This window comes from Quercus suber, unplaced genomic scaffold (genome assembly GCF_002906115.3).
Source record: "Quercus suber isolate HL8 unplaced genomic scaffold, Cork oak 2.0 scaffold_232, whole genome shotgun sequence".
NCBI lineage: Eukaryota > Viridiplantae > Streptophyta > Magnoliopsida > Fagales > Fagaceae > Quercus > Quercus suber.
Window position 1 is genome coordinate 454,652 of NW_027069689.1, and position 64,804 is coordinate 519,455.

The 64,804-nt window shown below is 34.5% G+C and overlaps 3 protein-coding genes across 4 annotated transcripts; all 3 read right to left on the bottom strand.

Moving 5' to 3' along the window:
* Nucleotides 1-16,741: 16,741 nt before the first annotated feature.
* Nucleotides 16,742-22,123, bottom strand: LOC111988477 (ATP-dependent zinc metalloprotease FTSH 11, chloroplastic/mitochondrial-like). Its single transcript, XM_065780322.1, has 8 exons — nucleotides 22,114-22,123; nucleotides 20,785-20,924; nucleotides 20,623-20,733; nucleotides 18,632-18,717; nucleotides 18,357-18,480; nucleotides 17,711-17,842; nucleotides 17,547-17,597; nucleotides 16,742-16,843 (listed from the first exon to the last, which is right to left on the bottom strand). The coding sequence occupies exons 1-8, from the start codon at nucleotides 22,121-22,123 to the stop codon at nucleotides 16,742-16,744; spliced, it is 756 nt and encodes a 251-aa protein (XP_065636394.1).
* Nucleotides 22,124-39,375: 17,252 nt separating this feature from the next.
* Nucleotides 39,376-46,116, bottom strand: LOC111988474 (uncharacterized). 2 transcript variants are annotated; one of them, XM_065780313.1, is made up of 9 exons: nucleotides 44,110-46,116; nucleotides 42,794-43,537; nucleotides 41,906-42,382; nucleotides 41,437-41,528; nucleotides 41,202-41,289; nucleotides 40,985-41,099; nucleotides 40,763-40,889; nucleotides 40,509-40,683; nucleotides 39,376-40,165 (listed from the first exon to the last, which is right to left on the bottom strand). In XM_065780313.1, the coding sequence occupies exons 1-9, from the start codon at nucleotides 45,646-45,648 to the stop codon at nucleotides 39,458-39,460; spliced, it is 4,065 nt and encodes a 1,354-aa protein (XP_065636385.1). In that variant the 5' UTR covers nucleotides 45,649-46,116; the 3' UTR covers nucleotides 39,376-39,457. The 2 variants fall into 2 exon arrangements, with proteins under 2 accessions (XP_065636385.1, XP_023876042.2); XM_024020274.2 differs by having other exon boundaries at nucleotides 39,376-40,162; nucleotides 44,110-46,113.
* A 2,326-nt stretch (nucleotides 46,117-48,442) lies between these two features.
* LOC111988478 (uncharacterized) lies at nucleotides 48,443-56,047 on the bottom strand. Its single transcript, XM_024020278.2, has 6 exons — nucleotides 55,671-56,047; nucleotides 54,382-54,536; nucleotides 51,855-51,886; nucleotides 49,708-49,733; nucleotides 49,531-49,609; nucleotides 48,443-49,250 (listed from the first exon to the last, which is right to left on the bottom strand). Exons 1-6 carry the CDS (start codon nucleotides 55,795-55,797, stop codon nucleotides 48,893-48,895), a joined length of 777 nt encoding a protein of 258 aa, XP_023876046.2. The 5' UTR covers nucleotides 55,798-56,047; the 3' UTR covers nucleotides 48,443-48,892.
* Nucleotides 56,048-64,804: the final 8,757 nt, after the last annotated feature.

A 64,804-nucleotide genomic window follows, 5' to 3' on the forward strand; every position in this document is an offset into this window, starting at 1 on the left:
ATCACATAGATTTCAAGATTTCTTCCACAATGATATGAGTGCATAGGGAACAAGCTAAACTTGTGAATGCACAAAGCCATTAGTACAAAGGTACAAGGCAAAACATGTTTTGAGACAAAACTCAACAAAGTCATTCAAACTTTTTGGATTTTCTACTTTTTATGTGTTCTTGGATTCTTGACAAAAAAGCAAGAAAAGATTGATCAAAAACAACAATGTAAAAACATTTAAAAAGAAACAAGTAAACAACCAAACAATTTTCAACACAAACAAGCAAAAAGCACACAACCAAACATTTTCACAAAGCATAGGAAAAATTAATGCATGGACATGTTGTAATGCTTATGCATGAGTACTCCTCTTCAGCCACACGTCACATGCGTTTGGGGTGATATCCCTATAGGATTGGGTACGAGAGTTAGGATTTTCAAACCTTCTAGTGAAGTTTTCCAAGCAGGTGGTGAATGCACCGATCATCTTCATCACGTCCATCACACCGAGATCACCATTTCGACCTCTTGATGACTCAACAGCCCAAGTCCTCTCGTCATTTCTTGGTCCTTTTGACCTTTGATCAGTTGCATTCTTCAATGCTCTAAGCTTATGACAGTTTGGTTTGATGTGTCCTTGAAGTCCACAATAATGGCAAAAGTGGTTCGTTCTCAAACCTCTTTGTGATCTTGGAAGAGATTTCCCTCTAACTTCAAGTTTGATCACTGATTTATTATGGGGCTTGTTCAACACCCTTTGGTCAGCCATGTTCTTCCTCTTTTTATCCCCTACTATCTTAGGTGTAGAGATAGCCACTACAGGTTCTTTGGCTTGCACAAACTTCACTTCTTTAGTGATTTTGACAGCTGAACTACTTTCTTCGATATATCCCAACCCGAATTTGTCTGAGAATTGTTTTTGAGATGAAATGACATCATCTAGTTTCTTGGTGGAGACCCTCTCTACCTTGGCATTTGCTTGAACTACCTCAAGCTCAAGAAATTTTATCTTTGAGTAGGCTTCAGTCAGGTCTCCATTCAATGTCTCTATCTCACACTTGGCTTCCTTATGTCGCACTAGGAGACTTCTATAGTCCTCATCAGCCTTCTTCATCTTTTTCACGGCTGCCTTGGCCACACGTGCATATTCTCCTGATTTCTCAAGAAGTGAATTGAAGTTTTCTTGAAGGCCCCATGTACTCTCATCTTCTTCAACATCCAATTCCTCTACAATTCCAATTGATTCCTCATCACTATGCTCCCCAAGCTCTTATACAAGCAAATTCAAGTCCTCCGAAGACTCAACATAAGCGATGGTCATAAAAGCAAAGTAATTCCCTTCTCTGTCACAGCTTTCCTCAGAATCAGAATTTGATGAATCCAAGTCACTAAGAGTTGTGGCATACGCCTTGCCCTTTGATTTCAAATAGTTGAGACACTCCTTCTTGAAATGTCCATGTCCGTTGCACTCGAAGCAAGTGATTCCTTGTATGGATTTGGATTCCTTTCCATCTTTCCTTTTGAATTCCTTTCTCTCCCTCCCAAAATTTTGGAATTTCCCTTTACTGCCAAATTTTCCATTGTTCTTGAATTTTAAAAACTTTCGAAAATTTTCCCCAAATATGCCATATCTTTATCGACAACATCCTTATCCGATGAGTCATGAGCTTCGTCCCTTTCATCAACCGTTTTAAGAGCAAGAGATTTGCTCTTCCTTTGTGTGGGCAATGACAATTCATAGGTCTGAAGTGAGCCAATCAGTTCTTGGACTTTGATATCATCAAGATCCTTACTCTCTTGAATTGCTGTCACCTTGGCATGGAAGCTCTTCGGCAACGAATGAAGGGTTTTTCTCACAACTTTAAAGTCCTCCGTTTTCTATCCCAAGTTGAACTTGCTGATGACTACTTCATTTAGCTTACTATTGAAAGAGTCAAAAGACTCGTCCTCACTCATATTCAGCTCCTCGAAACGAGTGGTCAGCATCTGCAACTTGGTATCCTTCACTTTCTTCGTTCCTTCATATGTGGTCTCCAATATCTGCCATGCCTCCTTGGCAATAGAAATGTGAGATATCCTGTGAAACTCTTCTAGAGACACACCACAAAAAATAGCGCTAAGTGCTTTGCTATTTGCATTAGACGCCGCGATGATTGCCTTATCCCATGTGGATTTGGCAGCTTTCGACCTAGTCCATCCGATATCCACAGCATCCCAAACAGTTTCATCCACTGAACACAAAAATGCTCTCATCCTGACTTTCCAAAAGGTATAGTTGCTACCGTCAAAATATGGTGGCGCATTTAAAGATTAAGACCAATCCATGTCAATACATGGTCAAGGATCGCACTAAAGTAATTAAACCACAAAGAGTGCACCCACTCCGATACCAATTGAATGTTCAAATAGTGTATAAAACAATATAAACGTTTAAACCCCCAATTTACAAATTACCAATTCAAGCTTAATATCAAATAATGTATGTGCGAAAAATGAATGTAAGCTTATACCAAAATTGATAAACAATCTAAACCAAATAAAATCACATCCACAGCAGAAATTAAATGGCAAAGATTAAGGAAAGAGAGATGCAAACACAAGGACAATACAACGATGTGTTATCGAAGAGGAAACCGAAGCCCTCGGCGTAAAACCTCTCTGCCATCCTCCAAGCGGTCAATAATTCACTAAAGAATGAAGTTGGGATACATGAATAATAGAAGACCCTTCAAGTCTAATCGACCCAATGTACCTAAGCCCTCCAAGCTTCTTGCTCCAATGATGTTACGCCAAACCTTTATCTTCTTTAGCTTACCGGATTCCGCTATAGCCCATAGCATTAACCAATAATCATTGGTCCCTTTCTCACTGCTTTCCAAAGCACCAAATAGTCTTCTCACAGATGTGGGTATGGTGAGAAAAGGATTTGGGTAAGAACCTCTCAAGGATGTAACAATGGAGATGGTGAGAGGAAAGGAATTTGAAGAGTCTTTATGTAAAGATTGTGGATGAATCAATCTTGTTTTTCGCTAGGGTTTCTCTCTCAAAATTCTTTCTGGAAACTCTCTACATTTCATGGGTATAAGGGTCTATATATAGTGGTGAGTGTTTAGAATGCGAAGAGTCATTTTTTCAAAACAAGGTTGGCTAGCGACTTGATTGAGCCGCGAGTTTAAGCCGCGAGATAACTGAATGGCCAGTCTAGACTTTTTGTCCTGTAGTGCTCTAGTTTGAATGACGCTTCAGCTTTTCTGCATGCTTGGCACGTGAGCATTGTAAGGTTAAAATTTATCAACCATCTTGTTGGCTTTATTCCATGTCAATTTGCTTGTAATTTAACACTTAGTAACCCTGTATTTATGTGAGATTATTGTAAGGGTAATGTGTGAAAAGAAGTGAAGGAAAGCTCAAGTATGTGCAAGAAAGCAGGGTTTCGCGGCTAGGACTCGCGACTGGCAAGCCGCCAACTGCAGGCACGTGAGATGCATATATGGGGAGCTGAAGGGTTGCGCCAGCTGTCACACTACAGGGCAAAAGTCCTAGGTTGGCCAGGTCGTTATGTCGCGACTTGAACTCGTGACTTGGACAAGCCGCGAGGTCAAGCCGCCAATCAACCCTGTTTGGCAAAAACTGACTCTTCGTATTCCAAACACACACCACTATATATAGACCCTTATACCCACTAAATGTGTAGAGCTTCCAGAGAGAATTTTGTAAGAGAAACCCTAAAGAAAAACAAGATTGCATCATCCCCAATCTTTACCTTAGAGACTCTACAAATTCCTCTACTCTCTTCCTCTTCATTGTCATGCCCTTGAGAGGTCATTGACCAAATCCTTATCTCACCACACCTACGTCTATGAGAAGGTTCATTTAGTGCTAAGGGAAGCAATTTAGAAGGAACCAATATACATTGGTTGATGCTATGGTCTAGTAACGGAATCCGGGAAGCTAAAGAAGAAATAGATTCGGCATAACCTCGTTGGAGCAAGAAGCTTTGAGGACTTAGGTACTTGGGTAAATTAGGCTTGGAGGGTCTTCTGCTGTTCATGTTTCCCAACTACATTCTTTAATGGATTATTTGATCGCTTGGAAGGCGGCGGAGAGGTTTTACATCGAAGACTTCGGTTTCCTCTTCGATAACACATCGTGTGTTGTCCGTGTATTTGCATCTTCCTTCCCTTTATCTTTGTCTAATATTTACTATTGTGGATGTGTTTATATTTGGCATAGATTAGTTATCAATTTTGTGATTGGCTTATGTTCATGTTCCACACATTAATTGTTTAATTATAAGCTTGAATTGGTATTTTATAATTTAGGGTCTAAACGTTCAAGGGTGTTTTATACACATATTAAACTTTCAATTGGTATCAGAGCAGATGCACTCTTTGTGGTTTGATTACCAGAGTGCGATCCTAGACCCCCTGGCTATGGATGCAGCTGTAAAAAGGGTCATGCCGAATTATGGTTTAGATGTTTGTGATAATGACTCTATGAGTATGTTTGAAAGGTATTCTAAAAATGAACTCTTAAAGTTAATTAAATCCAGGGAACATGCTAGGATGTTCATTCACATGCTAGGATGTTCATTCACATGCTAGGATGTTCATACACATGCTGAAATACTTTGAAAATAAGAACCATACTCTACACAATAGTCTATGTGAGTCTAACTCTTTGATTGAGAAATAGAACATTGTGTGAAAAGGTTGATAATCTGAAAAAGAAAATTCAATCTAGAAAAAGCATGGAAAATAACAAGGAATTTTTGTAAGATGGTCAAGAATGCTTGTCTCATGCTTGCATGTTTGTGCACACCTCATTAAAGGTATTTAACTCTTGCTTATGGTACCTTGACAGTAGATGTTCTCGTCATATGACAGGAGATAAATCACTATTTAAGACTCTTAAAGAGAAAGCATGTGATTATGTGACTTTTGGTGATGGGAGTCATGCTCAAGTTCTCGGGAAAAGGACGGTTGAAATATCAGGATTACCTCTACTGAAAGAAGTGCTATACATCAAAAGATTGAAGGCAAATCTCCTAAGTATCACTCAAATATGTGATGAAAACTTTCTTGTCCAATTCTCAAAGAAGGGATGCATAATCATTGATGAAAAAGGGACTCAAGTCTTAAAGGGAAATAGGATTACCGATAATTGCTATGGAGTAGTTCTTACGGCACCTATTTCATGTAGAAGTGCTCGTGTTGATATGCTGAAACTTTGGCATCATAAGCTTAGACATGCAAACTTTAAACAAGTATGTAAAGTCTCTAAACTTGAGGCGATTGAGGGACTCCCAAAGTTTGGAAAGGTGGAGAAAACTATATGTGGGGCATGTCAAATGGGGAAACAAACAAAAGAAAACCATCACAAGGTGAATGTGATTGCTACCTCATGGTGTTTGAAGCTTCTTCATGTTGATCTAATGGGGCCTACAAGAAGTTAAAGCCTAGGAGGAAAGAGAAACATTATAGTAGTAGTTAATGATTTCTCAAGGTACTCTTGGGTGGAATTCCTTAGAGAAAAGTCTGAAGCATGTGATAAAATGCAAAGATTGTGCAAGAGACTGCAGAATGAAAAAGGAGTTCCCATAGTCAAAATCAGAAGTGATCATGGGAAGGAATTCGAGAATGCTAAATTTGAAGTGTTTTATGAAGAGCATGGTATCAAGAAGGAATTTTCAGCTCCAAAGACTCCACAACAAAATGGGGTGGTTGAAAGAAAGAATCGGGTGATCCAAGAGATGGTAAGAGTCATGCTACTCAACAAAAACATACCTCAAAGGTTCTGGGTTGAAGCTGTGAACACATAATGTCACATTTGTAACAGAATCTATTTCCGAGCAGGGACAAGAAGACGTCATATGAAATTTGAAGAGAAAAGAAACCCAAGGTGAAGTATTTTATAGTATTTGGGAGCACATGCTACATTTTAAATGACAAGAAAAATCCAGGGAAATTTGATGCTAAGAGTGATGAAGGGATATTCCTGAGTTACTCCACAAATACCCGAGCTTATAAAGTGTACAACAAGCATACAAAGATGGTGATGGAGTCAATCAATGTGGTCATAAACGACACCATATCTGAAAAGGAAATTAAGGATGATGGAAAGGGGCTCAAACTCAAGAAGAATGAGGATGATGATGATATGCCTCTAAGTGATGATGCTGAGAAAGTAACACCTGAAAAGGAGTCCACACCTCCTATATCAAGAAGAGAGACTAGATCAACACAAGAAGTCTCAAATCCACTCACTCCTCCAGAAGTTCAAACCCCAATTTCTCATGATGAGGAACTCTCAACTTCCAAGAAACCTTCATCAAGAGTGATTCTCAATCACCCATCAAGTAATATTATTGGGAATGTGAACAAGGGACTTCGTTTGAGAAAAGGGCCAAAGTACACTACTAACCATGTAACATACAACTACTATCTTGCTCAATTTGAACCTAAAAAGGTAGAAAAAGCACTAAAAGATGGGAATTGGGTAGAGTCTATGCACCAAGAGCTACACCAATTTATTAGAAATAATGTGTGGGAATTGGTTCCAAGGCCTGAAGATACACATATGATCGGCACTAAGTGGATATTTAAGAACAAAACAAATAAAGATGGTGAAGTTATCCGAAATAAGTCTAGATTGGTCGCTCAAGGGTATACTCAGGTGGAAGGCATACATTTTGATGAATCGTTTGCTCCGTAGCAAGACTAGAGTCCATTCGAATTCTCTTATCCATAACATGCATCATGGATTTCAAGTTGTACCAAATGGATGTAAAAAGTGCCTTCTTAAATGGCTTTCTAAATGAGGAAGTCTTTGTTGAACAACCAAAGGGGTTTAAAGATCCTCACTTTTCGGGTCATGTACTACGATTGAAGAAAGCTTTGTATGGGTTGAGGCAGGCACCAAGAGCATGGTATAATCGTCTCACTACTTACCTATTAGATTGTGGGTTCAAAAGAGGTCAAGCAGATCGAACATTGTTTGTTAAAAGAAATGAGAAATCCCTCCTTGTAGCTCAAGTGTACATGGATGATATTGTATTTGGATCCACAATTGATCAACTAGCTCACGAGTTCTCGGAAGAAATGAAAAGGGAATTTGAAATGAGCATGGTGGGAGAGTTAAACTACTTCCTAGGGCTTCAAGTGAAACAACGGAGAGATGAAATATTTATTTCTCAAGAGAAGTATGTCAAAAATCTTGTCAAAAGATTTGGTCTAGACTCTAAGAAACATACCTCTACTCCCATGAGTTCATCGGCTAAGTTAAGCATTGATACAACCGGTGTTGACGTTGATCCAACACTTTATCGAAGTATGATTGGCAGTCTTCTCTATCTCATAGCAAGTAGGCCAGATATTGCATTTAGTGTTGGGGTATGTGCGCGGTTTCAAGCTGCTTCTAAAGAACCCCACTTAACAGCAGTTAAGCAAATCATCCGCTATGTCAATGACATATCTAACTATGGGATTTGGTATACAAAATATTCAAATGAGTGTTTGGCGGGATATTCAGATGCTGACTGGGCAGGGTGCATTGATGATAGAAGAAGTACTTCTGGTGGGTGCTTCTATCTTAGGAATAGCTTAGTGTCATGGATGAGCAAAAAGCAAAATTCAGTATCCCTGTCAACGGCTGAAGCTAAATATATTGCAACAGGAAGTTGTTGTGCCCAATTGTTATGGATGAGAAAGTTATTGCATGACTATGGAATCTCTCAAGACACTATGTGTGTGTTCTGTGATAACACCAGTGCCATAAACTTGTCAAAGATTCCAATTCAGCACTCCAAATCAAAGCATATCGAGATCCGCTATCACTTCATTCGGGACTTAGTGAAGGACAAAATAGTATGTCTAGAATTCATCAATACTAACAATCAAAAGGCAGACATATTCACCAAACCTCTTGATGGCCTGAGGTTTGAATCATTGTGTAAGACAATTGGTGTCAGTATCATTCCTTAAACTCAATCTTCCATGATATTTTTTGTGTTCTAGGTTGTTTTGTGTTTGTCTGAATTTTTTGTGTGTGATTGTCTTTGTTTCAAATGTTTTTTACATTTTGTTTGTTTTTTTTGTTGATCAATCTTTTACTGCTTTTGTGTCAAAAATCCAAAAACACATAAAAAGTAGAAAATTCAAAAAATTTGATCCGCTTTGTTGATTTTTGTCTCAAAGTATGTTTTGCCTTGTACCTTTGTACTAATGGCTTTGTGCATTTAACGAGCTTACCTTGTCTTTCATGCACTCATATCATTGTGGAAGAAATTCTGAAATCTATGTGATTGTTGTAAATAGATCTTCAACCTTGTCATGAATGATTAGTGAATGGTTTTGTTAATCTTGAGACATGCATAGACTCATGCCTATATATCTTCCCACTTTTTATTTTTATGCTTAAAAGAGCTCTCTAAATGTAAATCTCCAAATGAAAAGAGATATAGAGCTGCAAAAGCCTGTCGCACATACTAGTATTCAACTAGGAAAAAGGGAAAGCGACCAAAATAAAATGTTTGATGCCCAAAAAGCCAAAGGCTAACTCATCAATTGAAATATCAAAAATTTTAGGCATCTATCTCAAAAAGAGATTTTCTTTACTCAAAAAGTGCAAATAATATGTTGAATATGGAGCCAAATGAAAAGTTTCACAGAATTGTTATCAAGTGCTTGTGGGAGGTCATATATGCATGTTTCTATAATTGAGATAGGTCACATTATCTAGTGCTAGTTGTGTATGCCTTGATTGAATTGATCATTGAAGCTTCACATTAGACTAAGGACTATCTCATTTTTTATATCCACACACAACACACAAGTCTATGTTCAATGAATGTCATATTCATTTGTGTGATTGTACTTGATTAAATGTGTTTTCACAAGCTCAATCTATGTTAATCAAACACAAAAAGATTTTTGAGTGTTTTAATTGTTTTTGGAAAGTGTTTTGTTTTTACAAAATAGTCAAAAATTTCAAAAATAGTGTTGCCCTGTTTTGGCTACTGGGTCGCGGGTTAGTCCAGTCACATACTCCAATCACGAAGCTCACTCCGAGAGTTTTCGCGGGTCACTGGCGGGTCAGCATCCCAGTCGCGAAAAAGACTTAGAAATTTTTTCAAAATTTGTGTTTTTGCATATTTCGCGGCTCAGTGTGGCGACTTATTCGCGGATGGAAGGTCCAATCGCGAGGGGTACACAGAGATTTTCGCAACTCATATCGCGACTCTCTCGCGGGTAGATCTTCTAGTCGCGAAAAACACTTAGAAGATTTTTCAAGAACCATGCTTCATAGTGTTTCGTGGCTTACCTTGGTGACTTACTAGCGACTTGATCCAGTCGCGAAAAACGCGTGTTTTGCGTTTTGAAGACAATTTTAAAATGGTTTTCAGTTTTTTTTCCCTCGCCCTTATTGTGACTGTTCATTGTCTTCCCCATTTCACTCTCACAAACACTCCGAGTATTTCTTTGAAAATCATCCATTTCTGCATCATTTCTTCTCAAATCTTCCCCAAAAAGGTATGGGTTTTCTCTCTTTACCTTCATACCTACTGCTCTGGGCATCTTTTCCTGTTTTGTGGAGATTTATTATGGTTTGTGGTTTATCATGTTTGAACATGGGTTTCTAATTTACTGGTTATAATGTCTATTTGTGATGGTATATACACTGTTTTTCTCTATCTTGTGTACCTAATTTGGTTATTAAGTGTATACACATTCTCATTGTCATGATTTGACCCTAACCCTCAAGAGTTTAGGGTTTTCTTCAGTATTCATGGTGTGAAACTGACTCTTTGCTAATAATGTTTGGTGTCTTATCTGTTGTCTCTTGTGTGTGTTACATCATGTTGCAGTGTCAAAATGTCCCCATTCAAGAGATCAACTGTGAAAGGAGGTAGCAACAAAGGGAAGGAACCTATCATTGAAATTGATGATTTCTCCCCTACACCAAAAAGGACTTGTTCCCCATCCGGTGTGTTCGATCCGAACAAGTTCCGATCGTATACTGCTTTTCAGATTTATGAAAATTACTTCAAAAAGGCTACACCACTGATTGAAAGAGTCTTTAACCAACATTCCCTCTTTGACACCAACATTCCCCAATGGTTTGCCCACAAGGATTGGAATTATCTCCTCTCCGACCTTGATGATGCATATGAAAATCTGGTAAAAGAATTTTATGCCAATGCAATTGTTAATGGAGACGAACTTAAGTGCTAGGTTAGAGGAAAAAGTTTCTCGGTCTCTCCCACATACTTAGCAGAGATTCTGCACATCAACCGGCCAATACTTGGGGTCTCACCAGTTTATGATGATCTACATCCAAATGAGGAATTACTTAAGCTGTTCTTGGAGAAGATCTGGAATTTTCCTCAAATGAGAACTCAGTCAGTGTTTCATCTCTTCCTCCAAAATTAAGGGTGCTTACAATTGTTATGTTTCACAACCTGTATCCCTTATCGAGCACAGGGTATATGAACCTCGGACATGCACTGTTCCTTCATGATCTGATTTATGATGTTAAGATTGATATATGTGCTCATATATTTCATATCCTTCGCAAAACTATTCTACAAATAGAGTCAAAGATCTGCATTCCATTTTGTTGTCTCATTTCAAGGATTCTAAAGCTGAAAGGGATCCATCCCTCTGAAAATGAATCTTCCCGCCCAAAACCATGTCCAATCAACATACGTATGTTCAACGCTAGCATTGGCCATAGCAAGAAAGGAATTAAAACAAAAGCTTCAGCGTCCCGTAGTGGTTCGCACTCCAGCTCATTTTCCACCGACAAGAAGCTAGACTTTATTGTAGCATCTGTCAATGAGCTGAGTACAAAGATGTCAGGACTTACATCCATGTTGCACCATCTCAACATTCGGTGGGATACGAAGTTCACTTCTATTCAAGCTCAATTGGATCAAATTTAGAGAAAGCTAGAAGATAATGAAGTCTAGCTATTCCATGACAAAAAGGGGGAGCTTAACGAAAGGGGGAGATTTCAGCTAACAGGCTTTTGCTTATTGTTTTTGTCTATCTTTAGCTTTTATCATATTATATTTTAGTATCCACTTTGTATGCGTTTAGCACATCTTTCTTTTTGTGTTGGTTTGTACTTGCTACATTTGTAGGTTTTAAGCTTTTATTTCAGCTAACATGCTGCTTATGTAACCTTTAAGGGTTTGTTTATGCACTCTTGTAGGCCTTTGTGATTTGTGCCATGCTATATGTAGTCTTTGTACTTTGTTAAATCAGTACTTCTAACCTAATGCTATGCATTCCTTTTTAAGTATTGTCACTCTTATGCATGTGTAGGATTTTTCCTAGATGCACATACTTCATGTATTGTGCATTGGTTGAGTGTTGGTCATTCAAGTGATTTGCCTTGTGTTTGTCATCTTGAATGTCCGGATGTTCATTCCAAGTGTGAATGAGCATTGTGATCACTTGGTTATAGTGATTGCATGTTTTGGTCTTGCCATGGTTTATTGCTTTATTCCATTGTGCTTGTTCCATTTGCTTTACAAGTTTTCTGCATACAATGAACTTATTGTGTTGTTATGTTTCAGGAGTTACTTATTCTTATGGTTCTAAAGCTCCACAGATTCTAGAGTTAGATGTGAGTGGGTTTCCAACTGTTCCCAACTCACGCGTTAAGTCTAGAGTTTGTTTTAGGGTTTTGTCATGGAATAGCCAAAGGGGGAGATTGTAAGGTTGAAATTTATCAACCATCTTGTTGGCTTTATTCCGTGTCAATTTGCTTGTAATTTAGCACTTAGTAACCTTATATTTAGGTGGAATTATTGTAAAGGTAGTGTGTGAGAAGTGGTAAAGAAAATCTCAAGTATGTGCAAGAAAGCAGGGTTTCACGGCTAGGACTCGCAGCTAACTCATGACTAGCAAGCCACCAACTATAAGCACGTGAGATGCACACATGGGGAGCTGAAGGGTCGCGCCAGCTATCACACTACAGGACAAAAGTCCCAGGCTGGCCAGGCCGTTACGTCGCAACTTGAACTCGCGACTTGGACAAGCCACGAGGTCAAGCCGCCAATCAGCCCTGTTTGACAAAAATTGACTCTTCGTATTCCAAACACACATTACTATATATAGACCCTTATACCCACTAAATGTGTAGAGCTTCCAGAGAAAATTTTGTGAGAGAAATCCTAGAGAAAAACAAGATTGCCTCATCCACAATTTTTACCTTAGAGACTCTACAAATTCCTTTACTCTCTTTCTTTCCATTGTCATACCCTTGAAAGGTCATTGACCAAATCCTTATCTCACCACACCTATGTCTGTGAGAATGTTCATTTGGTGCTAAGGGAAGCAGTTTGAAAGGAACCAATATACATTGGTTAATGCTATGTTCTAGTAGCGGAATCCGGGAAACTAAAGTAGAAATAGGTTCGGCATAACCTCGTTGGAGCAAGAAGCTTGGAGGGCTTAGGTATCTAGGTAGATTAGGCTTGGAGGGTCTTTTATTGTTCATGTATCCCAACTACATTCTTTAGTGGATTATTTGACCGCTTGGAGGGCGGCAGAGAGATTTTACGCCAAGGACTTCGGTTTCCTCTTCGATAACACATCGTGTGTTGTCCGTGTTTTTACATCTTCCTTCCCTTTATCTTTGTCTTATATTTACTGCTGTGGATGTGTTTATATTTGGCATAGATTAGTTATCAATTCTGTGATTGGCTTATGTTCATGTTGTGCACATTAATTGTTTGATTATAAGCTTGAATTGGTAATTTTATAATTTGGCGTCTAAACGTTCAAGGGTATTTTATACACATATTGAACTTTCAAGCATCTTCTGGCGGCTTGCAAGTAGCGAGCTACCCGCGAGATCCAGTCACGATTCCCTACTTCATTGCACAATCTTGAGCAATTCTTCACACTCTCTCACACACTACCCTTACATGATTCGCACCTAAATACAAGGTTTCTTAATGCTAAATTACAAGCAAATTTGGCACGGAATAAAGCCAACAGAATAGTTGATTAAATTCAAACTTACAGACTTGTTCTGTAGTGACAATCTCTCATTTTCAATGCACGACTCTCAATCCGTGACTCACCAATTGCGCAAATTCCAGTATGCAACTTGATCACCAACTTGAAAAGGATGTTGGCTACAAAGTTCTTCTATTCATAACACGATGAAGATCATAAAGTTTCTTGATCACAAAACCCTATGGTGTACAAACATAGCAACTTCTTGAAGAGAAAGAAGAACTAGGGCAAACTAGGTTTTCGGTTACACTTTTCTTCACACTTGTGGAATTGTGCTCTTGTGCAACTTGCATAACCTTTAACGGCTCTTAAAATAATCCATATATATGTTTAGGGTTGTGAGAAAAGAAAACCCAAATATACACTCACGAATTGGATGAAAAATAATTTTGAAAAACTGAGTTTCATAAATCTCGATAGATAGCCATCTATCGAGCTAGCTGTCGAGCCACGGGTTTCAGCAGCTTTTAAATCTCGATAGATGCTAGCTATCGAGCTTTAAAATCCAGCACTTCATTATTTGATTCTTGGACAGACTTACATGGTTTTAACACTTCAACTTGAAACCTTGTTTCTTGAACCATTAAACACATCCTAGATCTACCCAATTATAAGTAAAGTGCGTTTTGTCAAAAGATTAGTCAATTACATAAAATAGTGACATATGTACATAACATTGAATCACATATGTCCTAACAAATAAGCATAACTAAATATGTATTAAAATTTTACCAAATTTAAATTTATATATTTGAAAATATAAAATACCTATTAATAAAATAAATATAAGGTTATTTGAAACAAATGAAGAAAAAAATTCATTTCATTTGTTATTCATGAAATTCTCAATTTTAATTTTTCCTACCATTAATAATAATAATAATAATAATATAAGAAATATGAATCAATGGTAATTTGTTTTAAGGTTTATTATTGATTCTATGGGTTTCTCACTTAATAACTCATTTAGCACAAAAAATTAAGAAAATTAAATTGGGCTCGATTTTTTAATGTACTAAATAGTTTCACCAAAATTAAGAAAATTGAATGGGACATATGACATAAAATTAAACTCCAATGTGAGATCTAAATGGATTTTATTTTAGTTAATTTCTGCTTTATATATATATATATATATGATTTGATTAGACTTGAAACTTTTGGTAATAGAGTTTATCTACCGAGAGTTTTAAATTTCTTGGAATTTAGGTGATAGATTTTAATGTAAAGTAAACTATTGAAAGCAGAGTTTAATTTACCGTAAACTATCTTAATAATTAATTAGTGTAGACACTTGTTGCAAAATGAAGATAGCATTAATAAAAAATTATATGTAAATTAAATAAAATAATTCAATAAAATAATTAAATTGAAGTTTTAAACTTGTAAAGGAGGTTTTAACTCTTTGGTTGTAATGCTGCATAAAATTAAATGCAAATTTAGTCAAGGACGGAACTAGGATTTGAACCTTGGGGGGCTAAAGCATGAACCAAAAAAATTTCAAGTGACATGATTTATTAAAAAAAAATATATATATATATATATATATATAACATGGTAGACAAAAAATTGTACTTTATTACCATAAATATTTAAGTCAAGAAAGAAATAATATGAATCAAAAAAAGTTGAAAGCTACAATATGATATTTAAACCTTTTCGAAGAAAAATAAAAAAAGAAGAGGACTTCGAATCTCCAAATTTTGGATAATTGGAATTAATATGTTGATTTTATCACATTGACCAACTTACCAATATGATAAACCCATACTTTTGGACGCAACTAAAAATCACACTAATGAAGTTTTCAAAACTTTGTTTGAGGATTTTAAAAAATTGAAATATTAATATTAAGAGTTGGCAATGCTACATCATCAATATTGGCTTCTAAAAGAATTTTGCATTTTATCTTTTGAAAAAATTTTAAATATTGTAATTAATTTTCCCATAATTTATAAATCAATTAAAAAGTTATATAAATTATTGTCACCCCGTAAGGGATTTTTTTTTTTTTTTCTATGAGATTTTTTTGTTATGAGTTATTGAATTATGATATTGATGATTTGTGGATTTTTAATTTGTTGTTTTGTATTTGGACTATAGAGGGGCCATGGGTTCAAAGAAAGGGTTAAGTGATTAGTTTCTTTAGGCTATTTGGTTTAATCCAAAAATTTGAGGGGGCCAACTATAAACTTTAAAATATGGACATGCAAATAAAATTTGCATAGCTAATTTGAAAGGGGGCACTACAAGAAAGTTTGCTATTTTCAACGGTTGAAAACGTCGAAAAAAGTATTAGAAACCGTCGAAAAAAGTATTTTCGATGGTTTAAATGACCATTGAGAACCACCACTAAAAACTATGTCGAAACTTTTTTTCTACACCCTATGTGATCGTCGAAAAATGTAATTCACCTTTATCAACAATTATTAAACGTTGAAATATTATTGAAAACTGTTGAAATATATGTTATCTTGAAATAAATTTCAACAGTTTGAAACCGTTAAAATAAGTACTAAAAATAAAAAATAAAAAAAAAATAAAAATAAAAAAACCTAATTTGGATGCAATCCTTCACTTGATCCAAATTTAATAACCTGATTCAAAATATAAACATAAACACAATTGTGCAATTCCAAATTAAACTCCATTCTCATATAAAAACTAAAGCACCAGCCTAATTTTTAAGTATTCAAATAGTTCCAAGTTTTCAAATGGCTAATTAAAAGAAGAAAAAAAATAAAAATTACTGTGCTCTATCAATTATCCTCTAGTAATAGATTTATGGAGAAGTGCCACTTCCCAACAAGAAAGCCAGGCCCATGACAAAAGCTAGTATCATCTATCTTTAACATAACTGTCAAGTCCAAGTTAAAAATTGCAACACTTACGTAAATGGAACCTGGTGGGTCCTAACCCATGACCCCGCCATCCACAGTGCTTTTACAAGAGGAGGTTCCATTTGAGCTTGAGCTCATTGGCATGAACTCCTATTGAATATCAAAGAAACCAATAGGCAAAAGGAAGATGTGATGTAAGCCCATACACACATGAAAATAAGTTATAGACATTTACTTCAATATAAATCCATGTATATAACATTGATGCAGACACCATTACAACAAGGGAAACCAAATTAGAGTATTANAAGTATTTTCGATGGTTTAAATGACCATTGAGAACCACCACTAAAAACTATGTCGAAACTTTTTTTCTACACCCTATGTGATCGTCGAAAAATGTAATTCACCTTTATCAACAATTATTAAACGTTGAAATATTATTGAAAACTGTTGAAATATATGTTATCTTGAAATAAATTTCAACAGTTTGAAACCGTTAAAATAAGTACTAAAAATAAAAAATAAAATAAAAATAAAAATAAAAAACCTAATTTGGATGCAATCCTTCACTTGATCCAAATTTAATAACCTGATTCAAAATATAAACATAAACACAATTGTGCAATTCCAAATTAAACTCCATTCTCATATAAAAACTAAAGCACCAGCCTAATTTTTAAGTATTCAAATAGTTCCAAGTTTTCAAATGGCTAATTAAAAGAAGAAAAAAAAAAAATTACTGTGCTCTATCAATTATCCTCTAGTAATAGATTTATGGAGAAGTGCCACTTCCCAACAAGAAAGCCAGGCCCATGACAAAAGCTAGTATCATCTATCTTTAACATAACTGTCAAGTCCAAGTTAAAAATTGCAACACTTACGTAAATGGAACCTGGTGGGTCCTAACCCATGACCCGCCATCCACAGTGCTTTTACAAGAGGAGGTTCCATTTGAGCTTGAGCTCATTGGCATGAACTCCTATTGAATATCAAAGAAACCAATAGGCAAAAGGAAGATGTGATGTAAGCCCATACACACATGAAAATAAGTTATAGACATTTACTTCAATATAAATCCATGTATATAACATTGATGCAGACACCATTACAACAAGGGAACCAAATTAGAGTATTAGATTTCACCATTTGGACCCCACCCCCCCCCCCCCCACATCCTCTCTTCTCTTATTTTCATGGAAACAAATTCCAACCAATATAAACAATTAAACATTTACTTTTCTTGTGCGATGTCTTGAAGGCAAAAACTTTAAAAAAAATTTTAAAAAAAAAAAAAAAAAAAAAAAACAGAGAACTTTAATTCCACCTGGAGTTTAAATGCACACCAATTTTTCATCAATCATTATTTTAGATAATGCATTTTGTAAATTACTACCCTCATCCATTCACAGCATCCTAAATTCTCTTTTTTATATAGATAAATTAAATTCACAACTAGTATCTTCATTAAATACATATGCATGGAATCTTACAGTAAAAGCAATAATCTTAAACATCTTAACAAAATGGTAGCTTGCAAACTGTAACACAACGCTTAGACAAGATTCTAATGATCATGCTGGCCACTCTAACAAAAGCAGTGCTCTAAGTTTCATATACAGATTGGAAAATGGCTCATCACAAGTAAATAACCATTTGCAGGATTATAGACACAAAAATCTTACCTTGGCAAGAAGAGTCTTTCCAATTCCGGGTGCACCAGTCAAAAGAATTCCCTGCGAATAAGTATGTGTTAGGCTCTGTATTATGAAATTAATCAAGCAAAGATAAACAAAAAAATGCAAGTTACAAATAGATGAAATCAGAAAGATATTACCACTCTTCATACCAGAGAAGGCGAAGAATGACTACAGAATCTAAGGTTGTAGTTGAAGTAATTTAATCTCAAACATTCCACTACTTCCTCAAGCTCCTGCTTTGCATCATCACAACCTTTGACATCTTTAAATGTCTTAACATTCTGCAGGAAAACAAATTGGTCAGGGTGATTAAATAATATACTTCAAATGCAAACATACTGCAAGTAAGAGATGCAACTCCCAAGTTCCTTGAAAAATAACTCCCATAAAATATTCAAGAAACCATAATTACAAGAACTGAAGAAACACATTTATCTAAACTATTATTGGCAATTTTAGGTGATATCACATCCCTACCTTACCTTTGAACTTTTTTTTTTTTTTGGAGAAGTCTTTCAACTAAATATAGGAACTAGAACTACACATTATAGTCTCCATTTGTTTCCTAACATGTTTTAGCAAAAAATTTGAAACAAAATTTTCAATACTTGACCAAATTTTCTACATTTGCTTCTCTATATTCACTAGCTTCTGTCTCCTGTGTCCCCCCAACCCCCCTGTTTTCCTCTCTTTCCTTGGGGAATAGGGGTGGGGACCCAACCTTAAAGAAATACAAAGACAGCCATTCCATGTCAAAGATCACCAATATCGAGAGTACAGATACCAAATATCTACCTTCTCTGGCATAAATTCTTTATTTAACTCCTTCAGGGCATAGGAAGAACTAGAGCCAACACCTGATGTTCCTATCCCAACCAAGCTCCCTACATATTTTTGAAGCGCAGCAGCACCCAGTATCCTGAAAAGAAAATCAAGTTTGGAGTGAGTATAACTCAAGTATACAGACAAGCACTAACTACTAGATACTCTGTGTGTGTGTGTGTGAAGAGAGAGAGAGAGAGAGAGAGAGAGAGAGAGAGAGAGAAACTTAAGGAACAGAAGGTACATACCATACTAATCCAACAGCTATAGTAAATAAGATAGTTGAGATAAGCTCTTGCGTAAAACGTGATTTGTTTGAGACTTTAGGTTCAACCTAGTAGGAAAAACAACTCTTATTAAGTTGAATTTATAATTAAAAGAAGAAAAAAAGTCAGCAAGTATATAATAAATCTCAGACTTTGGCTTTAGTCTCAAATTTGACCCTGAAGTGTCAATTGCATCAGTATCAACCTTATAGTTTCAAATTGTTTCAATCTGGTGAGTCTCACATTAACTAAAAATAATGGAAGACCACATAAGTTGTACTTAGGACCTATTAGAGCACCACAAAAACACTCCATGTAAATTGAAGGTGGTATTTTGAAGCCAAATGAGCTCACAAATATATCAGTGAGTACAAATGTCAAAAGTTTTTTACCATTCAAATAGGTATTAATTGCACCTTATCTGAGTTTTCATTACTTTCACTGAGTTTCCAAATTGAAACTGTAGGGTCCGATTTTGTAGCCCAAAAGATATAGGCCTAAGGCCCAACGAACCAAGAACAATGAATTTGTAGAGAGTGGATCGAAGATTTAGGCGCTCGCCGGACTTGACGGAGCATAAACTACTTTCTTTTTATTGGAAGATACTAAGACTGATTTTACAACTGAGGGATGCTCCTTGGCCCATGGCCGAGGAGATTTTCCCTCTCCAAGCTCACATCTTCGAACCCCCCCCCCTTTAACATGTTGCTCACATTTCTTATATATTCCTCTCTTCCTCCTCCTGTTGATCATCCATTAGCCTCTCTTCTAACTATCTGTCCTATCGGAAGTCATATCCGTGCTCGAGTGGCTCACCCTGATCGATGTTGCCCTGTCAAGGGGTTACATCCCCATTAATGCGGCCAGGAGAGTTAGGTGAGCGTATTCAATGCCGAGGTGACAGTTCACCCAAGACTTGCCCCTTCGCCATACCCCTATTACTAACGCGTGGCACTGGGCCCTCCTCCTCGGACAGCAAAGGGATCCCCTTTTGACAGGGTGGTCCTTGTGCTCTCCAGAGGCCTCGGACGCCCGAGGGCAGGGTCATCCTCAGACCCATCATGCATCTTCAGCGTGGGCCATTTGGGCCTAGCTTGGAGTGGGCCAAGGCTACCCGATTTTCTGGCCCCACAGAAACAATCTTGGAACTATCAAGTAAACATTGATGCAACTGAATTTTAGGATTTAATCTGAACCAAGGTCAAACTCTAGGGTTTTATGATATAATTACCCCCCCACCCCCCCCAAAAAAGCAAAAGAATACACACACACATATTAGAAGACACACATATAACTATATAGAATATCTGTACCTGATGGGATGACAAAAAGGTTGTAAACCCATGATTCAATTAATTCTTGTGGCTTGCACCACTAGATACAACTCATACAAGTAACATTTGCACCACGAGATACAACTCATACAAGTAAATTTTTTTTAATAAGTATTTCACTAGAAAAAGAATAACATCTTTAGTCCTTAACCAAAACAGAACCAAAAAAATGGAAATTAAAACTATAAGTAGACGCTTCAAAGGCTATACCCCCATCTACATCATAGCACAATGAAAACTAGGACTACAGACCAATCACTGCTCAGAAAACAAACTTGTTATGCACCACATCATCAAAATATAACTCTTCCTATTAAAGGACATTCACCTACAGCTCCAACATCCAAACAGCAGACGACTACACGAGACCAAATTCTTCATAAAGTCAATTCTTTATACGCCACTGACACTAAGCCGAAAGGGAGGCACCAACACCACAATCAATCAAATTAATATCTTCATATGCATTTTCAATCACTTTCAACCATCCCCCTTTCTCAAAATCCAAATTCGATCCACGTCCACTCTTTTACTAACTTACCCCATTTATTCTCCTCCCCCACAAAAATATCTATAATTAAGAAAACTAGTCACCATCATTATTACAACACATTATACAGAGAATTACAGATTACAAACCTTATAAGCATTCACGAAACTTTCCTTCGATTGAAGTAAGCTTTGTATAGTTCCCTTCAATTCCTTTTGCTCGTTCTTGAGCAAAGCATTGTCATTCTGAAGACAACTCACCTATTAAAAGAAAATTTCTATTACTAACAATAACTATACATTTTTTATCACAGGCATTTCATCAAGCAGGTTGAGTGCAAACCTTTCATTCCAACTTTTGCCGTAGTTCATTGGAAGAAGCCAACACTGCTTGCAATTCCTGTAACTTTCTGCCATATTCCTCATAAAGTCCTTAACCAATGCAAATGCACCTGCAATCACATTGAAAGCACGCAATACACAGAACCACAAATTCAATTTTGATATAGCATTTCAAATTCAGGAACAAAAACCACAAAAGTTCAAAATACTCAAAGCGAATAATAGAGTATGGACGAAATTCGAGTCCAAGCAAAAACAAACTGATCAGAAATAAGTTTTTAAAACTACGAAATCGAGAGAAATAGAAAAAATACCTAATTGAAGGATTTGGATAGGGAAAAGTGTGAATATCTGAATGTAATAGTACTGACTTGGCAAAATCAGTTCAATGGCGATGATCTTGATGAGGAAATCAAAACGAAAATCATAAAAAACAGGAAAAAAAAAAACCTAGTCAAGAACTCTGTTTGGTTGCTCAGAAAATAATAGAAAAATAGAAAGGTTTTGAAATTGATTAATAGCCATGATCGCAGAGCTATGAGAGAGAGAGAGAGAGAGCGAGCGAGAAGGATAAAAAAAATTTAATCGTAAAAGACACTGTAGTACTACAAAAGTTCCGTGTTTTTATTTTCAACATAACTGTTGATAAAATATTTAATTTATTTTTTTCCACATTTATCTAACTGTTGATTTAACTTTTCTCTATTTATTTATTTTTTTAACACCTATTTCAACAGTTATGCTGACTGTGGATTTTTTTAACACATGTTTCAGCAGTTATACCGACTGTGGAAATAAATATGTGAATTTCTTTACTTTTTTTCCACAGTTGTGTATAACGGTAGAAGTTTAAGGTTTTTATTAATATTTTTTAGTGACCGTAGATAAAAATATGTTGAAAAAACTGAAGTTTGTTGTAGTGGGGGGAGGGGGGTTGCCCCCCGCCCCTTAATTGGTCCGTCCCTGAATTTAGTATATTAATATGATGATTATATGAGAATAGGATTTAGTATTTTAAGAATTATCTGTCATTATTAAATTAAACCCGAGATGGGGAGGGATATTGCATGCGTATTTGCTGCATGCATCATGCATGGATTGATGAAGAAAATTTCGGTATAGGTGTGAGGAATTTAGATAGATTTAAGCCAAGTCGTACGATATAGCATTTTTCATTTTTTAGATAGAATTAAGAAAATTGAAATGTTAATATTCCTCAATAAATTCCCTTGTTGATTCTTCATTAATCTAGATGCTTGTATTCAAAGTTCCCGTAAACTAGACTTAATTGTTGAATACCTGTATACATGGCTTACACTTCTCGCAGTCACTTTGATTCCCTAATATGAACGTGTACGTACGTCGGAGGGAAGTTATTCAAGATTTATATGTTGAATACAAATCAAACCTTAGCTGATTTTTTTTTTTTTTAAAATACAATCCTCATACTAATATGGACCAAGTTTTCTTGCATTCTAGACCATATAGAAATTGATCAGACAAGTTCCTTGAAAATATCTTCGGAAATAAGATCGTCAAAAATCAAGACGAATGGCTATAGACCTTAATCCTTCAGTCCATCGACCTTTTTTCTAAAGCGTATATTTGACTATATAATTTGGCTTTTGTTATGGATTTAATTTTTCAACAAGATTGTAGGAGATTTTAAATTATTTTTAAAATTTTCATTTCCTTTTTCTTCAAATAAGTAGAAATTTCTTGTTAATCTACAATTTAAATATTATGAAATCAACATCCTTCAAAATTCATGACAAATTTTACCTATATTGTAGGTCATATTTTGATGTGACGGTTGTGCGTGTTAGGTTGAGTTTAACCTCTTTCAGACCTAATAGGGACAAAATGGGCTTTTTGTCCTTTTCGAACAAATTAAATAGCCTTATGCCCTCCTTTCCAAACTAATTAGGAAAATACTCCTCTTTTAAAACTCGACTTACTCAAAATCAAATTAAGCTCTATAGTGACGTTTTTAAAAACCTATAGTGGCATTTTTTAACTCGATTTCATTGAAGTCGAGTTAAAAAACGTCACTATAGGTCCTTAAAACATCACTATAAGCCCCTTAAAACGCCATTATAGGGCTTCAGGAAAAAAAAAAATTCTAACTCAATTTATCATAAATCAAGTTTTAAAAGAGAGGCATTTCCCTAATTAATTTGGAAAATGGGGTATAAAGCTATTTAATTTGCCCGAAAAGGGCAAAAGCCCATTTTGTCCACCTAATAGAAACATAAACTTTGTTTAGTGGGTTTTAATTAAGGATATAGAAATGTGTTCTTCCATCATGAAAAAACTATATCTAGGATTTGTACACACATTCTCACATGTTCACGGCTTCATGCATTTCAATGTGATTTTGTTGATATCCACACATCTTAGAATAGGTGGCATTGCATGGTTTTATTTCTTGCATTGCATGTTATCAACTTATTTGGTTCACGACTAACCCTTTTGTGTCTTAGCTTTGATATTTTCAATTATGCAACCATTATCTGCATGGAGTTTTTTTTTTTTTTTCTTTTTTATCTGAAAAGAAAAAAATATATATTTTTATGTTCATGTCCTTATTTGAGAATTTATGATAAGATAAGTGAGCCTGGTTATATTGGCCATTTGTCTCTAATGGCCTATTTGGATGGAGAGGGGAAGGAGGGGGAGTGGAGGGAAGTAGAGTAGAGTTAGCTAAAAATAAGCTAATTTTTTGCTAAATCTACTCTACTTTACTCTACTCTTCCTCTCTCTCCCTCAATCCAAACGGACCATAAAAGACAGATTTTAGTTTGTGCAGGGTGAGTGCCTACCACATTATTAACTTAACCCCAGCCCTTTACTTAATTTATATAATCTAGAGTAAGTTTGTAATATTTATTTTTAGGATGGAAATGAAATCATGTAATTCTTTTCTTCAATTGTGCTTAGAGACAAAGTGTTGTAATTTGTTTTCCTTTGACAAGTTACGTAATTTTCATTATTTGATTAATAAAATTTATAAATTTTTCTTTAAATTAATAAACTAATTAATCAAATCACGACTATATTGTAAATCTATTAAATTAGGGTAATCATTATCAATAATAGAGTATTCTCCTTCAGCTCAATGGGACAAAACAACAAAAATGAGCTATACCGGCGTTTCAAAACCACAACTGTAGGTCTTTGAAACGCTGGGGAAATCCATGTTTTTCGTAGTAGCATTTTGCACCCTCTAACACAAATTAATTTACTTTCCATAAAGCAACCACACATTTCATCTTTTCCTACACAAAAGATGGTGATTAGTGGGTTTACAAAATATTTATTAAAAAAAATTTTGTTATATTTGTAGACTAGAAATGCTATGGATATGTTTCTCTAAAAATTTTTTTAAAAAAATGCTATGGATATAATTTATTTCTCACAAAAAATTTCACATTTATTGAACTAGTTAACTGAATAATGTGGGCACAACTAATATTCACAGACCCACCACTCACAATGACCACATCAATTGTCTATAACATTATTGTGCAAAAAAGTCTAAAAACTCTAGTCTCCACTAACATTTTTCTCTTCCATCTCTTGACTTTTTTACAATTTCAAACTTCTGATATTTTTTCTATAAACCCACATTTCTACTGCTTGGAATAAGAGACAAAGAAATGATAAATTCTACATTATTTTTTAAAAGCATTCAAGGCAATGATGCACATATACAACTTTGCAAGTATATTTCTATATTCTTTAACATTTTTATATTGATTTATTTTCTTATTTTATCTTAAGGAATCAAATTACATATTTAAATTCTATGTCTTTAAACTATACTCTTAATTTTATTGTAATTAACTACATGTCAATTATTTTGGAGTAAACTATGTATTCCTCTATCTTTTACACTATATTTCAATTTGGTCCCCAACCTTTCAATTGTGTTAATTTGGTCTCAAACTTTTCAATATCCTGTCAATTTAGTCTCCAACATTATCTTTTTTATGGAAATTGATGACATGATTAACAGCCAAAAAATAAAATTAGTTTCCATTGATGTGGCAATAAGCTAAATTTTTATTTTGGCTATTTGCCACATCAACAATTTACATCTAAAAGATAACGACAACAACTAAATTGACAAGGTATTGAAAGATTAGAAACCAAATTGACACAATTGAAAGGGTAAAAGGAATTGTAGGGATAAGAGCCCAAAATTATATATTGGGCCTTAGGCCATATCCGAGGACGTGGGCAAGTTCAAGGAGTGGCAAATAATTGTGAGGGGTTCCAATTTTAAAGTCTCATAAGTAAGAAACGAATGGAGAGTGGTCCGAGGAGGAACTCCTCCTCGAATACGATGAATGCAGTTCAAATCTGTATTCCAACGATCAAAGTGACCTTCCAGGAGGCTCCAGCGATAAGGACGTGCATCATACACGTATTAGAGTGATGGGAACTCAGAAATTTCTAAGGAAAAGCTGCTACCACTGCATTAAATACACTGCAGCTGTTTTTCTCGTCGCATTTATGTGGAGAAGACTTCTGAACAGTGCAGTCTTAGCTACCACGACTCACAGAAAGCCAAAAAGGATGTCTGATGGGATAGGCACTCAAGTAAGGGCTCAAATGATCAACAAATGTAAAATCAAAATGGTCTAAAGGGAGCTATATAATGTGAGAGACCCTCCATGAGAAGGGGATCGGGAAAAATAGAGAAAAAATACTGTAACAATCAAAGTTGCATTTGTAATCAATTCTATTGATTTGTAGCAAGGTTTGTCTCCTCGGACAGTGAATTCATTCAGTCCTACGTGACTTGTTCTTGCTTGATCATCTTTTAAATCCATACTAGCCGTTGTTAAACTCATTAGGGCCTAATTCTTTGACCCACTCTCTACAAATTTATTGTACTGGGCTCACTGGGCCAATATCCCATACACCTTGGGTTTAGGCTGCAAATTATGTCCTTACCGGAATCAAATTGAAACATGGTTTAAATGGCAGGGACCAAATACCTTTTTTCTTTTTAAAGAGTTTCAACCTATGACGTCTGCTCCTGATAATAGGTCTTTATCATCAGACCAATACAACAATCAGTTTTTGGTATAGGTGAGGATTGAACCCCATATCTTTTATTCAACTATCAAAGACTTTATCAATTAAGCTAACTAAAACCCACTTATATTATTTATTTTGATGACATGATATATATATATATATATATGAGATTTTGGATGTAATTACATTAGAATATAATTCTTTATTTATTTTGTTATTAATTTTTTTTAGATTAATTTTTTACTTTCAATTTTAACTTATAATCTTATCCTCTCATAGGGGAGTAGAAATCCTAGCTCGGCCATTATTTGAGATTCAACCAAGGGACTCTCTCTCTTTATCCATTATAGATGAGAATCAAAAGAGGTCCCCTTGAGTCGCAATTCTCACCCTCTCAAATTGGTTTACATCAAGCCTAACTTTGTATAGGCTAGTTCAATTATTCAAGCTTTTTAGGATTGGACCTATAAAATGAATATTAGAGATGCTAAATTTAAGAGTATTTGCATTAGTTTATGCAAATATTTTTGTCTGTTTTAACATAAGAATCTATTTTTTCTAATTACAAAAGAAAAGGTATTAAATGATTTATGCTACCTGATAACTTATCTCTTATATATGAGGTAAAAATGCAGCAAAAAAATTTGTATTATTCTACAATAAAGCATATAGGTCTATATATATAAACTCGCTACAATTTTTTATATGAATTGTTTTTTCCGTTGGCCTTAATATATGGTATAAGTAATAACTAATCCTAAAGTAAAAATAGCCTAAAAGTCCTTTTTTTTTTTTTTGACGTAAAACGATAGAAAATAGTGGACAAGTAGACAAACAGTAGAACCAAAAAAAAAAAAACCATTTAGCTAGTCCATAGGTTCACAACCCTAATTATTCGTCAATCCAAAACATCAATCTTTCTGACAGAACAAAATGACCAATGGAAAACTGCTACTTAAACAAACTGTTAGGTTCTAAAGATTTAGAATTTTATATATTTAGAACTCTAATTTGTATTGTTGGCAAACCATGATCAAAACAGGTTGTTTAGTCTTATTTAGGCTTGCTCAAAGTTGGGTCTTTCATGTAAAGTTGGAATCGAGTGGCTGCAAATGCATTGATGCATTTCGGCCTAGCTCAATCGATCGAAGGATAAACTCGATCGATCGAATCTCAGGCAAAATGTTTTTCTGCAGAATATTCCAACTCAGCCCTAACTCATTAAACGTTTTGGGTTTTCTATTTTTGCCCTAGGTATATAAAGAAAAACCCTAGCCACGTTTTTAGAGTTGTTCCAGTTGAGTTGTTGCTCATACTTTACTGTTTTGTGTAAATCTCTTGTGAGATCTAGAGGAGCTTTCTTTTACACAAAGTTTAGGATTTTCAAGGTAGAGATTACTTCAATATCTTGATGATCAACTAGGTTGCTACCATTGAAGCTTAAAGATTATCAAACGTGGGTGCTTGTAGCTGATTGGAGAATCCAAAGAAAGAAGGAGTCCGTAGATTCGGAGCTTGCACGTGGTCGTGTCAGTAAGTTCTACTGATGGGTAGCATTAGGAAGTCAAACGGAGAGCTTGTAAGTCCTTTTGTATGAACTTCGATTCTTTCGCATAGTGGATTCAGGTTTACCTTGAGGATAGCTAGGTCAAATCCTCCCCAGGTTTTTACCGTGTGGTTTCCTGAGTCATCATATCATTGTGTCTTTTATATTTCCGCTGCTTTATACTTTTGATATGATTGTGTATTTGTGATAACCTAGAATTGCTGAAATTGACTAAGTTAATCACTTGGCTAATTAACTAGGTTAATCTAATTGTGTTTTAAGAGGTCTAAAACCGTTCAAGTGATATCAGAGCAGGTAGCTCTTTTGTTTGAGATTTTTTGATCTCTGAGCTGATCCTTGACCCCTGTTGTCATGGAGCATGGACACTCTCTTGTTGTTCCTCCTCACTTTGATGGAAATAACTATGCTTATTGGAAAGTAAGGATGAAAGCATTCCTGAAATCTATTGATGAGAGGGTTTGGAATTCCGTTGAATACGGATGGCAGAAGCCCACTACTCCTGTGAGTGAGTGGCAAACTTCTGAAAAAGAAGCAGCAGATTTCAATAGCAAAGCTATGAATGCCATCTTCAATGCTGTTTCTATGGAGGAATTTAAGAGAATCTCTAATATTGAGGTTGCTCACACTGCTTGGAAAATCCTCCAAACTATGCATGAAGGCACAAAGGCAGTAAAGATCAATAAACTGCAGCAATTGACTTCTAAATTTGAAAGCATTAGAATGTCTGATGATGAATCTTTTGATAAATTCTATGCTAAACTAAATGATATTGTTAATTCTGCTTTTAATTTAGGTGAAATATATTATCAACCTAAAATTGTTAGGAAGATTCTTAGATCTTTAACTGAAGACTTTAGACCCAAAGTGACTACCATTACTGAGAGCAAGGATGTGGACACCATCCCTGTTGATGAGTTTGTAGGATCTCTTCAGTCCTATGAGTCTAACTTACCCAAAGTGAACAAATGCAAATCAATGGCTCTTAAGTCAGTTGATGCTGGTGGATTTGATGATGAGCTCTCTGCTACAAAGATTGTGTACCTTGCCAAGAACTTTAGAAACTTTCTTATGAATAACAATAGAAAGGCAAAAGGTACAAACACTGTTGAACCTAGAAACTTTAGGAAGAATGATCCCATTAAGGTTAATAATTTTGAAAAACATAGAAAAAAAGTTGGGCAATCTTCAAACAATCCTTTGGGTGCTCAGTGTTTTGGCTGTCAAGGGTATGGTTATGTGAAATCTAAATGTCCTACATTCTTGAGACCTAAGGGTAAAATTATGGCTATAACCCTTAGTGATAATGAGGTTTCTGATGATGAGTCTGGATGTGACGAGGATGAAAACTTCATTGCTTTCACTGCTACTGCTGTAGTAAATGAAAGTATATCTGTTAAAGAGAACCCTTCTGATGAGGAACTCTCTGAGGATGCAGATCTTCAAGAGGCCTACAATAAACTTTGCAAAATTACTGCAAAGGATGCTATAAATGTTGAACTTGGCCTGAAGAAAATTGAATCTCTTGAACTTGAAAAGAAGAATTTGCTTGTTAACTTGATTGATGCTAATGATCTTTTGAATAATGTTAAATCTGAGAACATGCTCTTGCTTGATAGAGTTAAAACTTTAGAACATGATTTATCTGTTGCTAGATCTGATAGTTCTAAACTAGATCACATGTTGAATGTCCAAAAGTTTCCTTCTGATAAATCTGGTTTAGGATATGTTGAAAGCATCTTTGATTCTGCACCACATTCCACAAACTTTGCTCCTCCATCTTTTTCTGAACCTTCTACGAGTGAGGTTGTGAGTGAAACTGTTAAACCCCCTGTGAGTGAGGTTGTTAAACCCATAAAAGTTTCACCACCTAGGAAGATTAGGGTTGATCTAGGAGAGCCTAAACCTAAGAATTCTACCCATTCTAAGGACAAGATACATGGTAAACCTGCTTGGGTGTGTCACTATTGTGGAAAGTCTGGACACATTCGTCAAAAAAAGTGTAATGGCTTTGTGGCAATGCCATTGCCGAAAATGTGGGAAAAAAAATTGTGGAACCTTTTTTTTCCCTACATTTTTGGCAATGGCATTGCCACAAAGCCATTACACTTTTTTTTTTTTGAGAAATGATAATTGCACAAAATTTTTACAACATTTTTACAACAAATTCTAAGTGGTAGGTTGTCACTGATTATTATTGTTGGATTAAAAAAGTAATCTCAGTGTTAAATTTAAATTTGAACTAATAATAACTAATTACCTGTAATTTGTTGTGAAAATATTGTAAAAATATTGTGTGTGTAGCACATTATATATTTTTTTAATTTCTCCCAGATTTCGGCAACCACCTTTTTTTTCTCCTCCCATTTTCAACAATGACATTGCCACAATAGGCACAAATTTTTTTCCCCCGTTAGCGTTTTGGGCAGCAGGAATTTTGGTAATACCATTACCGAAATTCAACATTTTCTCTCTCCCACTTTTTCTCTTTCTCTCTCATACTTTTGTTGGAATTTCGGCAACGGTGTTGCCGTAATTCCCTCTCTCTCCTCATTTTTCCAAATAAGTTGAAACAGTGCCCATAACACAAATAAATTTTGGATTTAGCAATATTCAGCCAAAAGACTCCAAAACTGATTCTTACTCCTCTATTGAAGAGGAGCAACCGATTTTTAGTAATAATTTTACTCTCACTTTTGGGCACACTGTTTATCATATTTATTATTATAGGAGTTTCACTTCTTTTTTGCCGAAGGGTGTAGAAAACAGAAGACAAGCCAAGAGAAGCACATGATAATAATCTCTTTACAATATGGAGTTATGATGGGAAAATGGTGTAAAACATCATTGAAGCTATAGAGGAATTCAATTCCAAATATTGCATTGGAGTGGGAGGATATGGAAGTGTTTACAAAGCAGTTTTACCAGCAAAGTCAAGTTGTTGCTGTGAAGAAACTTCACCACTACTTAATGGTGAGAAATCCAATCAAAAAGCCTTCATGAGTGAGATTCGTGCCTTATCAGAAATAAGACATCGTAACATTGTGAAGTTGTATGGTTTTTGTTCACATCCAAAGGCTCTCTTTTGGTTTATGAGTTTTTGGAAGGAGGAGGCTTGGTGAATTTACTAAATAGTGAGGAAGGAGTAAAGGCATTTGATTGGATTAAGAGAGTCAACATCATAAAAGGTGTGACAAATGTTTTATCTTATATATGCAGGGACAGAGGTACACTTGGGTTGTGGGAGCAATGGCCCCCCCCCCCCCCCCAAAATTTTATTATTATAAAATTACTAGTATATATATATATATATATATAGGTACTAGTTTTAGTAATTTTGTTCTATAAAATTACACTTTGTCCCTCTTAATAATATCATTGATTTTTCTAAAAGTAATATTGCGATCACAAACTTTTCTACATCATTTTTACAAACCCATGAGGTATAAATTATTATTGTTTCACATTTGAGCCCACCGCTTATATCACGTTTATATTTACCAATAACCACTCATTATATCAGTAATTTGTAAATAAATTTGTTGCTATAACATTTTTCCTCCTTTTAAAGGCCACAATTTTTTTTTTTTTTTTTTTACATCTAAAACAAAATATACAAGCTCAAAGCAATTAACTCAACAACAAAAATTGCCAACAATAAAGCTAAAAAAAATAAGTACAATCAACAAATTTTACCCATTAAAGACAAAAAAGAAAGGGGAAAAAAAAAAAAAAATCACTATGAGTACAGACAGTAGCAAAATTGCCCCCCAACTCCAAGTCATGGTTCCATCCCCGTTTATGTGCACTATAATTATTGGCCTCTTATAATTCATCATGATATATCTAGTAAGAATGTTCTATTGGATCAATATTATGAGGCTCACATCTTTGACTTGGACACTGCTAGGCTTTCGAAGTCAAATTCATCCAACTGGAGTCACTGGACTTCACTTGCACGCACCTTTGTGTACATGGCTCCAAGTTAATTTCTTTGTTGCTGTCTATGTTTGTGAACGGTTTTAGACCCTTAAAACACAATTAGATTAACCTAGTTAATTAGCCAAGTGATTAACTTAGTCAATTTCAGCAATTCTAGGTTATCACAAACACATAATCATATCAAAAGTATAAAGCAGCGGAAATATAAAAGACACAATGATATGATGACCCAGGAAATCACATGGTAAAAACCTGGGGAGGATTTGACCTAGCTATCCTCAAGGTAAACCTGAATCCACTATGCGAAAGAATCGAAGTTCATACAAAAGGACTTACAAGCTCCCCGCTTGACTTCCTAATGCTACCCACCAGTAGAACTTACTGACACGACACGTGAAGCTCCGAATCCACAGACTCCTTCTTTCTTTGGATTCTCCAATCAGCTACAAGCACCCACGCTTGATAATCTTTAAGTTTCAATGGTAGCAACCGAGTTGATCACAAGATATTAAACTAATTTCTACCTTGAAAACCCTAAGTTTTGTGTAAAGGAAAGCTCCTCTAGATCTCACAAGAGATTTACACAAAACAGCAAAGTATGAGCAACAACTCAACTGGAGCAACTCTAAAAACGTGGCTAGGGTTTTTCTTTATATACCTAGGGTAAAAATAAAAAACCCAAAACGTTTAATGAGCTAGGGCTAAGCTGGAATATTCTGCAGAAAAACATTCTGCTCGAGATTCGATCGATCGAGTCTATCCTTCGATCGATCGAGCCAGGCTGAAATGCACCAATGCATCTGCAGCCACTCAATTCCAACTTTACATGAAAGACCCAACTTTGAGCAAGCCTAAATAAGACTAAACAACTTGTTTTGATAATTGTTTGCCAACAATACAAATTAGAGTTCTAAATACATAAAATCCTAAATCTTTAGAACCTAACAAACTCCCCCTTTGGCAATCCGTGACAAAACACAAATACTAAGCTCAAAGTTTACAATTTAAAAAGCCCTTTACAAAATAATGCTCATAAACCAAAATTCAATCCTAACTACTATCCATCAGTTGCAAGTGTAGACAGCAGCTCAATTGAATCAACCTGTTTATTCCTGAAATACTCAACAAACGCATAAACGCATGTGTGACAGAAAATAGTATATAAACAAGTATAACATTCTTGTATGATTCACATAAACACACAATAAAGACATATATCAAATGAATAACTCATAGAATATAAATCAATAAATAGTGAATCCAAAACAACAAGAATCACAAAGAAAACATGTATATCAATCAATGTTACTCCCCCTAACATGAATATCCCAAAAAAAAAAAAATGATATACAAGGTGAAACGCCTAAATCTAACAGCTCCACAAGCAACAAAAACTCTCCCTAACTACAAAACTCCTCTACAAATACTACTCCCCCTTTTTGTGACGGAATGCTAAAGGGCAATCACAATCCATCATCAAAAGGAGATGGTGAGGGAGACCGAAGATGTGCCAGATTAGCTCGCAACGCACGAATCTCATCAAGCAAGTCCACTAAAATCTGACCATGAGCCGCCTGAATGGTTAGGATAGTCTCCAAAGTATGACGGATATCAAAGTCATCCGATGGAGGTAGAGGAACAGCAACAGCAGCAGCATCGTCAGGATCAGGAACAGCCTCACCAGAAGGACCTGTAGAAGAAGAGGGAGGAGGTGCGGACCCAGACGGTGAAGACTTAGGGTGTTTAGAGCCAGCTCAAAGATGAGCAGCCCTCTGTTTAAGAAAAGACGCACCTAAAAGACCAATGATATGCACAGGCTCAGAGGAAGGAAAACCACTAAGATCAAGATAAAGAAGAATCCTATGAATAAAAATAGGATGACCTAGGGCATGAGAGGAAAATGAACTCCTATACACTTCGTTCAAAGAACGAAGAAACAAATGAGGAAAATTGATAGGAGCATCAGTAACTAGAGCATACAAAAAGACACACCTTTCGAGAGGAATGGTGTGCAGATGAGAAATGGGCCAAAAGCAATGACACGCTATCCTAAAGAAAAGATAGTGAAGCTCAGAAACCTCAACAGTGGTGATCCTAAGATCAGGACCCCANGGGGGGCCATTGCTCCCACAACCCAAGTGTACCTCTGTCCCTGCATATATAAGATAAAACATTTGTCACACCTTTTATGATGTTGACTCTCTTAATCCAATCAAATGCCTTTACTCCTTCCTCACTATTTAGTAAATTCACCAAGCCTCCTCCTTCCAAAAACTCATAAACCAAAAGAGAGCCTTTGGATGTGAACAAAAACCATACAACTTCACAATGTTACGATGTCTTATTTCTGATAAGGCACGAATCTCACTCATGAAGGCTTTTTGATTGGATTTCTCACCATTAAGTAGTGGTGAAGTTTCTTCACAGCAACAACTTGACTTTGCTGGTAAAACTGCTTTGTAAACACTTCCATATCCTCCCACTCCAATGCAATATTTGGAATTGAATTCCTCTATAGCTTCAATGATGTTTTACACCATTTTCCCATCATAACTCCATATTGTAAAGAGATTATTATCATGTGCTTCTCTTGGCTTGTCTTCTGTTTTCTACACCCTTCGGCAAAAAAGAAGTGAAACTCCTATAATAATAAATATGATAAACAGTGTGCCCAAAAGTGAGAGTAAAATTATTACTAAAAATCGGTTGCTCCTCTTCAATAGAGGAGTAAGAATCAGTTTTGGAGTCTTTTGGCTGAATATTGCTAAATCCAAAATTTATTTGTGTTATGGGCACTGTTTCAACTTATTTGGAAAAATGAGGAGAGAGAGGGAATTACGGCAACACCGTTGCCGAAATTCCAACAAAAGTATGAGAGAGAAAGAGAAAAAGTGGGAGAGAGAAAATGTTGAATTTCGGTAATGGTATTACCAAAATTCCTGCTGCCCAAAACGCTAACGGGGGGAAAAAAATTTGTGCCTATTGTGGCAATGTCATTGTTGAAAATGGGAGGAGAAAAAAAAAGGTGGTTGCCGAAATCTGGGAGAAATTAAAAAAATATATAATGTGCTACACACACAATATTTTTACAATATTTTCACAACAAATTACAGGTAATTAGTTATTATTAGTTCAAATTTAAATTTAACACTGAGATTACTTTTTTAATCCAACAATAATAATCAGTGACAACCTACCACTTAGAATTTGTTGTAAAAATGTTGTAAAAATTTTGTGCAATTATCATTTCTCAAAAAAAAAAAAGTGTAATGGCTTTGTGGCAATGCCATTGCCAAAAATGTAGGGAAAAAAAAGGTTCCACAATTTTTTTTCCCACATTTTCGGCAATGGCATTGCCACAAAGCCATTACACTTTTTTTTTTTTTTGGAGAAATTATAATTGCACATAATTTTTACAACAAATTCTAAATGGCAGGTTGTTACTGATTATTATTGTTAGATTAAAAAAGTAATCTTAGTGTTAAATTTAAATTTGAACTAATAATAACTAATTATCTGTGATTTGTTGTAAAAATATTGTGTGCGTAGCACATTATATTTTTTTTTAATTTCTCCCAGATTTCGGCAACCACCTTTTTTTTTTTCTTTTTTCCTTTTCAGCAATGGCATTGCCACAATAGACACAAATTTTTCCCCCCTATTTCGGCAATGCCATTGCCAAAATTGCTTCCCGGTCAGCGCTTTGAGCAGTAGGAATTTCAGTAATACCATTGCCGAAATTCAACATTTTCTCTCTCCCACTTTTTCTCTTTCTCTCTCATACTTTTGTTGGAATTTCGACAACGCCTCTCTCTCCTCATTTTCCCAAATAAGTTGGAACAATGCCCATAACGCAAATAAATTCCAGATTTAGTAATATTCAGCCAAAAGACTCTCAGTTTTGAGTAAGCCTTCAAATCAACAGCAATACCACATAAGTCTCTTTAATTTTGAAGCACTGCAATTGGAGTCGTGCAGAAGGCTTTGATGTTAGGAATAGGACCCTCTAACTCATTGTAGGATCTATTAATGGATGCCAAGCTTGCAATATCATCAAATATGGATAGGATGGAACCAGAGAGATTCAATTTTTCCAATTGTTTCATTCCTCCAAGCTTTTGTGGTATCTCCCCTACCAACAAATTCCGACTAACATCAAGAACTTGAAAAGACTGCAGGCTTCCTATATTAGAAGGAATACTTCCATCCAGTATTTTCTGCTCAAATTCAAGAACATTAATCTTGAGCACTCTCCAAGTTGTTTGGGGATCAAGCCACTGAGATTGTTTTCTATCAAATTACAATGGTCTAAAATGGATAACATTCCTATTTCTGAATGAATGTTACCTAAAAGTTGGTTATTGTTCAAAAAAAGTTTGAGCAATGACTTTTGGCACCCCAGATCCTTTGGAATCTTTCCAATTAGAAGAATTAAAGAGAGGTCATGGACACCTAGCATTGTTGTGTTGCCAAGTTCAAGTGGTATACTACCAAAAATCTTTGTTAGATTAAAATAGATTGACCCTGCTTAATTAATTCAATTACACCCAAGTTGATTAATTAGGTCAAATTACATGCAAATCGTGAAGGCACCAACAAATCACCAAATAAACTAAATACAGCAGAAATTAAATTGACACAGTAATTTGTTGACAAATGGTGAAAACCTCTTGCAAGGCAAAAACCTCGTCGGGTGAACTTAAGGTCACCACTCCCAAGAATCCACTAATCAATTATTAAGCAGTTACAAGTATAAGGAATCTTACCACTGCCCTGTCCTATCTCAAAATACCAACCTATAGTTGAACCTTCACTTCAGTACCCAATTGAACTTGATATTGTAATAGTCTTCTTTCATTTGTTGCATAAATTTCTAATCTGTGACTAACTCCTTTGCATGAATCCCAGTACATGACTAACTCTAGCAACTTGAATTATTGTTATTGGCTACAAAGTTTTTCACTTCATCAACAATGAAGATCAGGAAGCACTTGGTTATAAAACCCTAAGACATACAAACGCAGTAACTTCACACATAGTATATGAGTTCTAGGTATATGTTTCTGTGTGTGATGACTTTTAAAATAAGGCTTATATATGACTAGGGTTGTGAGAAAAGAAACCCTAATCAAACAAGTCATCATGGGCCAAATTTCATATCTGGAAATTCTGAAATAGTAGATCTTGATAGATCGAGCTGGTGTCAAACTTCTTCATTAATCCTTGATAACAATATCTATCGAGCTTCTGTCAAGACTTAATGAAACAACTTTTCTTTACTTGTTTCTTGGATTAATCTTCATGTCTTTAATAAAACCACTTGATATGTTTGAACAACATACTTCTTGATACATTAAACTCAACTTAGATCTACTCAATTACAAGTGCGTTTTGACAAATGATTAGCCAATTACATAGAAAAATTGGCTCTAACAATCTTGTTATAGATTTTTAGGTTTGTCAAGTTATGGCACTGCCCCACTTTGATAAAAGTTCACCATACAGATTATTACTACTCAAATCAATATAATTTAGGTTCGGGTAGATTTCAAAATCTTCAGCTATATTTCCTATCAGCTAGTTTCCATCAAGCCGAACCTGAAAGAGGCTTCTGCAATCTTTCAAACTTTTTGGGATAGGACCTATAAACTGGTTATTAGTGGCACCAAAGTAAACAAGTGTTCCTGATTTGCATATTTTTAGAGGAAACTGGCCTATAAAATTGTTGTTAGATAGTTGAAAATTTGTCAAACTACTAAAATTATTCATTTCGAAAACAGAACTAGTTAGTTCATTCATCATTAAACACAATTTGATGAGATTGGTACGTGGTCGGAATTGATCCATAAAGTTTGTTTTCATTAAGTTGAAGTTCAGACAAGGCAGCTAAGTTTCCTACGGAAGCAAGAATTGAACCACTTAGTTCGTTCATGAACAAATTTAAAGTGGTGAGCTTGATCAAATTTCCAATAGTGGTTGGAATTGGTCCAAAAAGTTTGTTTCCGTAAAGTTGAAGTTCGGACGAAGCAGCTAGGTTTCCTATTGGAAGTGGGAATTGAACCACTTAGTTCGTTCTTGAACAAAATTAAAGTGGTAAGCTAAGTCAAATTCCAATTGTGGTTACAATGGTCCAAAGAGTTTGTTTAAGATCAGACAATGAAGTCAAGTCATCTTTCTTTCCTATGGAAGCAAGGAAAAAAAAAAAGGTCTAGACCTCTATGGTAGTTGTCTAGTGTCCTAATTACACCCAACACTTTAAATTAGCGTTTCACAAGGAGATGTGAGTTCCCAGATCTAGGTTCATGTTTAAGATCATTGGGGTAAAATATTTCATTAAAATTGAGAAATTACTTTTTTACTCAAACGCTAATGTGTCATTTTTATTATTATTTTTGTGGTTATATCAGCTTCAAATGTGTCAACAGTACATATTGTTTGCCACATAAGCATTTTGCATTAGTAAGTTGACAATCAGGGGTAGGGACCAAATTAATAAATAAAAAAAAATAGTTGCTATCAAAATATAGAGACCAAATTAATTGTGGTTCTAAAATGTAAAAGGACTAAAATACTATTTTGGATATTATTAATAAAAAATTTTAAAAAGTATAAGGGAACGGTGGAAAACATTAATCATCTGTAGTATCACTTTCGATATAAACCTTTGGATTTTTGTCCAGAGTTGTTCTGGCACTTTCTGATTTCCTTCTCTATGTCTTGATCATGGCTTGACAATTCATGGATTGGAGTAGAATCCCATCACTGTCTGTCGTTTCACAATTATTTTGGATTACTTGGCGTCTGTCCTCTCAAAGAGAGGAAGGATTGTGTGTCGAGACCATTGCGCTAAATTTCGAAGGGCAATGACCTTTGGATTAATTGGCATGTCTGTAATGTTGTTTAAACATTAAAAACTATTGTTTAAACAACAATAACAAATACCCCCTTAATTACACTTTCTCACCAAACTCAAACATATTACTTAACCCAAAGTACCACTACAAAAAAGGCCTAACTCTTATTGTGATAGTGGGACTTTAAGCAATGGGAAAGAGTTACACTTACACTCAAGAAAAGTTAATAAATTGTATTGACAGATTATATACCATTTGTCAGAGCGTGAACTGTGTCATTCCACCTCAAAACCAATTAGTGATGAGGAAGACACACTCAAGTCTTTTATGGGTTTCGACATCACACCACGCAGACGTGTTTTTAGAATGGTTGTAGGAAGTCAAATTGTAATCCCCCAACACAATTATTAAAAAGTAAAATTAGGGCCATAATTTTGTCACAACTTGCTCACGCAGCAAGTTGTGAACGTGGAATTATTGTAAGGTTTTTAACTTTATTGTAAGGTTTCTCTACAAGAACTTAAATCCAAGCACATCAAACTATCAAAGCATCATATCCACAGCTAATGATTGTATCATGGTAATTCTCTATCAGAATTCCTATCTATGCATTTACTTGAATTCATACATGAATAAGAGCTTAAAAGGTGAATCTCAAGTCACAAAACAACTATTATTTAAACCAAGGAGCGATATTAAGAGCAGGTGCATCGGCCTTCAGGCTCTAAAAGCAGTGACTAGACAATGTCATAGATCAAGGTGCAACTTAACTACTTATTCAGCAAAAAATTATAAAAATAATTAAAAAAAAAAAAAAAGAAGGTGCAACTTAACTGCCTATAAAAGTCTAAAACATAACGTTCTCCCTCAACAAAATGGGAGAGAAATGAATTAAATTAAATTGGCTGATTCGTTCTACAAACTGGCACTTTTGCCTGGGAAAACAAAATTTCATGGCTTTGAAGTAGAAGGAATCAAGGCATGAATATTTTCTGTAAAATAATATATATATATATATATATTACTTCGATTGAATAGGAGAAAAGGCATTTACTCTTTTTTCTTTTCTTTTTTTGACACAAAAAGGCATTTACTCTTGTATTCTAATACAACCGTGGCATTAATTATTAGAGGACATCCACACCTACAGCATACAAAAATGTTGTCTTTCCTTTATAAAAAAAAGTAGTATATTTACATTGAAGTATAGATGAAGCTTTAGACCAATAGGACATCAGTTTTCTTCATCAGAGTCAAAAGAATGTCTCTTACTCAAAGATTTCAATACATTTAAAGGTCGATCACATTGGGAAGTACTTGCACCATTACAAGACTTGAGCTTAGGCACACTTAAGGAACTGAGTGGTGGTGTAGATGCCCCCTTGTTCACTTCCCTTAGCACAGAACGAGCTGTGGCTGCAGCTGCTGCATCCGCCATTGCTGAAGCCAATTTTGAATTGCCTTTTGACTTGGTGAAATTATGTGCATGTTTTCCACTAGCAACCTTAGAAACATCAGGCGATTTATTGCTGCTTGATTTTTGCATTTTGGCAACAGCCTCGGTCGCTGTTGATTTTGTCTTTGCTGAATCATACTTTTGCATGTCATAGATGAGCTCTTTCTGAAGCTGCTTATCGGCAACCAATATGTCATCAATCTCATTCTTGTAGTCCTTGAGAAGGATTCTAAGGCATTCCATGAGGGAGCCTATGAGGGGGCTATTCTTGCTTTCTAATAGCCGTTTCAGCTCTATAAAGATGGGGATAGTATTTTGGATAAGGCCCTTTCTGACTGCTTGAGTTATAGCCCTTCCTCTAGCAGCAGCTGCGGATCCTCCTCCACTATCTCCGCCTTCTTCATCAATTTCCGCTGAGTCAGATGATGATCCACGGTTGGTTGGGATGCGTATCTCTTTGCAGGCAAGAATTTGGAAAGCATCCTGCTCCTCAATTAGAATGCAGTTTTTACATTAGAACTTATGAGTAACAGAAACCAACACAGATGATTGGTTTAGTAGGGAACTCTGGAAAAACAAGATAGACAACATGAAAGTTGAACAATTGTTATAAATATGTTAATCGAGAAGGAGCACTTGGTTTACGTATTCACTATTAGGTAAGATGATGGCTGTGACCTTTTGTATTAATATATGTTCACTAACTGCAACAATTATAAAGGAGCTAAACCCCCTTGATGAGCTTGATATTAACTGGTTAAGAAATCTTTCACGTATGGGAGCACATTAATATATTCCAAGAGAGCTCACCCACAAAACACAAATTTACCTGCAGAACAGACTGTCCAGTAATATCTTCTGTATCAAGCATACCATCGGATGCTGCAGCAAGAATCTCTGCACATAACTTTGCAAAGGTGGCCAAAAGGTGCTCTGGAGCCATTTGTTTCAGCAAAGAAACATAAATGTGCATTCTTTTAGATCTCGAATTCTCATCACTACCCCTGGAAACACATACACTAGTTTTAAATCTGCATTTCAATTTCAGATCTGTTCTTTCTGAATATGGTGGGGCATACCAACCTGATGGAAAAAAGCCGGCTCTCCACTCGTGAGCCCTGAGAGTCAGTATGACCATTGTGGGCATGACAATCATTCAGAATGAAAATGGCTTCCACAAAACTGTTATAAGCAAGAAGAGGTGCCTTCGCTACAAACACATTAAACTTTAGAGTCAACACCCAACAAGCATGCATTGCCAACTTCAAAGGCTGAAAATATGATTGCTTGTGAGAACCTAGTCACCTTTTAAAATACTCCCAAAAAGGTAATCAGCTAGTTGTCTTATCTTTTCTGATTCGTCAACAAGTGACAAAAGAAATCTGAGGAACAGCACTCCTCTCCATTTCACATAGTCTCTCTGATTATGAGAAAAATGGCAATATTCTCCCTGGTTAGTAATTATCAAAAGGGAAACAAATGAGAAGTATCAGAAATAACAGAACACCATAACGAATTGTACCTGCAATAATCTTGAGAGCAAGATAAATGTCTGCCTTCTCACAAGTTCACATGGATCACAGAGACACTTTGTGATCTTTGCTATATAACTGTTGACTTCAAAACAATTTGTTAGAAACTTAGCATAAGAAACAGTTAATCAAAATTGATCATTTTATCTCCTCTCAAAAGCTAGTTTAAATATCAGATATTGTTCAAATGGTATATCATTTCTGTTAATTGTTTACAGGCCTTACCAATCAACCAGAGCAGTATACCGAACACAAAAATCTGCCATCATTACAACAAGATTGTTGCGTAGAGCAGCACAATCACTCTTTTCAAGCTCCTGGAACAAGACATGCAAAGTTCAAATTTTATTTCAGTTATTCAGGGGGAGTGACAAATGATTACTACAGGAAACAAAAATATATATCCTCCAATTAATATCTTCAAATACACACACACACATATAACAAGTATCTAGGGAATAATACTCTATGCATCAGTTGTGCCTAATAAAATCTTTGAATCAAAATTAACTTAATTATACAAAAATAGAGTTTCTATAAGCTAAAATTTCTTACAGATACAGAGAGAACCCTGTCACAAAGAGAATGGCTTTAGGTGAACAAAAGTTCATACCAAGGACAGCTTCTTAATGAGTTTTCAAGAAAATAATTCTAAGACCATTGGAATTGAATGATGCCAAGTCAATGACCAAACCTGTACAAAAAGAGGAATATAATTCTTTGCAAGTTTTCCATCAACAAGGCAAATCTTCCCCATTGTCAGCCAAGCTTGAATGTATAAAGGAGGAGCCGTTTGCTTTAGAGAAACTGAAGGGCCTGGCAATTTGTTCAATTTGGGATCAGAATTGCCTGAAGTGATTATGGTGTGTAATAGCGGAGTAATGGTGCCCACATCAGCAGACGGACAAACAATAACCAAAGATCCAATTGTATAAACTGCTGTGACTGCTTTTGATAACAACCTGGCTGCTTTCTTCCCCTTTCTACTAGGTGGGGTAAAAAAGTAACCATCTTGTTTTGCTTCTGAAACCTCTAAAACATACTTTTCTAAGATGTGAGAAGCTTTAGAGAGAAGCTGGTCTACCCATCTCATAACAAGTGAATCAGCCTCCTCAGGATTTGAAGCCTTCTGCTTGCACAATGTCCTAAGTGCTTTTACATGAGCATTAACCTGCCATCACATGTACCAATTAAGTACACATGCAGGTGCAAATATTAAAGAGAAACAAAGGGAAAAACACATACTTAAGCAAATAGTCTAATTGTAACCCAATATTCAACCTTAAAAGAAACACCACAAGCAAGTATATGTCATCAATCCATATGTGCAATTTGTGAGCCAAAACATATGATCAATACCTAAAGTTCTATAAAAAGCTATTGAGTTTGATCAGTGTGAATTGGGAAATTCATCAAAGTTCTTTTACCATCAAGCTGTACTGATGGCAAACTACTATATTGACCGATAAAACATTTTAGACAACAAAAGAAAAGGATCCTTACTGCAACAAAATGCGCACACACACACACACACACACACATAAGTAACTGAATACACTAAATGAAATCAAGTGGTAGATACCTCAGTTGAATGCATGTTAAACTCTTCAATTCGTTTAAGCAAGTTATGAGCCAAATCTGCTGCAGGTTCTGGAGGCAGCTCCATAGAAACATTAGAGATTGTTTGCAAGAGGAAAACACGATCCCCAGCCCAAGCAACAGAGTTGGATTCTATACCTTCTTCCTCTGCATGTGCATCTCCCTGCGCAAGTGGAATTTTAACCTCCCCTCTTACTCCATGCTTGTCAAAGAGCTGCCAATGATGATGGAGGAACTCCCAGTCCACTGCTTTTGAAAGATATGCTGACACCTCAGATAGAAGAAACCAAGCACCTGGTGGTGCTGTCCACTTCTCTATCGGCATAGATTGCCTCAACCAGAGAGACTCAGATGTCTTAATAATATTCTGAAGTGCCAAAACAATTTTGTGCTTAAGCCATTTCTTCTTACCCAAGCTTGCACAAATTTTCTTTACCCAAGGTATCACCTCCCCATTACAAATTCCTCTCAAAAGACCCAACACTCCTTCAGGAAATAAAAACTCCATTTCTTTCTCTGAACTTTTAGCTCTGAGACTTGAATTGCTTAAAACAGATCCATTTTGAAAAAAACCAGCCGAAGCAGCTCCAGATATTCGGTCCAGTACCAATTCTAGAAACAAGTTCTCGCACTCTTCTTGAATACTGGATTCATTATCAGTTATTAAACGTGGAACTGAATGAAGCCACTCAGTAGTAACACTTTCATCTGAGAATTTTCTGAAAGCCTATAACATCAATGCAGATTCCACCATAAGTTCAATATATGCTTGCTAAGAGGTATACTAGCAGATGCAAGGTAAAAAAAAAAACCAAAAAAAAAAAAAAATTGTAATTAATGAGCTGCAAGCATAGTTACTTAGACATAACCAGGAATCCAGATTATAAAAGTTAGGAAAATATTATTTCACATTATATAGAAAAACGATCAAAGAATCCACTTGAAGCCAAGGACACCCAGATTTTTGCCTAGAGTATTCATAATTCAATTAGCAACCACCATAATTATAATAGACATATCCCAACAACCTAAATAATCATCACTAACGTAACAATTACTTTAAGCTAATCCAAAATAGTACTTGAATAAGATATTTGTGTTCAAGGTTGACAGTACAGGAGATCTATTCTAAAAAAGTACACAAGTTGACATGGCAGGTAAAAGTGTCCAAAAGCACAAATTGCCACAACTGTGTGTGGATGCGATGGCACAAACCAACTAGATATCACATACTAATCATAACAAAAATAACATTATTCAAATCAGAAAACGGCAGATGAAGCAAAGCAGTGAATGAACCTCAGAAAGAGCTGAAATCGCGGCTTTCCTTATGCTAACAAGAGGATCGGAACAAGCCATGCCAATGGTCTTGAGCACAACTTCATCAAAGGCACCACCTAGAAGGGCAGTCAACTTGGTAATCAGAAGAAATGTAGCCTTCCTCACTGCTGCCTTCTCATCCATACACCTTTTTCTCAAAAGGCCATTGATATCAGCTTCAATTCTTCTCTCTTCTGCGACATTGCCAAACCCCATAACTTCTTTCAACACGGCCCGACTCCTATCATCACCAGCCAGAAACCCTACCAGCTGTGCCAAATTCGACAAAGCACGAGCACGGATTCCACCAATAGTATCCGAACAACGCTGTATCAAAGCCTCCATACACCTCAAACCCCACTCACTCTTCACTTCACCATCCAATTCCACACCCAATGGATCCTTCAATGACATCATGAGCATCAAAATAAGATCAACCCCCAAGAGCCTAAGGCTAGCCTTTCCTTGTGTCATCTTCAACACATACTCCACAAACCCAATTTGATCATTGAATTCCATCACTTTAACAATCTCCATGATTGACTCCACAGCTAAAGCCCTCAGCTCAGTCTTCTCCGGCGCCTTCTGCACCAAGTACCTCGGCAGATTCACAACCGCTTTCTTCACTCCATCTGAACTTTTCGCTACTCCCATCATCCGATGCATCACAAATCCCAAACCAAACGTCCGTGCCGGCGATTTAGACCTGAGAATCAACGGTGACAAAGACTTCAACACTTCAGCAGCGGTATCCGCCTGCTCTCCATGCTCAGGCCTCAACACCTCACTCAAAACCCGCGAACACAAATCAGTTATTCTGTTATAGCTAACAGAATTGCCACACACTTCAACTGCCATTACCGGAATCTCAACAACCGTTTGTACCAAAGACTTCAAACTGTCAGGAAACCTATCCAAATGAATCAAACCCATTACTGATTCCAACTTTTCAAGCACAGAGAACAACTTCCCAACATCAAATTCGCTCTCTTCAGACTCACCCTCATCGACACCCAAACTTTTCTCGTTATTCCTAGATCCCCTGCCTCGCCCTCGGCCACCACTGCCACCCTTTCTCTTCCGATTAGCCACAACATTGTGAGAGCCCTCACCAGTCTCAGACGTTCCCCGGGGCCGAGGCTTGAGATACCGGCGAATAGAGCGAAGGAGAGAGAGAAACGACATTGGAGTGAACAGAGTGAAAACAGGGGAGTTTGGCGAGAGAAGCAGAGAGAGGTAGACATTAGAGGCTAAGAGGGACAAATGGGTGGGACCCAAGTCCATTGTAGAGGAGATAGGAAGGACGAGGTGGCTTGGAGACAAGGATTTCGACGACAGGTCTTCGAAGAAACTGTCAAGGGGTTCGGAATCATTGGAATTGGTGGCGTGGCGAAGAAGGGTTTGTAGGTCTAAGAGAGTGGATTCAGAGAGGTATTGGGGGTTTGGATTTGTGGGGTTATCGAAGAAATGGCGGATCTCTTCGAGTTCTGCGAGTATTCGAGATATGGCTTCCTCCATGGATGAGAAGCAGAGGAGATCTTGAGGTCAGTGAGCAATGTGACGATTTTGTTATCTGCTTTTGGTTGGTTTTTTTTTTTTTTTTTTTTCACAGAAAAGGTTTGAATTTTGGCATTCCCGCTTAAGGGGTTCTTTACTACTGTGTTTGGCTACGGTTGAAGGAAGAGGAAGGAAAAGAAATGAAAACACTTTTCTAATGTTTGGAAATAGGGAGAAAAGAAATAGAGAGGAAATGGAAAGAAGAATGTATGCTTTTACTTTTATGCTCACACGTGAATTTGAGGGAGTGGGTGAAAGTAATGGGCAAAAATGTAATTTTGGGTACATGAAAGGTCGAATGAGTGGACCTCCATATATTGTATGTATGGAATAAGTGTCTCACAACAAGTGATATATATTGTGATAGAAGTTAATTATTACCAAAATTGGCGGATTGCAAAATGAGGATTGCCCAAAATAAAATTGTTTTTCCAATTGGGGTATATTTTTGTAAATAAAAGTTTTTGTTCATACAATTATTCAAAATTAATATTTTTTTTAATTTGAACCAAACAACAAAAAAGTATTTTTCTCTCTCATTTTTAGTGTCTGAACCAAAGTACCAAACGCAAGTCATTTTGCACAAACAGTTTTTTTAGTGTGAAATCTCATTGCTCCATCAGGTGAGTTAAGGCTTTAGAGCAATTGTCATTGGAGAATTTAGAAATTGTGTGCACAACATGTCCGAGTGTTGAATAAACTTCAAACTAAGGCTATTTTTAATATGAGAAATACTAATCGAATGTTCTTAAGATAACGATTAATAATCTATTTTTAAAAAGTTTTTATTGGAAAAAAAAAAAACAAAACAAAACAAAACAAAACAAAAACAAAAGAACAATTAACTTTTTAACAGCTTTTTTCATTTCCCATAAAAGTAATATCAAAACTTTCCTAAAATGGATTGTTAATCATTATCCTAAGGGCACCCGTTAGCATGAACTTTTTAATATTTACTGATTGTCCATTTTTAGTTGTTATTTTCGCTCCCTCTATCTTATTATATGTCTGGTTTTCACACATGTAATTTGGGTATGGGAAAAACAACAATGTTTGTTCCTTCTACAAATTCTGTCTAGAGTCTGTCTTTAGAAGTGGTTTGAAGCAGTCTTCTATGAAAAACCAAAAGAAAAGTCATTCAGTGTTTTGTACTTTGCTCTCAATGGAATTCAATTAAGGGACAGAGAAGCAGCGAATTAGGCTTGATAATCTCTAGAATCCGAATAGGATGCTACTAGCACTCACTCTGGGTAGTTTCTCAGAAAGTGTTATCTGGGCACAGGTTTGGAAAATCTACACTAGTTGTGCATGCTTTGCCACTGTACATGTCAGTCAAACTTCTTTTGCCTCTCCCAGATGAGATTCTTTCATTACTACCACGGTGAGTTTGGTTCAGCTTTTTGTAAAAGTGCATAATGAAAAAGTGGAGTTTTCAAAAAGTGCATAATAAAAAAGTGGAGTTTCAAAAAGCTGAGTGTTTGATAAAAACTGTTAAAAAGTGCTTTTTGAAAAAGCTGAGTGTTTGGCTAGCACTTATAAAAGTGGCAGTTTAAGGGATAAATTACCAAAAAGGACAATGTATATATAAGGAAGTTTATTTCATACTTCTTTTTTTTTTATGTGAGTTTATTTCATACTTAAATCAACTACTTCATATACTTAAATCAATTTTTCTCTTTCTAAAAAAATTAATTTTTTCTCATCAATATTAGCTAATAATAACCTACCACTTAAAAACAATTAATAATCCATTTAAAGAAAGTTTTTATTGAAAAAAAAAAAAAAAAAAACAAAACAAAAACAAAAGAACAATTGACTTTTTGACAGCTTTTTTCATTTCTCATAAAAGTAATATCAAAACTTTCCTAAAATGGATTGTTAATCATTATCCTAAGGGCACCCGTTAGCGTAAACTTTTTAATATTTACTGATTGTCCATTTTTAGTTGTTATTTTCGCTCCCTCTATCTTATTATATGTCTGGTTTTCACACATGTAATTTGGGTATGGGAAAAACAACAATGTTTGTTCCTTCTACAAATTCTGTCTAGAGTCTGTCTTTAGAAGTGGTTTGAAGCAGTCTTCTATGAAAAACCAAAAGAAAAGTCATTCAGTGTTTTGTACTTTGCTCTCAATGGAATTCAATAAAGGGACAGAGAAGCAGCGAATTAGGCTTGATAATCTCTAGAATCCGAATAGGATGCTACTAGCACTCACTCTGGTTAGTTTCTCAGAAAGTGTTATCTGGGCACAGGTTTGGAAAATCTACACTAGTTGTCCATGCTTTGCCACTGTACATGTCAGTCAAACTTCTTTTGCCTCTCCCAGATGAGATTCTTTCATTACTACCACAACTGATTACAGCTGAACTAAGAATGTGCGTTTGAATTAGGTTTTTTTTTTTGTTTTTTAAAGCTTATCATGTCTTTTAAAAACTCACTTTTTCTACGTACAATTGTACTTCTGCCCACTTTTAACGATTCAGCAAAAAGTTAATCCAAACGCAGTGTTCTGTTCAATTATTTAGAAGTTAAGGAGTGTTTCAACTGTTAATTTTGTTTTCAGTAGAATGACACAATAAAAAAAGCATCATGCCCTCCTGTCCCAACCTGGTGGTAAATAGCTCATTCTGAGAGCCCAATGGCCTCGGAGCAAAGAATTCTAACCAGAAATGACCTGCTTTTGAGAAATTCTACTTTATAGCTGTTCGCTTCAGTGCATATTATGCTACCAGCACACAAACAGATCCCAAACAATGACACCGAAAGAGAACATATATTAGTCAAGGAGGAAGAATTACCTCTCTTGATAGGTAACGCATACAAGATCGCTTTAATCAAATCTGAAATCAGATTGAGTTGGCAGCTACGGCAAAACCTTGACAAATTCTTTCACGTGTCTATTTGATGCAATTCAGCATCAAATAAGTTAATACATTACCTCAGAAACTGTGCATAAAATTAAATAGCTAAATGGCACCAAATAAACAATCTATAGCTTTCAATGGCACAACTAAGCTACAAGTCCTGACTCCTGAGCATAATAGTGAGGTTCTTAAATCTAAAAGGTGTTAAGTTATTTAAGTCTGGTTACTGCACTCATAATTTTGGCGCATAGGGCTCCAATACTGTGCAACTTCTTTAGACATATGCCTCCATCACTGACTGTTCAGCCTGTGGGCATGATCAGTCCTGCAGGCAGCTTAATCATGCATCTGAAGATGGATCTCTGTGATCAGGGAAAAAGCGTTCATTCTTAATTCTTTCCAAAAGAAGCTCATAATCAATAAAATCTGCTTGTGCTTGGAGGTCCTGTTCAGTCAAATTAGCCAAATGTTCGGGGTTGGAGTTCCTGGTCTCTTCTAGTGATGATGCTGTCTCCCCTGCTGGAAGCCGACCCCCCAATCGATTTGATCTCCTCCTGTTGGATGACATGGAAGCACGCACCACTGGTGATGGTGAATTGCTCGGTGGCTGCATCCAGTGAAAGCTCTGATAAACTTGATCATTGTTGTGTTGATTAGCAAAATCAATCGAAGTGTCAACAGATGTTTGAGCGTGAGTCCTACAAGGATGAGGTTCAGGCAGGGATAATATTAAAAGATGTGATAAAAATGAATCAATTGAGATTTTTAGAATAAAAAAGGAGGTATTGGACAATATCATGATCTCCCTGAAAGTTATCACATATTAACCAAAATGACCCGTCACTCATACAAGTTTGAACAAACCAGTATCAAGTTTTAAATTGAGCAATTAGCACGTTATTTTCAGATTAATATAACAAAAGAAAGTCAGGGGAGATTGCTTATTTCCACGAAGGTATCAAAATTATCAAAGCTTACCGATGATCGAGAATAACTGGATCAGCAACCAAATCAATATTTGGAAAACCATTACCATGATGTCCCATTGCATTTGGATCTAAATCATAAAATATTTGATTGTCAGAGATAAAATAAAAAAATTCTCCATCCAACACAGAAAAAGAAAAGGGGGGAAAACCAAATCAAAGAACTTACTCCATGGTGATGGCAATCCCACTACCCTGTGAAATTAAAAGAATGAGATACATATGTTAATCTTTTGGGCCTGAAGGCAAAGTTGAGGTACTAAGCAGAGAACATATGAAAATTAACAATGTAAGTTGGACAAAGAAAAGAGGAGAAATGAAAGCCTCATCCACAAGAAAGCAGACAACCAAGGGAAGAGAAAGATTGAGGAACAGTGACACCGAGAAAACTAGATGCAGTTAGATATGATTATTTCAAAATGAATGCATTGAAGCACAACCACCAACCACTATTCAGGGAAGCAGGTCCACAGATAGAAGTAAATGGGTGATCGGTCAAAGAAACGTGCATTAAGTAGTGTAATGGCAAACAATAAGGCTAGCAACAAGGACAATTAGACACGGGAGTTCCAAGGGGATTATATGTATATATATATAAGTATTAAGTGGTTTAATGGAGTTGCAAGAGGCATATATCAATCACATACTATAATCAACTTTTTGTAGATCATATGAAGGGTGTTTCAATACAGAACCTAATCGTGTGAAAATATACGTACAAAAAAGAATAAAAATAATTATTGCTCAAGTTCAAGTTCAAAGCAAATATTTTAAAATTAGCCATGGTGGGTAAGAGTTATACAGGCCTAAATGGTAGGTATCCAGGAGAGCTCCAACTGAGTATATCCCGGTTTACAGGTGATATACAAGCATTGCAGCCAGGGATAAATTTGATTTGTATGCTTTACTACGATCTCATATTTTGTTCCATTTTAAGTATTGAGTGAGCATACAAAATGTTTATTTGGGCTTTTTACAAACAAGGAAAAAAGAAAGACGTGACCAACAATTTGAGTTCAGGATTTTCAAAATTATGTATCCCCTACCAAAATATCACTGTTGGAAGTATGAATGATCATAAATTTAATACCATAATTAATTAGCTTCTATTGAGAAAATTAGAGAAATAACTCACATTTCTCTGCCAGGGTCTCTATTGTTGGGCTTTATTATTATTATTTTTTTGTTAGAGTTCATGGATATAAAATGCTATCACTAATTAAATTAATGGGAAAGTTATGTGTACATTAAACGTTGGGTAATAATTCTGTCTTTAGACAGAGTATATGGATATAAAATGCTATAACTCTTTAAATTCAAGGGAGAGTCCAGTGTACGTCCCCATTGCGAAGGTTGATACCTGAGCACAACATTTATCTTATTAAACATGATAATGCCTCTAGCCTAATTCAACAGATACACGTCCAAATCTGTACCATGGGATTGACCATATTTAATAAATGCATGCATCGTGTGTGAGAGTATAGTAGCCAACGCATTTTCTATATTAATATTGATCATAAGGAGAAATGCAGCGTTTAAAAGAGATTCTAAGTTATGCATATCATATATTCAAATCTAAATTGTAAACAGAAGCAGAAAACAAGTCAACAGCTACACGCCAGAGATAATACATACCATCCAAGAGGGCACTGAATTCCATTTGCTGGCTGAAACATGCAGAAACATAATAACAATGAGAAAGATGGCCAGAAAGAAAAACCAACAATTGTATTTTATACAAAAAATACATTACGGAAACAATATTATGATGACAAAAATGGTAAGATTCATATAAAACAAAGAATTGAAACATTCTCTGCCAGGGTCTCTATTGTTGGGCTTTATTATTATTATTTTTTTGTTAGAGTTCATGGATATAAAATGCTATCACTAATTAAATTAATGGGAAAGTTATGTGTACATTAAACGTTGGGTAATAATTCTGTCTTTAGACAGAGTATATGGATATAAAATGCTATAACTCTTTAAATTCAAGGGAGAGTCCAGTGTACGTCCCCATTGCGAAGGTTGATACCTGAGCACAACATTTATCTTATTAAACATGATAATGCCTCTAGCCTAATTCAACAGATACACGTCCAAATCTGTACCATGGGATTGACCATATTTAATAAATGCATGCATCGTGGGTGAGAGTATAGTAGCCAACGCATTTTCTATATTAATATTGATCATAAGGAGAAATGCAGCGTTTAAAAGAGATTCTAAGTTATGTATATCATATATTCAAATCTAAATTGTAAACAGAAGCAGAAAACAAGTCAACAGCTACACGCCAGAGATAATACATACCATCCAAGAGGGCACTGAATTCCATTTGCTGGCTGAAACATGCAGAAACATAATAACAATGAGAAAGATGGCCAGAAAGAAAAACCAACAATTGTATTTTATACAAAAAATACATTACGGAAACAATATTATGATGACAAAAATGGTAAGATTCATATAAAACAAAGAATTGAAACAAAAATTTTGCAAAAGTATACTCAATGTAATTCTTAATTGTGGGCTTCCAAAAAAATTAATTATAGAAAAAAAAATAAATAAATAAAAAAATAAACGAAGCTATTGCTAATTTTCTTCCCTTGCATTTTGGTTAAGAATTGTAGACTTTAACGCAATACCTAAAAGTGTGGATGCACACCCCACACATGCATTCATGTTTCATGCACCCACACCAACACCCAGCCACTCACACGCACAAAAAGAGATGCATATCCTTTTTAATACCTATATAAGAAAGAATGAGATAACAATCAATCAAAGAGTTGTAAAGCAAAGACTCTCACATGAAACATGAAATAGCCAAATTAATTCAAACCGTGCCTAGTGGATCAACTGTGAAAGTTTTCACTTGAAGTCACTATGATTGTTATGGAATTTAACTTGTTAAAGGGTCACAAAGGAATGGATGCTACATCAAACAAGAGAATTGAAGAGTCGAGAATTGAAGTCACTATGATTCATGTCAGGTAGATCAATTATGAAAGTTATTCTCATACTCACACACTCAATAGAAAACCACAAAGTGATGAAGAAAAACCATCACTTTATTGTCCTTAAAAGCACATGATTAATTGCTTCAGCTAAAAATTGTATAATGAAAACCAAAAAGTCATTTCCATTATTGAACTATAGACTAGCAATCCAAATCTTGAGTAATCATTGATTTAAACACCATTAGTGTTGCATTATATTAAATTTGTTATATAAGATCAATCAGCCCGGTCTTAACTTATAATCAGTACACCAACCAATGTATTAAATACTGACGATAATAACTACCAAGTTTGACATTTTTAATGTATGCATATATAATTCAAAAACAGCTATTACAGGAAGAAGGCCAACCTGAACTTAATGTGGGTTTGAGAAGTTAAGTTGACAAACTTCAAATAATATGGGTTTTGATTGAGAGTGCAGAGTTTTAATATATGCAGATTTTATTTGTTATTTATTTTGTTTTAAGAAGTTAAATGATCATCAAATAAGAATATTCCAATTTGAATAAGTATAAGATTGCCAGAAATTAAATCATGTTAAATATAAAGCCATTAATTTAATGAGATATTAGATTTTAGCACAAGCCACCCAGTTTAAAGCGCTTGATTAGGCACAAAAGGCAAGAAACTCTGTAAAGTAACCATGCCATGAGGGTCCTAAGGCACTATCTAATGACTTTTCCTAAGCAATAAGAAGATAAGCCAAGAACCTCACGATATAGCCATACCACAAGGGTCTTAAGTACCTTTCTAATGACTCACCTAGTCATTCAGCATCTAGAGCGCCTACTCACATTTGACAAAACTAATTTGTTGCTAGTACATTCATATTCTAGCTCTTTATGATCAACCAGCACTAAAGGAATGTACAAAAATGAAAACCAGAGAGGTGAAAAAGAAAACATTAAATTTAAGATTTGATGTATATATAAATGCCATCCATTCAATTCTAGTTAAGCCTTTTTTGACTACTTTTATAAATCCATTACCATGTAATCCCCTCATCTATGTCATTTATAATTTAATATATTAATGAAGATTGTTAATAGATATTATAGAATGGAAGCATGCCAATTTCATGCTTCATAGAAGATCAAAACTAGCATAGCTCAAGATCATTAGCAATTTCATTGGATGAAGCTTGGCTTATTACTTTTTCTTTTCTTTTCTTTTTTTAAATGCTCGGCATTTGATATGTTGTTGAATAGAGTTTTAACTAGAATGCCTTAAAGGAAATGGGTGGTTTTAGACAAAATAATTGATTTGATTGATCAACAATACAAAATATACCTCATAAAGAAGATCCAATTAAAAATCCACTGACTTTCCACACAGAGAAAACTTCTTACATTTTTTTTTTCATTACATTACAATTGACATTAGCTCTTATACAACTGAAAAACAGGCGGTGAAAAAAAAAATTGTTAGAGGCAAGCAGTATGCTTTTTAATTTTCCAATGTTTTTTCTATTTCTCTGCACCAACTCTAACAGAAATCAATATATGTCACATTCACTTCTTAATACTCAAAACAAAATCAAGATGAGCAGAAAATGACATTCATGTGTCCCCCATCGGTTTTACATCCAAAATCATCAATCATTCTATCAACTCTACTGAGCCCAAAAGCAATGTCTAAACAAGAGATTGGAAGAAGAATTTACAACCTTACTAAAGAAAGAAAAAGGTATAATGACAAGCATTATTTAAAATTTTATAATATTATGACCAGCTGTTCTTATATATATATATATATATAATATAAAAAAATTAAAAAAAATTAAAAACATAAACCAATGAGGACCTCGGTTTTACCATATCAAACTCATCAACAACTTCATCATTAGTCTCCCGATCTATGATTTGTTCAGGACCTTCATCCCCAAAACACAGCCACACACCAGATTCAACTTCACGACAATTAGGGCATTGCATAGCACCTTTAACATTGAAAGCAGAACCAATGCAATCTAAAGAAAATGAAACAGTAAACATCAATAAATTAAGAAAGCTCCATATACAGGTAATATTATATGACAGCTTGTGAGTAAAAAGTTTACCTTTTATATCAAATAATAATCTAAATCTGCCTTAACAATGTACTTAAAGCCCACGCCCTTGGGTTGGCACGGCTTGCCAAACTTGGGCATTTTAACAGCCAAAGAGAAGTTCCACCAACTCAAATATGTTATAGAAATGTTCATTTGAACTATTTATATGAAAGTAGTATCTAATAATGATGGCTGAAAGTGTGTGAACAAGAACTAATTATGAAGGATGAGAAAATTTAACAAAAAAGAAGGGGGGGGGAGGGGTGTGGGGACCTTGAGAATTAGAAACTGGGGGGGTTGGGGGGAGGGGAAGTATTCGATTCTCTTCTCCAAGAATAATTACCATAACATAAATTAGAGACACGTTATAATATAAAGCAGAGAAGCAAAGAGGAAGACAGAGGTAGTGAAGAGAGCTCAGTATAATCTGGATATAAATTAGAGACACATATTATTGAAGTGACCAAAATTCTCAATAATGTTTTTTAACATTTCTTTGTGAATTGCAGTCTTATTCAACAATGATAATAGCAAGGATGAGAGGCTTCTATAGCCCTTTAGAGTAAAAAGTGAACTCTCATTACTAGTTTCCTTAGGAGTTACCCCAGAAAAAAAAAAAAAAACACTCACCCTCAAAGAAAATACCATACACCCTCTTCTGATTGTCTTTACATATCTGTATGCATGTGTATGCACACGCGTGCGCGCGTGTGTACATGTATTGATATATACATACATATGCGCGTACGTACATACATGCATACATATGTAAACACTCATACCCGTATACATTCATACGTTTGTACTTGTGTTTGTATTTATTTGTATACACAAAGATATCCCACAAATAACAGCACAGTCATTTTGGAACAGCCAATTGATCAAACAGCTCAAAGACATGGCTAGAGAACAGAGCAGGAACTCAAACCTCAAAAAATCTCTCCCCCATCACTCACTCCCATTACCCAAAAACCATTCCATTCCATCTCCACGCCAAACACAAACACAAACAACAACAATAATAATAATAATAAAAATTCATGTTTGGCTCACCGAGATGAAACACATGAGAGCAGCGAAGTTTCACTGCGGTTCTCTCAGAGAAATCAGACACCTCATCCAAACAAACCGTGCACCTGACAATCGAGGACGAGGACTCTCCACTGGCATTGTTAGCCATTGTTTCTCGCACAAGAATTCTCTAACTGTGAAATCAGAGAGCGAATAAGCTAAAGATAAAGACGAAGATGAAGAAGAAGAAGATGAAGGGCCAGTGGTATTTAAATGCTGAGTCATCCTCAGTTTCTCCGAGAAAGAGAGAGAAACAAAAATTAAGAAAGCAAGTATGGTGGCACGGTCGTGTTTCTGCGATTCCAGAAATGATAAGTCAATTATGTTTTTTGAATCTATCTGACTGCGACTATGTCTATATCCGCCCGCTACTTCATTCACTTGACTATGCTCTACTGCGGTCGAGTTTATTGGAGTTCAAAAAAACCCCAATCCATATATTGTCCTCCACGTGGCAACTTTTTAGCTGGCAATTACTTTTTAAGTTTTACTGCATTTGGATTTTTTTTATTTTTCCTTCTTTGTCTAACTTTTTTTTTTTTAATTTGGATATAAATTGTAATTTTGTCAATAAATCAATCCACAAGGTATTTGATCAATCGAGACTAGAATTGAGCAATAAACCAAGCTAACTCGATTGATTAATGTGTCTGTTTAGCATCGGCTCATAAGCCTAGTTTTAGGTTTTTATCTTTTTTTAGCTTTTGTGTACAATTTTTTAAAATCTCACTTTTAAAATTTTTTTTTAACGTATAAGTATATTTTAACACACTTTTAATAAAAAAAATTTAACAAAAAGCTAGATCACCCTAAAAAAAAAAAAACAAAAAGCTAGATAAATTGTTTTCAAATGAACACAATTGTTTCTTCAACTACCTCTTAACAGTATTCTAACAAGTTTCTCTCAATCGGAGTCCAACTTTGCTTGACGGAACATATATATACAAAATTTGATGTAAGTTTATTTCCACTTTCAAACCTTTATACATAAATATATTATACAACCTATATATATATATATATATATGCAACATAATGAATATAATTATAGTGTCATAAATTATAGGCAAATATCAAATTGTTGTGCTCGAATCATGACATGTTTCCTTAACAAGTTGTGCAAAAAAATGTAAAAGAAATCAATGTTGGATTTTGGATCATTGGCAATTCATGTGAAAATTGAAAGAAAAATGTTTTCATATGATTTCTCTTTTTTGTTTGGTTTGGTTCTTGATCTAGCACAAACTTTTTCTAGTTTTTTTTTTTTATTTCCACTTTCAAACCTTTATACATAAATATATTATACAACCTATATATATATATATATATATGCAACATAATGAATATAATTATAGTGTCATAAATTATAGGCAAATATCAAATTGTTGTGCTCGAATCATGACATGTTTCCTTAACAAGTTGTGCAAAAAAATGTAAAAGAAATCAATGTTGGATTTTGGATCATTGGCAATTCATGTGAAAATTGAAAGAAAAATGTTTTCATATGATTTCTCTTTTTTGTTTGGTTTGGTTCTTGATCTAGCACAAACTTTTTCTAGTTTTTTTTTTTTCATAATTTATCAAGGTGTCAAAATGCTCATGACTATTATATGAACCTACCACTTGCCACTTTTATTGTACGTCAACCAAAGGCAGCGATTCAGCCAGCCCAAAGGGATTTAAAAACTTCAAATGAAGCCCTAACCAGGCCAAAAAAAAAAATTATATATTGAATTTTTCCCAAAAAAAATATTGTTTGGACCCTTTAAAATAAAATTTTGAACATCCTGACTCTAAATTTTGTTTAAACCTAGCTAAAATAAGCTTGAATATGATTATCTTAATGTTATTTTCATAATATTTTCACAATAATTTTACAATAAAGGTTAAATGGCAAGTTGTAACTACTTTTTATCTAAACCTACAACTAACATCACTTTTTTAGATACCTTTAAGAACTTGTCACATAGATTTTGTTGTAAAAATGTTGTATCAATATAACTACTCTTAAAATTGCACATTCGTTAAAAAAATGAAATAAATAAACCTTCTCTTCGGACTCTGGCTTACTTTGTTATTGTCGACAAAATAAAATTGTTTTTACCTACTTTTTTTTTCTTCATTGGCAAAAGCAAAAAATTACACCACTTGCACAACCAACCAATCTGTATCTACATATGCGATTCTTTCCTCATTCTCTCAATCTTTCTTTCTCTCGTCTATGTTTTCTTTCTGTCTAATCAAGTTGTTTGATAATGCTTTACAGATTTCCAAATCAAAGAAGTATTTTAGACTTTTAGTGCTTACTCCAATTCCAAGAGAATAACCATGTGTATGGTTAAAGGCTATACACTTCAAATGCAAAAACTTATATCAATTACTATTTTCTTGCCTTATGTTTACTTCCAATCCTACTTCTAGATGTGCTATTATTCTTCTTTTGTCATATATTTTTATTTAATTGATATTACATATAAATATAATATATTATTATTAATTTGACAAAAATATATGATTAGTTAGAAACAACTGCTTTGCATGTTGGGGCAAGTTTGAGAACGTGTTGGATTGTAGTGGATAAGAACTTCTATCATTGCCATTTTTGTTAAAATCTAGGACCACACACTTTAACATAATTTAAATAAATAAGAATTATCGATTAGATTGGAAAGTTCTTAGATATTTCCGGAGTACGGAGAAATAGTACTCTCTCCTCTTACATTTATAATGGACCCCACCATAAATTTAATGAGTAGACCCCACCATAAATGTGAGAGGAGTGAGTACCATTTTCTGTATTTCGTGAATACCTAAAAATTACTCGATTGTATTACTTATAAGCAATTTAATAAATATGCAAGTTATGTTAAAGTGTGCCATTGGGATTTTAAAACTATTTTCCTTATCCTTGTGACATAAATAATGCAAACCTGTCAATCATTAAAATTATTTACTTCCGAATTATTATATAATATAATTACTAATATTCTTAATACTGCTTAGGAATGGTTACTTTTGACTTGAGCACCTTTTTCTGTTTTTAATTCCTTTACCTGGTAATGCTTAGACTATAGACTAAGTTTTTAATCAAGCAACTTAACTCATATTTTGAAGTATTGTATAATTACTCATACTCTTAGCCCTATTTAGTAGCAGAGACTTTTGAGTGCTTTTTTTAATTTTTAATTCCTTTACCTAGGAATGCTTAGACTATAGACTAATTTTAACCCCATTAGTAGAGTCAATATTTTAAGGTTTCTCTTCACTATAATTAACCAAGGAAGAGTCTGCCAAAATTTATGGGAAATGTTGGATCATGCTAGTTTGTGAAATAGTGAGAGCTTATATATTTTCAAATGGATAAAGTTTAATTACAAAATTGGTTATAGTTTAAGGTTATAACCTTACTCAATAACTTTTTATTAGAGGTGAATTTTGACAAATCCACTATTGAATTGCATTTTCTTATTATATTCTTTATGTTTGCCAAATTTCTATAAAATTAAAGTTAATAGCTATGTCATTAATAAATTGTTTAAATTGCAAATTTTTGTAATTTAAAATTCTGTATAAAATACAATCTAATAGATTATATAATAAATAATATCCGATTGGCACAAAATTTGATATATATTTAAAATCATAAAGAATATGCAATCTAACGATTAAATTTTTGAAATATGTAATAATATTAATGAAATTGAGAAATGTTGTAGCATAAGGTTACAACCAATTTTGTAGCCAAAATTTCTCATTTTCAATTTATTTAGTATTTCAAACTTTTTAAACCTTTATTTTTTTAAATGCAAATATATCTTTTTTCTAAGTTATCTTTTTAAACCCAATAAACTAATAAAAATAAACTTTAACGAATTGGCACTAGTATTCATTTATGTTTTATGAGAAAAAAAAAAGTATTTCTAAACTTTGGTGTCTATAATTTCTTTTATATCAAGGTTTTGGTTCTTGTTGGGCAGTACATAAAATTTTGAGTTATGTTCTTTTTAGCATGTAGGCGAACCAAAATTCTAATTGCATTTTTTTTTTTTTTTTTGGAGATATAATTTCAACCTATAGCATCCATTTTTAATAATTCTTTTTTTATCATTAGACCAAAACTTCAATTGATTTTTGACGTCTGAGATACTGATTGTGAGAGGCTCGAGCATAACATTTTGTTGTAGATTAAGAAAAAAAACAAAGAGAAAGAGAGAGAGAGGGACTCGAGCATAGTTTGCAGATAAATTTCCACAAGAGAACTTTTTTTTTTTTTTTTTTTGAGATGATATAGACAGAAGACATGGGAATGGGGAAAGAGGGAGTGGGAAGATAAGACTTACAATACTAGCACTTATAAAAGAGCTTAACCTTTATAAGTACTAGTGAGTCTTATAAAGCAGAAGACCTGGGAATGGGGAAAAAGGGAGTGGGAAGACAAAACTTACAACATTAGCATTTAGAAAATGCCCTAACCTTTGTAAGGTACTAGCGAGGCTTATAAACTGAAGACTCACTCACTAACTGATCGATGTGGTACTTTAGATCGCTTATTTTTTTTTTATTTTTTTATTTTTGAGATGATATAGACAGAAGACATGGGAATGGGGAAAGAGGGAGTGAGAAGACAAAATTTACAACAATAACACTTACAAAATATCTAATCTTTATAAGTACTAGCGAAACTTATAAACTGAAAACTCACTCACTAACTGACCGATATGGTACTTTAGACTATCCACAAGAGGACTATTGAATATAAAAAGGTAATGATGAATGAATATGGCAGTATCAAGTGAACAACGCATGGGTGAAATGCAATGATGATTGAATATAAAAATGTCTGAGATGCTGATTGTGAGAGGGTCGAGCATATCATTTTCTTGCAGATTAAGAAAAAACGAAGAGAGAGAGAGACTTGAGCATAGTTTGCAAATAAAATTCCACATGAGAACTATTAAAATATAAAAATGTAAGGGAAATGATGATGAATGAATATGGCAATATCCAGTGAACAACGCACGGGTGGATGGCAAGCAAACCACGTATGTCAAATCAATTACAGTTTTGGTCATGCTTCCAAAGATTCATTGGAATTCAACCACACCTATCTGGCAATAATAATTAATTAATAGCTTACCACCATCGGAATTTGAAAGCTACTAAGTAGCCTTATAAAATTAAGTATAGGCACTAATCAAAGGTGAAATTTAATACAAGACAAACATTGACAGACAACCTTCACATTTTTTTTTGCTAAACGACAACCTTAACATATTGAATATTGAATGTTTAGAAGTGAGCATAATTTACTAATTAATTAATTCCTTTTTCAATTGTCTTGTTTAAAACCCCAACTTTTTAAGGAAACATATTTAATGCATTGTCTTTCAACATTTTTTAAAACTACTGTCTTTAATATAAATTAATGTAGATTAAGACCCCTCTAAAATTTATAAGATATTTTATATAAATGACTTGTGAAACCTTGGTTATAATATTCGACTTCTCCATTATTTATAGAGTAATGGTTACAAACTATTTTATAACATTTTTACAAATTGTTAATGTGGTCAGTTTCGTATTAGTTTTTATCTTAGCTCACCATTAACAATACTTTTTCATTTACTAATAACTATTCACCATATTAGCAGTTTGTAAAATTTTTTATAAAAATATTTGTATCTCGAGCATTATTCTTATTCATATGTACTAGTCCCAAACCCTTTGCAACGCATGTGAAAAGTCAATAATTTTTAAAGGATAAAACTTATATACAGTACCTTAGGTGTTGTTCCTTAAGTTCCTCTCTTAAGATTAAGTCACGTGATTACTTAATTAAAAAATACACTTCCATCTCATGAGAAAAAATCTACATGGCAAGATTTTAAAAAGTAAACCTAAGGAATAACATCTAAGTACTGTACCTAAGTCTTACTCTTTTTTAAATATGTAAAATACATATTTAATTAAAAATTATTAATAAATAAAATTTTAAATTATATAACTAATATAATAGAATATGTCTAACTTAATTAAAAAAAATTTATAGAAAATATCAATTAATTTAATCTGAATTTGTTGAGTACTGTATTACTTCATTAAAATATATAAATAATGAGTTTTAACTAATTTAAGCTAGCATCGTGTAGCTCAGCATTGTTTGTAAAAGAAGTTAACAAAAAGCCAATTTTTTTTAATTTTATATAGACGTTATAAACTATAAAGTAGAATATAGATTGGTATGATATCTTTATAATTTTCATGATATATAATTATATATATAGAACAACATGACACTTAGTTATTAGGAATACAATGGACTGTGTATTGTCCTAGTAAAAACAAAATGCGACAAAATATTGGAATAAGTATCATAAAGTAACTCCATTTCATATCGTTGTTATCCTATATTAACTTAAAAGTCTGAAATGTCTGCACATCAAGAGTCGTTTAACTTAACTCGTCAACATGTTCTAGTATTTTCAATAAAAACATTCAGGGTTCAAATGACCTGTTTTCCAATTATCGAACTAAAACAAAAACAAAAACAAAGAAAAGCAAAACATTTGCTTCCTGGGAGATATAACTAAGATCTAGGATGGATGAGTACTTAATATAGTGGGGGGAGGGAATCTTTAATAAACAAAGAAACGAACAAAAAAATAAGAAATGTGCAATGCCAATTACCAAGCATGAACATTGCATGTGCCAACCCCTGACAAGCCATAAGGCAAAATCAAACAACTACCTTTAACTAAAAAAAGTAATTGAATTAAGAAATCAAACACCTTTTTCCACTTAATCTTGACCGTCAAGGGGTTAGACTCATTGAAAAAAGTCCCTTTCATGTATACCACGATCTGAATTCAAGTTTAAACCTTATACAAATGAGTTTGAACATATAAAAATCAAATTTTATTTATTATAATTTATGATATAAAATTATAAATAAACAAGAACTAGTTCTAACTCCCAATAAAAGGTAAAAAGCTTGGGGATTGACCATTTCAAAAAAAAAAAAAAAGAATTAAGTATATATGTAAATAAGTCAGAATCAATGAACCCTAACTAAAGAAGGATCATAAAGAGAAAATAGGAGGCAAGGTTTCACTTGTAAGATGGAGAATACAAGAGATATCTTATAGATGAAACAACGAAGCTGTAGCATTTAAGAGATATAAAACTAAAATGCAATTAGATATCCTAACAGGGGCTTATGAACGGACTCAGAATTTAGAGTTTGGGGGCAAAGTATGAGTAAAAAAAATCATGAAATTTTAAATAAGCATTTATTTAGTATCAACAAACTATCAACAAAAAACAAATACACAAAATCATTATTTCGTAACACATTATAATGCAATTATTTACTAACAAAAACTAAGTCACAAAACATTATAGTTTCTTACTACATTAGAGTATTTGCATAAGCTCACAGAAATTTTTTTGTCTATTTTAACATAATAACTTACTTTTTTTATTTTATATACTCACTTTTCAAAATACGCCACATTAGATTATTTATTTTATATTAAATTTTATCAGAATACTATTTCCTTATAATCTTTTTATTATTATCTCAAATCATCTCTCTCTTCCTCAACAAAAAATCATTGCCCTCAATCTAAATAATTTCTAAAATATTCATTTGCATAGCTATAAGTGAATTTTCTCAATCAATCCCAAAATACACTCACATTAGTTTATGTATCATGTATAAAAATACATATGTGTTATAGTAATTGTATAAATTTACAAAAATACATTTGTGCTATAATAATTTTGTAAATTTACACAGTTATTGTAGCACAAATGTATTTTTGTACAATGATATACATAGATTGATGCGGGTGTATTTGGGGTAGATTGGACAAATTTGGGGTCTCATTCTATTTTACAACTGATGCATGCAAATGCTATTATAATCAAATCAATGTTAAATTGTACGGAAGGGGTTCAAAATTTTTGAAAGAGGAGAACCAAATATAAAACTGTAATTTTTTTTTTTCTTAAGACTAGGGGGCCACTAGTTTTGTCCATGATTCATGTTATTGGTGAAACTCGAAGATCCTACAATAAAGGGTTTTCTAATAAATAATTAAAAAAAAAAGAAAAAAAAAAAGGAAACAAATGCTTATTATAGAAGTTGAATGAACCAAGAGCACATGTAGGTAAGAAAATGCATGAAGTCGATAGCATGGAAAAATCAGGGGGGTGCATAATATTAGGCTATTAGCGTGGAAAAAGGGGTTGCATTAATTATTTAAACATAACGTAAGTCGTACTCGCTATTCACAAATCACATGCAAGTTTCACCAATTGGAAGGTGAAAATTTTAAAATGAAGGCTAATTGGCATTTATGAGAACTTGGATGTGGGAAGGAGAAAGAATCAAAGAACAACGAGAGATTCTCAAATAACTTTGGAACTAATCTTCACTCCATTTAGGTTTGCTTGGCTGCAGATTTCCTTAAGGCAAGTGAGGACTGAGGACTCTCAAGTCTCAACCTCGGTGTGAATAAAATATGATAAAATAAAGTCAAAAAGGAAAAAAATAATGTTAAAAGTAAAAAAAGTATTCATGATCTAGTTGATCTCATCACCTATGACTTCATTAGTTCAAATTTCACTTAGATTGATGATGTTCTTAATTCAAATTTCACCTGGACTACTTGTATCTATCTTGGTAATTGTGGATTGAGATTTAATGCAATAATTAAGAGAGTTGATGAAAAGTGTTGGGAATCTTGGAATCAAAAATAAATTTTTTAACTTTCAATTTTAGCTATCAAAAGTGTTATTGCATAATGCAATAGTCCTCAGGATCTGAAAATTGTTCAAGATTAATTGTATTAGTTCCTTAAGAGCATTAATATTGGTGGTGCCAAAAATTTAGCAATTTGACACCACAAAAAGCTACTATAATGCATTATATAATTTACGATATTGTTTTTACAAAACACCCAACATTAGTAGTTTTATTTTAACATTCAACATAATAAAATAATATATCCACTATAATCAACAACAACCACCACCACCACCACCAATACAACAAAATAATATATTTTTTACTACAATATTGGTTTTTTTAGCATCTGAACTATAGTGTAAAC

What these genes read in the sequence shown, in the direction of transcription:
- LOC111988477 (XM_065780322.1), bottom strand. An exon ending in GTCATTCTTCGCCTTCTCTG is followed by an intron (nt 17,598 to 17,710) that starts GTATGAAGAGTG and finishes ACTTATTCGCAG; the next exon opens with GGAATTCTTTTGACTGGTGC. An exon ending in GAAAGACTCTTCTTGCCAAG is followed by an intron (nt 16,844 to 17,546) that starts GTAAGATTTTTG and finishes GATATTCAATAG; the next exon opens with GAGTTCATGCCAATGAGCTC.
- LOC111988474 (XM_065780313.1), bottom strand. Translation starts at nt 45,648, where the DNA reads ATGGAGGAAGCCATATCTCGAATACTCGCAGAACTCGAAGAGATCCGC. An exon ending in TATACTGCTCTGGTTGATTG is followed by an intron (nt 41,290 to 41,436) that starts GTAAGGCCTGTA and finishes TGAAGTCAACAG; the next exon opens with TTATATAGCAAAGATCACAA. An exon ending in TGCTCTCAAGATTATTGCAG is followed by an intron (nt 41,100 to 41,201) that starts GTACAATTCGTT and finishes TCTCATAATCAG; the next exon opens with AGAGACTATGTGAAATGGAG.
- LOC111988478 (XM_024020278.2), bottom strand. Translation starts at nt 55,797, where the DNA reads ATGGCTAACAATGCCAGTGGAGAGTCCTCGTCCTCGATTGTCAGGTGC. An exon ending in CTCTCATGTGTTTCATCTCG is followed by an intron (nt 54,537 to 55,670) that starts GTGAGCCAAACA and finishes CATTTTCTTTAG; the next exon opens with ATTGCATTGGTTCTGCTTTC. An exon ending in ATTCAGTGCCCTCTTGGATG is followed by an intron (nt 49,734 to 51,854) that starts GTATGTATTATC and finishes TTAATTTCACAG; the next exon opens with GGTAGTGGGATTGCCATCAC.